At 38.3% G+C, this 61,062-nt stretch overlaps 1 protein-coding gene across 2 annotated transcripts; it reads right to left on the bottom strand.

Moving 5' to 3' along the window:
- Positions 1-570: 570 nt before the first annotated feature.
- Positions 571-29,780, bottom strand: LOC129236161 (mucin-5AC). Of its 2 annotated transcripts, none has more exons than XM_054870391.1 (4): positions 24,793-29,780; positions 16,926-17,022; positions 4,552-5,180; positions 571-3,605 (listed from the first exon to the last, which is right to left on the bottom strand). In XM_054870391.1, exons 1-4 carry the CDS (start codon positions 29,292-29,294, stop codon positions 3,371-3,373), a joined length of 5,463 nt encoding a protein of 1,820 aa, XP_054726366.1. In that variant the 5' UTR covers positions 29,295-29,780; the 3' UTR covers positions 571-3,370. The 2 variants fall into 2 exon arrangements, with proteins under 2 accessions (XP_054726366.1, XP_054726367.1); XM_054870392.1 differs by having other exon boundaries at positions 3,423-3,579.
- Between the last annotated feature and the right edge of the window lie 31,282 nt (positions 29,781-61,062).

Below are 61,062 nucleotides of genomic sequence, written 5' to 3'. Positions count from 1 at the left end.
TTTTTATTTTTTAGGTATTATCTTGTAAACTATTGTATACTACAAATTTATATTCCATATTCATATGAATTACACACATTTTTTACATCTTATTCTGCAGTTATCAATTTGCAGTTTACACATAATCGCACTTATTATTTATTTACAACTTAATTCAGGAAAACATAACTTAAAGTAATTAAAAAAGTATGTATGTATGTTTATATCACAATAATAGAGGAATACATTTCAAAAGTATTATTATTAGTTAAAGCGCCGCACGCGTTTATAGTTACAAATAAAATTGGCTTATTCAAGTACATACATATATATTTTTCTAAAAAAATATGTATGCATATGTTACACATACATACACAAGTAATACAAAAAATTAGTAGGGGAAAAAGCGGAGAAAGAGAGAGATGTGCGGGAAAGTACCATAAATTCGCTAAGTGGCGAGAGAATACATACTTATTTACGATACATACATATAATCGCAGTAAATTTGTTTATTATATTATAATTGGTATACTTGCACTCGTACATGATATGCGACCAATATATTATAACTATGCTGTACTCGTCCATACATGCGCATATACGAATTTACACGAAGAGTACACAGTACAGTCGGACACATGTGTTATCTCTTAAGATTTCTTTGACTATTGGGAGTTCTCACGCGAACTCACAGTACACAGACACATATACACACATATATGCACTTACTTTTTACACTGATTTGCGCACATATCTATGTACATACCTATGTGTCTATTTATGTACGCCTGTATTACAATATTTTACAAGTATTCGTATACAAATGTAGGTAAATACTATAAACCAACTACGAGAATATAGAATAGATCGGACATTCCTCATTGCGTTGGAGCAAAAAGTATGGTGACGTCAGATTTGTAACTACAGGGTGGGCTAAATAAGACCAACTAATGTTAAGCACAAATAACTTTTTTATTTTTTGAAATATTTATTTTTCTCTTTTTGTAGGTTATAATTGAATTGTTGGAAATTTATTATGGAACCACCAACAACGACTACAATATGCTTTCGTTTTACACAATTAGCTACACAAATTGATTTTTTAAATAATGTTTTGATGTCGGATGAAGCGCATTTCCATTTAAATGGTTATGTCAACAAACAAAACTGTAGATTGTGGGGCTCTGAAAATCCAAGGGCAACACACCAACATCAGTTGCACCCATCTAAATGTACTGTTTGGTGCGGTGTTATGGTCACTAGAGTTATCGGTCCATATCCTTCGAAAATGAGGATGAAACGCCGGAATTGATTTCAGGAGCTTCTTACAGAACATTGATTGGAAGCTTTTTGCGGCCAATGGCTGAGCAGTATCCTAATTTGTGGTTTCAACAAGATGGAGTAACTGCGCATACTGCTAGGTCTTATTTGGCATACATTAGTAGGTCTTATTTGGCCCACCCTGTACATTTGTTTACATATTTGATGGTGATTTTCTTGCGCTTTGATGGTGATTTGTTTGGAAATTTAACAATTAAAATAAACTGAAATGTAAATAACTACACAAATTATCAAAAACAAATCTCTGACTTCTATGTATCTCATTATGTTCTCTGATTTAGATTATTTATTTACTTTTTGCTGCGAAAAACTGACGTCACAAATCGAAAACTACTTTTTTTGCTCGTCATGTCGGGTGATCTACTTGCTATGTAAGTATATCATAATGTAATAATATAAAGTGCGCCAGCCAATTTGATTTTAAATTTTGTTTTTAATCCATTTCAGCACTAAATGCAGAATTGTACAGTTTTTCAATATATGTGTGTACATATGTATGTTCAAAAAATATATACATACAGTTTTGGGCGTTTATTTATTTTATATTATTTTTTTGCCCAGCCGTGAAATTTCGCTAGCAACATGCATTTGACATGCGGTGAAATGTTGCTAGCAACATTGACTCTCATTTGAGAGAACCGACAAATTTATGAGTTTTGACACAGAAGCAATTGGCAAATTTTGTTAAGAAAATTGCTTTTAAACAAATCAATACACATGTACTTATGTATATATGGGTACAAAAAATGTAAAGAAGAAAAAATGCGAAGACACTTCGCTTAAAAATGCCGTATCTTCTCTCGCAAACGAAGTGTCGTTTCCCCTCAAATTTAAATGGCTTGTGTATTTCCCCTTAAGCATGATTGCAGCGGATAGCGGGTAACGGGTTGACATTTAGTATTTAGCATGAAATTGCATAGAATTGAGGCGGGAACGGATTTCTTGCCGTTGGTGGCAAAAGAATTAGATTCATTTCTTTTTTCTCTGACGGCTGGAAACTCAGTGCTGCTCATCTGATTACTTGATGTCTACAAACTGTTTACAAGCAACAGCAGGCAAATAAGAAGTAAATAAAATTCGATTTGCAAAAGAAACCATGCAAATTATCAATATTTTAGAAAAAAGTTGTTGCCATAGGAGCAATTGGCAAATTTTGTTAAGCAAATTGCTTTTAAATTAAATTAATACACGTACATATATCGATGGTTTTCGAGAAAAGTAGCATAATTCAAAAATACAAAATACTGAGGTGGGTCAGTTTTCTAGATAATTGACGCGCCAATTCGATCACTTGACAAATCGACACTAACGCCATCTCTCAGAATTGCTTCCAGATTCGCTTATGACGCTTTTCCAGATAAAAAAATATAAACTCTGTAGTTGATTTTTGCTTTTAACGGCAAAACTCCGAATTAGTTAATTTTGAGTTGTGTCGCTTTTCTCGAAAACCATCGATATGTATTATATATTGATACAAAAAAATCTAAAGAAGATTTACTTAGGCATTTCGCTTAAAAATGCCATATCTACGGAGTATTCGAACTCAATATTCAAACTGCCAGTTTTCGCTCAATTTTAAACTTGAAACGTGCATTTTAAATAGGTGCGAATCAATGTTGCTGGCATCATGTTGCTGGTATGTTGCGCGCGGTTTGCACGGCATGTACTGAGTACTGCTTTGCTGCGATACACATACGAGCTTCACGCATATTTCATGGCAAAGCAATTTGTATGGCTGACGACAGCCATTTCAAGTGAGACGTGAACTTTGTATTATGCTTAACATATTTTGTTAATATGTTTTGCTCAAATGCTTAAATCTTTTTATATATTTTTAATACAATAAATAAAAAATATATTCACAATGTGTGTTAAATACTTTTGTAGAGTGAAGCAGAAAAAAATAAGAATAAAAAAATTATATAACTGCCAAGTTTGCCTACTAAAAAATTAACATTGCTTGCTGGCACACCTTATAGGTATTGTATCATTACACTCTGATCTACTTAGATTAGTTGGCTTAGGAGTAATTATATGCACACACACTGTCTCAGTTATCATTTGATAGGTTTGTGATCTTCGTCGCGTACATATGCGCCACTTTGTAAATAAATTCGTATTGTTCCTTTGTTTGGACGGCGCTCGCCCGACCCCGCCGCACATAGTAAACAGTTTGTGGAATGTCAACGGAACGCTTCGGCGTCTCTAGACTTCGTATGGCCATGTCACATGCAATGATGGTGCCGGTGCGTCCAGTACCTGGGGAGCAGTGAATCGTTAAGGGACTAAAAGTAGAAAAGAGAAGATAGAAAACAAAAAACAAATATTACGAGATGTACCAACACAAGCACAAAACACATACAAATGAGATTTTTCAGAATTAATTTTTCGTCACCTTTAGAATATTCTGATAACATATTTTTCAAAAGCGAGACAACTCTTTAATAATAATAATATTTGCTCTGAGTTCCTAAAAATCGATCCCGAACTAACAGCTGATATTTGGATACCAGTATTGGAAGTAGAATGGAGTGATGAAGCTTTCCTAAGCTCTTGGAATCAGAGTATATTAGTAAAGGTACCCATAAAGGGTGACCTCTCTTACTTGGAAAATTACAGACATAATCTTACAGCCTATACCAAGGCGAATCTATTAAAGGTGGTGTTGGTAAACCAGCTGGGTTGTTTTTTTCTTTCGCCGCGTCCATGTGGCTGTCGGTTCAGAATGAAACAAGGCGAATTCATTATTCGTTTTCTGGTTTCTCAATACTTTGCTTTGACAATCAAACGTACAGAGCACTGTTGTTGGTCTAATGCCACCACCTTTAAGAATGCGTCTTGACCTATACCCAGCAAAATATTGCCAAAAATTGTACTTGACAGACCGCATGTGCGTCGCCGTAGAAAGTGTTCTTCGAGAAAACTAATATAGTTTCGGTTTCTGGCATGCTGAGGAGCGTATGGAAATCGGGCCAGATCTCACGCAAAACAAAGCTGTGTATCTTTGAGTCCAATTAAATCAGTGCTATTTTACGGATGCGAAACATGGAAAGGCTCCTCTCGCAACGAATCGAAAATTCAAACATTTTCGCAAAAAATACTTGAAATAAGTAATTTTGTTTGGTTTATAAAAAATCTCAAAATATGCGAGACAGAAATATTGTTATTCAAACAATTACACAATTACACAAACATTTCTTATTAATCACATTTGCCATGCTTCCAACTTACCCCTGATTCCTTAACGTTGTGGTCCCTTTCATTTTATCCGCCGCTGAAATGTTGCCATTTATTTCCACATTTCCGCCATCATCCTTAGCTGTACCATTTACGCGTCCCATCTCTATCTTCTGTCCGCCATTCTCCATTGATATAACCGTGACGCCATTACCATTTGCGGTCACTTCGCCGTCAGCATCTGATTTTAGTGTAGCATTTGAATTCTTTTCCCGCGCCTCGTTCACGTAACCTTTGAGTGATGAGCGCGCCTCTAACAGCATCGCAATGATGGGTGCCTCTTCGTTGGGCACGCCCGTCTCAGGCCATTTGTACCAGTAGTGCGTGAGTTCACGACTCATATTTTCAGCTGTGTTCTTTAGCATCAGCGTCGAAATGGCATATTTATCTTTAACTTCGCGATGCTTGAGTGTTATTTGGAAGTCACCGAAGGTCGTGTGGTTGTCCAAAGTTACCGATGGTGGCAGATATTCAGCGCACTTTTCAATGCCGTTCTCATAGAGATCGGTTGCTTGTATGATCACGCGTGATTGTTGTTCCCAAATCATGCGCCAGAAGTCGATGACTGTTGTCTCGAGTGGCGCCTGAGTGGCAATGTAGTAATTCGGCGAGTCCTTAGGGCCCTAAAAGTTGAGATAAAGTAATTTTTTTAGAATTGACGATGGAAAATAATTATAAATACGTGTACAGCCTCACTCAGATATTTGATTTGATAAAATATTTGTAAGTTTATTAGGTGAGTTTTCTAGTTATATGCGATATTATTAAAATATCATAAGATAAAATTATTATATTTTGATGATTATTTGCTGAATTTAGTACTTCGAACTATTTCTCTACTTTAGAATCCGTCCTGTTTAAACTTTGCTCGAGCAACATTCTGGTCAGGAGGAAAAACCCTACAAATTACCTTGGTATTTTAATGATTTAAAAAATAATTATTTATATATGTAATTGGCGTACACCCTTTTTTGGGTGTTTGGCCGAGCTCCACCTCCTATTTGTGGTGTGCGTCTTGGTGTATTGCTCCACAAATGGAGAGACCTATAGTTTTATGCCGACTTCGAATGGCGGATGGTTTTTTATGAGCCACTTTTTCATGGCGATCGCTATTAGAAAAACACTTTTTCAATCATTTGGTGTTTCATGTCGGAGTTTTGAGCCCGGGCTCTACGGAATGGTAGTCATGCACAAGGACATTCGGATACGGCGGTTGCCACTTTGCATACTAATTACAATGGTAACTGCGACGTGGAGGATGCCCCGTGCGCTGGTCGACCTGAAGTCTTTAACTCCGACGCCTTGCTCGAACCCGTGGAAGCTGAGCCAAATTTGACAGTCGATATGATAGCTCAGAGGTTAAATTCATCGCATGGAACAGCTCACAGGTACCTGGTTCAGTTGGGAAAGGTTTCAAAGCTGGGAAAATGGGTTCCGCATAGACTTTCCGTCGCCAACCTTCAGCACAGAGTGAATGTGTGTTCTCAGCTGCTGCAACGGCTTGAAAATGGAAGTTTTTTGAATCGTATCGTTACTGGTGATAAAAAATGGGTCCTTCACAATAATCCTGTTCGCAAACGTCAATGGTTAGATAAAGATAAAACACCAGAACCGACCCCTAGAGATGGTCTTCACCCCGAGAAGATTCTCCTGTCTATTTGGTGGGATTTGGCCGGCACTGTTTATTATGAACTTCTGGAACCAAACCCGACGATAACTGCTGATTATTATTCCCATCAGCTATCAAACCTGAATGGGGAACTTAACAAATATCGATCTTCTTTAGTTAATAGACGCAAAGTTTTGTTTCCCCACGACAACGCAAGACCTCATACAGCAAGGCAAACATTAGGCCAGCTGAACGAGCTCGGATGGGAGCTAATGCCGCAACCACCATACGCTCCGGATATTGCACCTTGTGAATATCACCTTTTCAGTCCCATATGAGTAACAAGAACTACTCCTCAAAAGAAGCTATAAGAAGGGATGTCGAAGCGTATTTTGGCTCCAAGGACGAAAAATTTTAAGAGCAGGGAATTAAAAATTTGCCTAAACGTTGGGAAGACGTTGTAAATAATGAAGGAAAATATATTATTGATTAATAAATACTTTAAACATCTTTTTTATTAATTTTAAAACCACCTTTAAAAAACGAACGAACTTATGGACTGACCGATACATCGGTACGAGAAAATGAAATATGTATTTTAATTAAAGCTAAGTTATTTCCAACTCTTACAGCTGGAATGCTTCACTAATATTTATTATTATAAATTTTGCAAACAGATGCACAGTGAATAACATCGAATGAATCGCTCAAAACCAGCAGTACATGCATACATATTTACATCATAATATTGTATAATATGCATAGGCGTATGTGCTCGATTGCTGAGTAATTTGTTCTTAAAAAATAAAACAAAAAATATAAAAAAGTGCTACCATTTTCGGTGACATTTTCAAATTGTCTAGAGCTGTCTATAATCGAAGTAAACACGACTGATGTAAATGAACAGCAATCGATACAGCCAATGCCACCTTGCACTCGAAACCCATTAATCATGCCCTTCAATAACTGCAGAAAAGAATACACAAAGAGATACAGAATAATGCTATGAATAACTACCTATGAAGAAGAACCGCGGATGGGAAGAACAAAAACCAGAATGAAATGTTTAGTTAAAAGCGAAAAAAAGAAATAACTAATTTGAAGCGTCACCAAGCCCGTTGCTTTTTGAAGCTTTTCTACGAACTGCACAAGCTTACACCCACAACTTCCCGCCAATTGACTATACTCGTATATGTGTATGTATGTACCTGTATGTCGCGTATGTTTTTATAATGCCCATCATGCATGCCTACATGTCCACAGCCAGTCATAAAAGTCTGAGTAATAGAAAACTGGTAAATATTTTGCATGCAGCTCTTTTAATTTTTTTTTCCTAAGCTCAAAAACATCAACTCGCCTTACAACTTCATAGAAGAGTCTAATATTAAAAGATCTGCATAAAATTGTCTAAAAATATTTTCAACTCAAACAAAATAATGATTTTTTGGGGAAGATAAGTATAAGGAAATATATATAATCGGCCGTTTTAAACTTCTAAGCTATGATTCTAAAAATTTTCCTATTCACATAGTCCATAGGGGTACTCCATAGGGGGGAGTACTATCTCCACTTCTTTGGTTATGCGTGATTAGCAAAATCTTAATAAAACTTAATGGAGGTGGGCTAAAAGTTGTTGCGTACGCTGATGATGTGGTGTTAATGGCATCAGAACTGTGTCCCAATACGACTAGTGGGATCATTTAAAGGGCGCTGAGCGAGCTTAACTCTGCGGCTATGGGCTGTGGCCTAAGTTTAAACAGAACTCATGCTTTTTACGACCAGATATAAGGTACCAATTTTTGCCCTACCAAAGATTAACGAACAAACCCTCTGACTTTCAACCAGTGCAAAGTACTTAGGGGTAATTTCGGATTCCAAACTAAGCTGTAAATTAAACATTGAAGAACTGGTAAAGGAAGTAGAAATTGCTTTATATGCCTGTAAACGTATGCTAGGAAGAAGATGGGGTCTTCAACCCAAGTATACATTATGGTTGTATAAGACGACCAATTTTAACGTATGACTCGGTGGTTTGGTGGTAAGCTCTAGAGAGAGAATACAACATCAAATTACTTGGCAGAATACAAAGATCAGTCTGTGCAAGAATAGTCGGTGCAATCAGACCATGTCCTAGGGAGGCTCTGAACGCACTGACACACGTTATTCCGGCAGATCTACATATGAAGAAGATGGCAACCATGAGTGTATTTAGGTTAAATGAAGCAGGTCGCTGGAAGGAAAAAACTCATGGCCATTCGAGCCTATTACTGCGACAAACCCAGTATACGTCGAAAAGGACTGACTCCATCGTTCCGACGGTAACATTTAATAGAAATTTTGCCACTCTCTTCCCATCTAGGAAGGAATGGAATAAGAGATTCTCACTAAACAGCTTCGACACTACAGTCTATACCGATGGCTCTAAAATGGATTGTGGTGTTGAAGCTGGCATATATTCTCATAGACTTAAAATTTGAAAATCTGTGCGTCTCCCTAATGCTTGCAGTGTCTTTCAGGCGGAAGTACTGGAAATTGGGGAAGCTTGTAGGTTACTAGTCCCAGATCCCTCTTTTAAGGACAATATCGCTATTCATTCGGATAGCCAAGCTGCAATCCAGGCACTGGATTCGGCGACAATAACCTCTAAAGTGTTCGAACAAAGCAGGAATAGCCTTACCACCTTGAGTGAAAGCCATAAAGTTACCTTAATCTGGGTCCCGGGACATCGAAGCATTGAAAGTAATGAAAAAGCAGATGAACTGGCAAGTAGGGGATCTGTCATGAATAACGTTCTTGCAGTACCGGTATTCACATTATTAGGTGCAGTCAAGAATGCAATTTCCCTAAAATACCTTCGAATCGCAAATTGTAGATGGAGAAACCAGACGAAATGCAAAATTAGCAGGACATTATGGCCCACCTACAACCTCAAGCAATCGTCGACAGTGATAAACATGAAACGACGGGACGCCTGTAGACCGGTCATAACTGGCTTTTGGTTTATCGTAGAACAAGCAGCCAAAATGGGCGCCCCTCACAACATATACTGTCACAGTTGCAAACAACCGGAGAAAAAGGAAACAATCTTCAATTTCCTCTGCGAGTACCCTGCTCTATGATAGGACAGAATATTAACCCTGGGCAAATCGCCAGTTCGAGAGTCTCGGACAACTGTCTGGCTTAGAGGTCGATAACCTGAACCGCACACACTGGATATAGTCATGCTGTAAATAACCGCTAAACAAGTTGGTAGCAAGGATGTGGCAACAAAATGCTGCGGAAGCGCTAGTTGGATTCTGGATAAATCACCACTCTAACCAACCAACTAACCAACCTGAGTAATAGAAAACTGGTAAATATTTTACAATGCAACTCTTTCAAATTTTCATTTTCGTAGCCCAAAAAACCTCAACTCGCCTTACAACTTAATAGAAGAGTTTAATATTAAAAGATCTGTATAAAATTGTGTAAGAATGTTATCAATCCAATTACCCATTCACGTCCCAAATCTTTTTCACAATTATCAACACACCTCACCTCCGTTGTTTTAATAGAAACAACTAAGGGCATTTTTTTGACAATTAATTTTTGGGATAAAAGAAACTCTGAGGAAATGAGAGTAATAGTTAGTAACATCAGAAGTTGAGCCTTAAGATATAATGAGTGGGCGTGGTTTGTATCCCATCTCAATAATATTTACATATATCAAAGCTTCTGCGCCATACGATAGGACGGGCATAGCGAGAGCCCTATAAAGTGTGAGTTTTCTTCGTCAAGAGTGGACTTTACTACTCAATTGCCTGCCTACTTAGTCCAAAGTAGCATTTGTTGGCAAGAGAGATTCTACGTTGGATATCGAGCCTAACATTGTTATCGGTTTTAATGCAGGTTCCTAAATAGACGAAGTCTTTTACAACCTCGAAATTATAACTGTCTACAGTGACGTGGGTGCCGATACGCGAGTGCACCTAATGTTTGCTTGGTGACAGGAGATACTTCGTTTTATCTTCGTTCACCACTAGACCCATTCGCTTTGCTTCTGTATCCCGTTTGGAAAGGGCAGAACTAACAGCGCGATTGTTAAGGCCGATGATGTCAATATCATCGGCATATGCCAGCAAATGTGCACTCTTATAAAAAAATCGTACCTAAGCAATTAAGCTCTGCGTCTCGCACAGTCTTTTCCAGCATCCAAGGAGTTAAAGAAGTCACACGAAAGCGAGTCATATGACAGCGACTCACCCTGTCTGAAGCCTCATCTGGTATCAAACTGCTCGGAGAGGTCCTTCCCAATTCCGACGACACTGGTGCTGGTATTAAGCATCGCCATACGGGCATGCAAAATGGTGTTGCTCAATAGTTTCACAGGGATATCAAATTGAGACACCACGGCATATAGGTAACTCCTGTTCGTACTGTCAAATGCAGCTTTAAGATCAACAAAAATATGGTGTCTGTCGATTCTCGTTTCATGAGTCTTTTCCAAGACTTGGCGTATTCTGAATATCTGGTCTGAATAACTTTTTCACTAAATATTTAAAAAATAAATGATTTTGAGTGATGGAAATCATTATTTTGACCTTCACGCCCATCCATTGCTTATATGTTTGTTACTTAAGAGGATGGATCTATAAGACCTTGAAAAATAGAAGAAAGAAGTCATCCCAAATCCAACATTTTGCATGACCGAACTGTTAAATAATTTTATTATGAAACAGACGTCTACGAGTATTTCCGTAGAAATGGAAGAACTGAATTTCATATTATTATTAAATTAAGTTTTTTGCTTGAAAAAATTATTGCGCACACCAAAAAAAGCTTCGGGACGATAATCGATTGGAATCATCTACCACGGATTTACCCAATTTCGGTGCGGCCATACGAACAGAAATGACACGAAACTTTCTGGTCAAAGAGGTCAACACACCAGAAATGGTCGGTCAAATTCACGATATGCTTTGGGAGGATCGGCGAGTGAAGGTGCGTGGATTTCAAGAGGCTAAGAAAGGCTTATCACGTGGATTCGTTATTTCAGTTTGCACAAATATTAATTTGGGTAAAAAGAAATTCATTTGGTTCTCGGTACATGGCTGTAGTGGTCGATATTTCGTAAATTATCGATCAAACAATCTAAAATTTCTGCTCGTTGTAAAGGTGACATTTCACACTAAAAAATTAGTTTTCTGCTTTCCCTTTGTTCCATTCAGTTGTGAGTTACGGGGTTAACATTGGAAGTCAACAAAGGGAAAATTTGATACAGTTAAAAAGTTGTCCACAAGATCAGTGCGACCTTTGCCTTTCCCAATTGACAGCAAACCCGATAGTCTGGCAATACTCAAAGGGGGATTCGGCGATAGTCAATCACAATCCGAATCGAGGAACATTCGAGATAGTGGACTTATCATAGTAAATCGAAGCTAGCAAAAACCAAGATGAATCCTTCGATCTGCAAGTTTATGCCGACAGTTTTTCGGAAAGTGAGTGCTTGTCAATCTCTTTGATTACCTTAAAAAGTGTAAAAGGATTCACGACGCATTTGTGCAGATTTGCTCGATCGAACCCGATTGGATGTAAAAACGAACGTATTTGGCGAAGAAAAAAGTTCGCTTCCTTTCTATATGACATTTTTTTGTTTCACAGGGTGTTCCTTATTTCAATTTTTAGTGGACTTATTCATCCCCACTCGTATCTGATATGAAAAAGGTAATAGAGCGCAACGGGTGTTATGATTTCAGCTTGAGAATTCGAATGTGTAACTTAATTGCTGAAACGTTGTTAAAACGCTACTGGTGTTTGGACGGATTGTGTATATGTGCATAAGTATGCATAGTGATATGTATGCATGTGTGTATGTATATGTAAAAAAGCGATCTCCTGAGATTCGCGTAACTTATGCGTAATCTGTTTGTACGAAGTGAAAGAAATGAAAAAAATGGAACGTCAAATGATCGTGTAATTTTGCGCTTGCTGCTTTTTATAATTACAAAAGCAACAATATACAAGGTAAAACAAAAACAACAAGTAACTGAAATTCTCGACAAGCTTGTGTACAAAGATAACACGTATGAGTACAAACACACACACACATACACATTGCAATTTACTATGTGAAAATAAAATAAAACCATTGAAACAATGAATCGTTGTCATCCAGCTGCAGATTAGGAGCAGCGATTCGATCTACTTCAGTGAATCAGTGAACAACTTGAGCTCAAAAGTGTATGAGCGCATAGACGCAGTACGGATGTATAATATGTATGTGTGTGTCCATATAGTCACTTATAGGCTTATGTAAGCAAGAGTTGTTCATAAAAGATTAACGGTAAATATTTTTTTAGCACAGGCTTAATTTTGTCACTGAATAAAATGAAAATAAATAAAAAAGGAAAAGGTACAGTTTGGTAGACATCATTCGTTCGCACTTTTTTAAAAATTAGGAATGGAGTACACCGACTATCCTAAAAAAACTGAAACATGCTAGGCAAAAGATGTCATGCTTTTTTAGTTTCGCTCATCAATACTAATCCTCTCAGTACTAAATGGCACAATAAGACGGCGAAGATTGCCTTTTATATTTTGCGCCTTTTCAACACTACCGGAGATGAGCTGTGTGCTTATAGAAAAGTTTGGTATTTTTCAGCATAAACTTACATACAAGGTGAAGTCCAAAATAAACAAGACTCATCTAAAATAGAAACGACAGGAGCTTTGTTGTCATAACTTCGAGCTTATTTATTCAAAATGGTCCCCTCTGGTAACGTTTTTCACTTACGAGCTTTATTTGTTCTTTTCCAGTGAGTTGAAAAATTCATCCCGCCAAACAGATGGAATTAACTCGTGAAAATTTCCATGCGATGATTTATTACGATTTTCGAATTGGGCTATCGAGACAAGAATGCATTGGCTTCGACTTTTGGCTTTAAAGTAAAACATTTAGCCACTGTGAAACTCTGCTGCAACGAGTTCCAACGTGACCGTCGATCCTCGCAGGATGAATTTCGTGGAGGTCGTCCAAAAATGGTTGTTGTGATAGAAAAAATGGAACACGCAAGACCGTTATGTGACATATCGCGAGATAAAAGTATCCTTGGAGATTATTCGGACCAGAAAACATTCAATATAGCATGGGCATTTGGTTTTCAAGAAGATTTATTCTCCTTAATTACTCTAAAAGGAACTCGTGTCGATTGATGTAAAGAAATGTTGAAGAAATTCAGTAGATGATGAATCTTGGATCTACGAATATAGCCAGAAACAAAACAGCAATCGATAGTAGGGGTGTTCCAAGACGATCTTAAGGGGGGCAGCTCCTCCAGCACTTTAAAATTTTCATTTTTTTTGCTTTAAAAATTCATTTACAATCTAAAGATTATTCAATGTTTTAAGCTTAAGGGGTTACATGAGTTTCGTGGCTTCAAAAATCGATTTTTTTGCTAATTAATTTCTACAACATCTCAAGAATATTATCCTAAATTTTCAAGTCGATCCGAATAATAGTTTCGGAGATACAGCCTTTGGAAGGTGTGCGTTCCAAGCCACTTTTATTGTTACCCAAAACTTTAAACGCGTTTTTCTCGGAACCGTGTTTTCAAAGTCGGTTGTCAAATGTTCTCGAAAACTACTCAACCGATCTTGATGAAATTTTACACAGGTATGCGAGGTACAATTTACTCGTGCTTGAACGAAGGATTTTTTTTAATTACAACTATTTACAAAAAAAAAATAAAATGTCAAGCAAATTTGACCGAAATTTTCATTTTTTTGGAAAAATGTCTGCCAAAATTCCAATTTTTACTTTTTTTTCTTTCCTTCGTTCAAGCACGAGTTTATTGTCTTAACTAAAACACTTATTTTTGTTTTTCATGTTTGATGAACCTGTCAGGAGTTATGCTGACAACGCAGATGCACCTTTTTTCGATGGGTCACCAGAAATGACATCACAATGGAGGAGTTTTAATTTTTTTTTTTGAAAATTTCAGAAATTATTCTTTAAATATGTATCTATAAGACAGAAAAAAGTTTGAATTAAATAAATAATTTTTTGCAAAGAAAAAAAAAAAAATTGAAAATAGGCCTTTTTTCACTCAACGAAACCCATTTAACGCCTTAATAGAAAGTTTAAAAAGTCCCTATAAAGTCAGTAAAGTGATGAGCATCGAACAAAAGCTGAGTAAGAACGAAAATTTTAATCGCGTTTTTCTCGAAATACGTTTTTTTCCGCACTGTCGAATATAACTAAAAAAGTAGTCAAGATATCAACATAAAATTTTAAAGTACATTCTTAAGCATATTGGCCTTAGCATGTACCTCAAATTGTATATTAATTATCAATTTTAAATTAAATTTTGTTAAACTAAATATTGTTTTGATCAATTTATTTATAAAAAAATGTAATTTTTTTCTCTTTCACTTCAAATATTATTTTATTTTCGCTCAAAATAGGTACAAGTAGCTGCAGATTCTACGGCGCAGATTAAAGGAGTCACGATTGAGCAGCTGTAGCGCCGCTATTTTATTTTTTCTATATCAAAAAAATGTTTGTATAGTCATTTAAGAATGAATATTAATATGTAATTTATTTTGAGATAATAAATACTCTCAGTTTTTCGCAAAAAATGATTGAAAAACTCGTTGCCTGGAGGAGCTACCCCGCTTAACTCAACAAAAGTTGTTCGCGGAAGAAGCATCTCGAAGCCAATAGTCGACTGTTTCTTTCGAAAAATCTAGTCATGTCGCAACTGTGCCATTAGAGAAACATAAATCAGTCAATTCTGAGTCTTACACAACCATTTGTTTACCAGAAGTTTTTGGCGAATTTGGGGAAACCAACCGCCGATGGCGAACCATCCTTCGTTCCAACGACAGTAGGTTCGATCCAGCTTTATATTCGACCAAGAACTGTCACTCCAGCAGCATTTCCCATACTGGGTAATGTTTATGCTGGTACAATAACAACACCAAGAATCATTCCTCCCCAAGCTCTCATTTATCGACTGGCACAAGAAAGTTTTTGAGCACTCAACGGATCGATTTAATGGGTCATCCACCCTACAGCCCTGATTTGGCAACTAATGATTTCTTTTTGTTTCCGAAAATCAAAAATAAAATGCGAGGTCAACATTTTTCAACACTTGAAGAAGTTTTTGAAGCCTTTAAACAGCTGGTTTTGCCACTCAAAAGAGCTTTGAAAATTGGTTTAAGCGAATGCAGAAGTGTACGAGTATTGACTTCCAAGGGGAATGTTTTGAAAAATAATAAAACCATTTTCATTATTATTTTACTTGGTTTTCATTAGGTAACCCTCGTGAAACCATCACTTTTGGCGTTCGAATAAACTCCAGAAATACGTCTGCCAAGGTCGTGAAATTCGTCTAGATTACTCTACGCTGATAGACTAGCCACGATTGAGGAAAGCAATTGACACGGCATGTGGGGGTTGGACAAGCCAAGCACTTAGCCAGGAGACCATTGTACTACAGGCATTATATACCTACCTACAAAGAACGCGATCGATGGTCGAATGGCAAAAAAGATGGGATGAGTCAACTAAAGGCCGGTGAACTTACAAACTCATACCGAACCTTGAAGGGTGGATGAATAGGAAGCATGGCGATATTGACTACTACCTAACTCAGATACTCACCGGACACGACTGCTTCCTTGAATATCTACACCGTTTCCAGCTGGCCGGCAGCCCTTTTTGCCCGAGTTGCTCGAATACAGACGAGAGCGCAGAACAGACGTTTCAGTGAAGAACGTGGAATGCTGGCGAAGGCATTCGAACACCCGCCATCCCACGCAAGATTTGTACAGGATATGTGGTTCGACCATCACTAAATGGGACACCGAAAAAACGTTCGCGGCTACAGTAGTGACGAGGCTCAACCGCATTGACTGGGAAAGGAAAGCCCAGAAACGACAGCAGCAGTTGCTACTGCAGAAACAACAGCGGCAGCAGCAGTAGAAGCAGAAAGATAGACTAAGTATTCAATACTATTAAGATATTAAATTAATTAGGTAGCAAGACCAGGAAGATTATTTCTTATGCAATGTACGTAATCCAGCTAAGTCATAATTCGACAGTTCTTAGGAGAAAAGGAAGGAAAAAAAAAACGAAACAATCTTATAAATGTAAAGCCTATTCGTTGATTACAAAGTTTTTGGTGCCTTTGCTAGCAGGTGGACAGTGGAGATGAACTGTTTTAGACAAATCGACGACAGACACAGACGCTTGAGCCAAACACTCACAACAGTACCGAACTGAAGACAAGACAATAGTTTGTGAGTATCGGACTATTGCATTTTCTCCGATGTTTCATTCCCCCCACAATGTAGACATAAACGCGGCTCCGTCTTGAAGAAATGCTAACGCGGTTCCAGGGAGGAGGAGGAATGTTATAGTGTTAGTGGGAGCATGCTCCACATACCATTGGTGCAACGGCACCTTTGATAATGTTTCAGACAATTTGATTTACACCTTGTGACTAAAAAAAAAAATACCTACATATGTATGTGTGTATGTAAATAAGGTGCATTGGGCGGGTCAGTACTACACCGACGGCATGCGCTCGCTTAAAAACACAAAAATCCCACAAAATTTCTAAATTAAAAAAATCAAAAATATTTCATGGAATTTTTTGTGCTCTAATGGAAAAATAAGTTATTTATCGCTAAAAAGCACCCGATAAATCTACTTATGCTTGCTTATACTTATGCATATAATTAAAAGCATATCTAATTGTTACAATTTCGTACTTACCCTGACATAATTGGCATTTATGTATTCCGTTTTATCATCATCTCCAAGCTGCTGCAGTACCACACGCGTCTCGGGAAGCGGTATTACATTGGCATATCTAAGCGCGGCAGTTGTTTAATTGAGTGTACAGGCAGACAAGCAGCAAAATCAAGATATGCATAGAAAGTAAAAAATGAGAGAGAGAGAAAAAAAAGAATATCAGACATGAATTAGAATACTTGGCAATGGTATGAAGGAAATTCAATTAATTAATTAACAACTCGAAAATATCACCAAAACAAAGCTACGATGACTCAAGACGGCGATGCAGATATGTGAGTACTGCTTGCATATTAGGGTGAACCTTAAATTTTAACTTGCAATTATCGCGCAGAAGTGGCGCCTTAGAAAAAATTACCAAAAGTGAAAAAAACAAATCGCAATATTTGCAATGGAAATATAGGAACAATAAGGAAACTTAAGTTTTGAATTTAAAATTTTTTCTCTTAAAACAGTTTTAGAGCCGTTTTCTCAACTAACGGCGAGATATCGATGTCGAAGGTTGTTCCGCAACACTCTATGCTACAGCAGCAATGTTTTCAACAAAACGTCCAGTCTTTGGTCTGCCAGACCGTTTTCTAACCGCGACAGAACCAGTTTCGTGAAATTTTTCCACCAACTTTTCATTGTCGACTCATTAGGATGAATATTTCTACAAAAAAAAACAAAAAAAATCAAATATTTCGCGGTATGTTGTTCTTAAGAGTCGATTCTTTCTATAATAAGTTTCAATAATTTTAACGCCTCATTCTTAAAATTGTACATCTGTCTACTTGACAAATGTCAAAAATGACATGGAAATAGGTACCGTCTTTGCTGCTACTCCAAGACCAGCCGTGGAAGTCATTTAAATGAAATAGTATTCCATAATTTACCTTAAGGATTGTATTTTCAAATAAAAGAAAACACATAAAAAATCATCCGTTTTTTATTTAAAACTACTTCAATTCCAAACATTAGATGCGCCAGCCTGTATGTATGTTTATGCGACCATTCTTCTCATCCGATTACCCTAATTTTGGCAAAACAATTATTTGCATCACAAAGAATTGTCCGATTCAAAAAAAAAAAATAATAATCTGGGTAGATGCACCCTAATGTCTATATATATTTTAAGTATACCCGTAATAATATATTGTAATAAAGGGTGATCAGATTGGAGGTACTTTTTCCTATAGGGGTTTCTTGACAGATCACGCGTGACCACTGTGTAGGGCAGACCTCATCCGCGTGGTGCATCCTGGATAGCGCCAAATGAGCTGCGGCTTTAACGGTCTTTTGATAACCTGAACGGTGACGACCTCTGCATCTTTGGACCAATCTTACTTTTTTACGTTTTGGAATTTTTCTAACCCCTGTGCTGGTGAAACTCAAGGGTGAAACTCAACAGAAATGGCTGGTGAGCTAATGCCGTGACCGCCCTTGTCCAGTTAAAAGCCTGGCGGGCCTCGAAGTACGTTTCAAACCCGTCGCCATTGGGTTGGCTGTGTAGGTGCGGTTGAGATGACTACCGTCTTTGCGTACGGTCTGGCTCTGAACGCATGCCTCATGAGGACATGCGTCAACTCTCCCAAAGCTTCCGTGCCGCGGCATAGACAACCACGGGGCTTTTAAGGGACAACTACACTTTACGGGCTTTGAATAGGGGCTTCGAGTGGGGACCCATTTAAAGTAAAACATGAATACAAACACAATAAACACGACTAAACAAACACCAAAACACTTCAGGTGGTAGCGGGAGCTCGGAGCCGAGTCCAAAAAACCATCTCCCGTAAGACAGGAGAGGCGAAATCGCCTCCTCGCGAATTCTCCCTGGGTCCAGCCCCGAAGACTGAAGTTCCTAGTGGCAGCAAAATGTCGGAATCGACTAGAGAAACCGACTTCCAGCAAGAACTTGGGGGTCACAAGTGGGAACCTGCTTATGGTAGGTAAGGGACTGCAGGCGGAACCGTCTGCGCTTCCTAATTTAGCGGTACTGGATGGGGTGGCCGGTACCAGTAAGGGGTCCTACTTTAGTTTTTCCGGGGCTTCGGGGACCCCCTGTTAAGCTTCAACGGCAGGCAGGCAGGACAAAACAAACGATCTTTCTCTGATCTTCGTCTTGCTACCAAAATCCTGGAGCGCTGTGGCGACCAAAATGTCTATCGCTATCTGAGAAAAATTCTCACACGCTTGAGTGGGCCAGGAAGGTTCTATGTGGGGGGGAAGAAGGCAGAGTAATAGGAGTGGATGCGAGTGCGCCACAAGCGGATTCGGGGTAAAGAATCAACGCTCCCAGGAGGAGGCTGTTTCCCTCGAAAAGAGACCCAGGACCGATGGCGGTCTGCCCAAATCGTTTAGCGAAGTCGCTAAACAGGCAGGCTCCATCACTCTTGGAGTCATGGACAGCAGAGGGGAGGAGGGCGCCATTTCCAGGGAGGAATGAAAGAGAGTAGCGTCCGCCATCTCCGCCGTTTTCAAGATTGCCCAATCAATTTGAATTTTCGTTGTTTTAATTCAATTTAAAATCCGAAACCTCTAAATTGACCACCCTCTATATACATGTGTACGTATGCCTGTGCACATGCTATTGGATTGTAGTGGCTTAAATGTCTGGCAAATAAACAAAAGCGACGTGAAAACATTTGTAGAGTGAGCTTCACTTTGTAAATAATTAATCATGTCTACGCCAATTAAAATAATAGAATACCACGGATTAGTTATTGTCGCTTCACACATTTGCTCATATGACTGCATTTCAATACAGATTATTCATTTAGAAATATATTTAATGTAATAATTTGATTTACGCAGTAACCCAAAAACTGATCTCTCTGTAAAGAATCACGGAAAAATCAGCCACACATATAAAACAAAAAGTTTGGCGTAGACGCTCTGAATGTTTTTGCGGTCACTGAGTCAAGTCAAGCTATTTTGGCCCACTCGCGGACAATAGTTTTTTCAGCGCCTCAAGACTGGTGACTCTTTTAGTTTGGACCTTGCTCTCCAAAATGGCTCAAAGTGAATAATCCATCGGATTCGCGTCTGGTGAATTTGAGAGCTATTGTGTGGACGTTATGTAGTTCGGAACGTGGTTTTTTAGCTATTCTTGGTTCAGTCGAGCTTTGTGAGACAGTGCCGAGTCCTGTTGGAACGTACATGGTCTGCTACCGAAATATTTGTCTGCCCACGGCTTCAAAGCAACCTCCATAATACTTTCCCGATAATATTTCGCATTTACCTTGACGACAGGCTCGATGAAAACGTTTAGAGAGCGCCCATCTGCGGTTACAGCTGCCCAAACCATTATCTGTGGCGGGTCCTGACTCCTAGTGGTCAATCAATGACTCAAATTCTCGTAGGTCAAAGAAACCCAATCGTTTTGGGAGTTTACGAATTACTCAATTTCAAAAATTTTCTCGTCAGGAAACACAATGTTCCGAAATTTACCGCTTTCGGCCAAGCGAAGCAATTCCTTCCCTCTCTCAAGTCTGACTTGTTGCTGCTTTGGTGTGAGATCATGCGCCTTTTGGATCTTGTAAGGCTTGACTTTGAGATAATTTTTCAGTATGTGGCGGATGCTAGGGTGAAATATTTTCAGTTCTTTCGCCATTTGATTGGCACTTCACCGGGGATTTAGCTCAAGTCGCTTCTTTTTGAACTTTTTGAACCATTTCACGTGACGTTGTAGCCTTTTGATGACCACCTCTATGATGTTTCGCGATGCTGCCAGTATCATTGTAATGAGTAATGGTGCGATAAAAAAACTTAATTTACTTTAAGGTGCTCGAGCTCACGAAGAATCGCTGGTTGTGATTTTCCAGCCAAATATAATGCAACCACACTATTACGTTTGAATTCCATTACTGATTTTCTTTTTTCGCGTTTACTTTCCGCAAAGTGCTTCCGCGTACTTGTAAACAATACTTGTATGTGAACGAGTGGTTCGTATTCTAAGTACTTTAATAATATATTTTTAATACAGTTTTATGAGATAGGGATTATCAGCAGCTCATTAATATATATGCAAATAAATTTGAATTTCTGTTTAAAGAAATATTATATTTTTTGGACTGCTTTAAATCCACACGAATTTCTGTGCCATGTCCACTTATGAGAACCAAGCTTTATACTTGTGTGTGTTGCTAGGTGTATTTTTTATCAGCGACAAAATATATCAGGGGAAATAAGGTGCTTTTAATTACCTCAGCCCGAATGAAATTATAGTTTTCTTTGATAAATATAATACAGGTTGGTTGAAAAGTAAGGAGCAAAAATTAAAGAATGTAAATTTTGAAATGCATTTTTTTTCCGTATAATCTCTCCCAACTTCAAAACACTTGTTCCAATGATCCTCCAATAATTTTTACATATCTATAAAGATTTTCGGGAAGTTCTGTAAATACTGTTTCACAGTTTTTTGTTAAATGATTAGCGAATAACAAATCATTCAAAATATGGAATATTCGTTCCTCTGACATGCCTAGGGTATCAGCAATTTCATCCTTATTCAAACTTGGCCTTTCATAAATAATATTAACCACTTTATCAATGATTTCTGGTGTTGTTGCACGGTTTGTCGTCAAATTAGTGAACGTGGTTTGTCTCCGGCGCTTTCGCGATAAGATTTAAAATCTGAAACCCATCGATGCATAGTTGGAAATAAAGAAACAGATTTATTTAGCATTTACGATTTTTTTTTATGAATTTCTATTGCTGATAAATTTTTTAAGATAAAGAATTTTATTACTGCGCGATATTCGGTACTTAAAAAAAATTCACCGACACGCAAAATTGAAATGGCTTGTAAACAAAAAAGAATAAACCTTGATTTTGCCACTGGTTAATATTTGTCGTCTTTAATACTTTTCAACCAACCTGTACTTTATCAAACTAAAGTACAGGTTGGTTGCAAAGTATTTCGATGAAAGGACCTAGCATTGATCTAATTCCTTGATAAAGATTTCAAAACTCTCAGTTATAGGCTACATTTTATGGGCATCGCAGGAATATCTTTAAGTTATTTAACCTTCTCATTAAATAACCAATCTCACAATGTAGGTTTCGGGCCGAGCGTTAAGAACTGTTTTCTTATCTTCAATGTTAAAAAGATAAAAGCGAGTGTACGAGTATATAATTATGGGCAGGTAAAGCTCCACAACTCAGTTTGGTTATTTACAAGATAAGTTTATCAGTTGCGCATATGCAGACAAATACATCCATGTAGATAAGATAGTAACAAACCTCTTGCCGGATCCAGGTGTACTCTCTATCAGAAGGGATTTCACTGATAACGAGGACGAAGTGCCCGAAGTGGACGTCGACGAAATAAAACTGGCCTGCAAAAGAATTAAATTGCAAAAAGCACCGGGCATTGATGGAGTCCCTAATGCCGTGCTGAAAAAAGCACTGCAAGTGAGACCTGAAGTTTTTCGAAACATGTACACAACATGCATTAGAAGCGAAGTTTTTCCTGTGAAATGGAAACAACAGCGACTAGTCCTACTGCCAAAGCCTGGAAAACCTCCAGAAGATCCTTCATTATACAGGCCTCTCTGTATGCTGGACACCGCTGGCAAAGAGCTAGAAGCAATAATCTGTAACCGACTAGAGCAGTACTCAGAACGCCATACTGGCTCGCCAATACGGTTTTAGAAAGCATCGCAGTGCAGTGCATGCAATAATAGAAGTATGCGTAATAGCAAAAACTGCTATCTCTGGTAGAATATGACTAGGAGGAACCAAAATATATTGCGCAGTCGTGGATTCTTGACGTTAAAAACGCGTTCAATACGGCCAAATGGGAACAAATACTGATGGCACTTCGGAGTATGAATGTGCCGAATTATCTGATAAAGCTAATTGCTTCACACTTTGATAACAGAACCTTATGGTATAATACAGACGTAGGCCCCAAAAGCTATAAGGTAATTGAAGGAGTTCCTCAAGGCTCTGTACTAGGCTCGGCTCTGTGGAATATCATGTATGATGGAGTGCTACGCGTTGAACAGCACGAACAAGTCAGCATTGTTGGGTACGCAGATGACATAACTGTGTTAGTCGTAGGGAAAACGCTAAAAGAGGTCTCACGAAGAGTAGATGACACCATCAATAAAATTAAGCAATGGTTACAATCGTCTGGGCTAAGACTAGCAGACCATAAGACCGAACTGGTTCTCATAAGTTCTAGACGAAAAGTTGAAAACCTTTAAATAAAGGTTGGTGGTCACAGTATAACATCAACAGATACCATAAAATATTTAGGTGTAATGATCGACAGAAGTCTCAATTTTACAAAGCATCTGGAATACGCAAGCTCCAAAGCTGTAAAATCCTGCGCGGCTTTATCGCGACTGATGCCCAATGTGGGTGGACCAAGACAACAAATGAGAGCATTATTAGCAAGCGTCTGCAACTCGATCCTGTTTTACGCTGTGGAAGTGTGGGGCGACGTAGTGAAATATCCCAGCTACTCGAGACAGGCTAAACGGGTGTACAGATTATGCAATGTCAGAGTCATTAGAGGCTATAGGACCATATCTGACTAAGCAACAGGGGTAATAGCAGGCAGAATCCCCCTCGATACAAAGGTAAAATGCATGAAACAAAAATACCTGCATGCGTGGGTATCTGGTAACAAAGCCTCACTGAGGGACGCCCTACAGAGGATCAATGATACCGCTCTGCAAAAGTGGCAGACCAAATGAAACGATAGTATGAAGGGAAGAACCATTTTCACTATGATGAAACGTTAACTTCATGCTGACACAGTTTTTAACTGTACATGGATGTTTCAAGCAGTATTTGTACAAATACAAGCACACAAACTCCCCATTTTGCGTACACTGCCAAGAAAAATATGAAACTCCTGAGCATGCCTTGTTAGAATGCTCTAGATTTGATGGGGAACGAAGCTTGTGGCGCTCAAATATCGGCGAGAGCATGACAGCTGCTAGCCTAGTACAATATATGCTAGAATCTGAAGAAACGTGGAACTATGGTTCTAACGTAGCCTCAACAAGTATGCGAAGGCTGAGGCATGATGATAATGAACGCAGACAAATGAGTGAATAGACACATCCTGCCCCCTCGAAGGAATATCTTAACTGGTAATACCGAGGGGAAAAAACAGAACAGCGAGGCGATGGGGTGGTTTAGTCCGCAGGCACTACGAAACTCAGTTCAAAAGAGCCGGGGAATATCGCTTGTGAATCGGACATACGTATGAGTCGGCTCATACGTATCTTTAGAAGATTCCACCTCCCAGGACCGCATACCAAAAAACAAAAAAAATATATATATAAATAAATAAATATATATATGTATATTAGGGCGGGTCGATTTAAAAATCGCTCATTGCTCTGTAAAATTCGTATTCTAGGGATCAAAATAAGAAACTTTGCCGAAGGAACCATACCTCTAAAACGAATTCTGATGTCCCCCAATTTGGGTCGAACGAAAAATCCCACTTTGATCCATTTAGAGTGCTCCAATCGAGTCCAAATGTATGACCGACCCCCACTAACTTTGGACGGTCGATCCACCCATGCCAGTGGCACACCCCCTGGAACTCCCCTGGGGGGTTCCCCATACAATCATTTCAAAATATCACCATTTTTGGCCTTTACATGAGAAAAGAAACTAAAAAGTTCGACCCAAATTGGGGGACATCAGAATTCGTTTTAGAGGTATGGTTCCTTCGGCAAAGTTTCTTATTTTGATCCCTAGAATATGATTTTCATAGAGCAATGGGCGATTTTTTTGCCTCCCCACAAATCGACCCGGCCTAATATATATATATATATATATATATGGGCATATATAAAACTTACCGATATATAAAACTTACCGATTCTTGTCTTCACAGCCTGGTGGTACTTCATCAGCGCGGGCAATAATTTGCGGCACATCTCTGAATTCTTCAAAAATACTCGAACGACGCTCCACAAACTTGGCCAACTCACTGGCACTCAGCGTATTATGGCGCAGCGAAGGATCATCGAAAGCAATATTACCGTAAGAGCGTTTGGAGGCGCGTAGAGCACCCTTCCGTCGCACACTACCCAAAACAGAGACATTGTCCAGACTGTAGGCATCCAAACTCACCGGACGACAACGTTGACCGTAGGACATCTGCTTCTGACGTTTACGCATTAAGTAGAGGAAAGCGACGAGCAGTATGAGCGCCACCACACCAATAATGCTCACCGTAATGGCGATGATGACATTCACATCCGTTTCGTTGGAGTCACCGCGGTTTAGGTGAGTGGGCGAGCTGACGCTGCTAGCTCCACCACCAATGCTGGCATGCAGTGTGGGCGGAAGCATTGTTGTCGTCACTGCAATGGTATTAACTACTATGGGAATGTAAGCGGTTGTTGAAGAATCCACAGGCGCGTTAACGGTGCTGGTGGTAGTGTTTAAAATTGGCACAAGGGGAGCTACGACAGCAGTGCTGGTACTTGTGGTGGGTGTGTCTTCGGTGGTAGAGAATACTGTGTAAACTTCCTGTGGCTTTACGCCAATACTAGAGGTAGTTGCTGGCGACTGATTAGGTGTCGAGCTGGGAGTCGTTGTAGCTGGTGTCGTCGAATCATCAAGCAAATTGATGAGCGGTGCTTGAGTGGTTGTCATGCCGCTGCTTGAGTTATTCACTGCAGGCGTCAGCGACACTGAAGTACTGTTCGGGCTCAATAGTAGGGTAGCCATAGGAGTGGTTGTAGCGGTAGTTGTTGATGTTGTCATGTCTGCGTCCTGCACACTCGGCAACGTCGATTCATTACTCACACCGAACACCGGCACATTCTGCGTCGATACCGTTTCACTTTTTCCTCCAGGATTCTGATTTTCAACTCCCAATTCAATTATTGTTGTTGGTGTTATGGCAGTTGTCGTGCTGGTGGTCGGTTTGGTGGCGGTAGATTCGCTTATTTTCATTGTCGTCTTGTCCGGCTGATCGATGACATTCGTTTCGATTGAACTTTCTGTGTCATGTGAACCCTCCGCCGCAGCTGTGTGATTTCGAAAATCGACAGGTGTTTGTGTAGTCGTGGTAGTGCTTTTATCGAGCACTGACCCAGTTGGCTGCACTGTTGTTATTGCCAATGGGATTATTTTGGTTGTCGTTTCTTCGTTTGTGCTTTCGTCGCCTTTAAGGGTTGTTGCCGTGTACAAAACTGGTTCGACTGCTTCTTGCGTTGGTGGCGTCGTAATTGGCACTGCTGTTGTACTTGTGGTTGTTGTTGTTGTTGTTGTTGTTGTTGTGTCATTCACTGGCATTAATAACTCATTTATGGACGACACACTTTTCGCTGTTATGCTTGCCTCATCCCCTTCCGTCACCGCCTCTTCCAGCACTTTATTTGTACTTGAACCTGTATCGCTATTTAACGTCGCAGTCGCTGCGTCAGTCGTTCCCTCAGTTGCGTCAGTATTGTTTACGGTGCGCACTTCTAATTCCACTTCATTACCAATTTGGCCAACTTCCGTTGTTGTTGCTGTCACTCCGGGCACTTCACTTGTTTTCGCACTGATATTTGTTGCCACCAAATCGGTTGACAGTACCGTAGTGTTTGTAAGAATAATAGTGGCGGTCGTTGTTGCAATTTGACTACTTTCAGTGGTAGTTTCCGTGGCAACGTTTGGCGTTTCGTTCTGCGTCGAAATGTCCGCACCCCTTTCCACACTCGTACTCACGTTCGCGTTCACGTTTGATATTCGCTCGCCTGCACTTGTTAGTCTGTGCGCTTCGCTAGTCGGTAGCTCACTAACTGTTAGCAATGTGGTTTGCTGCTCAGTCTCAGTCTCGGTTACAGTTTCGGGTTCTCGTTTCGAGTGCAGCTCAAGTGTAACATCGTGCACGCCGCCAGTGCTGCTGCTGATATCGACTTTCGTGCTGTTGACGGCTGCGTCAACGTTATTCGGAAGTATAGCTTTTGTCGTCTCGGTTTGCGCCTCCCGCGCTGTTATATTATCCCAACGCTGTGTTGCTTCTGTGCCATTGAGGGATGGCAGCGTCGAGGTTGAATGCTCAACTGGGAGCGCCGTTAGCATTGGCGCTGCAGTTGTGGTAGTCGACGTAGCTTCGTTAGTTATTGGCATTGCTGTTGTTGCGCTAGCCACCTCGAACGCAGCCAGTGGCGTCGTTGACGTAACAATGAAATTGAAATCATCGCTTGGCTGGCGTTGCGTGTTGCTGCTCTCAGCAGAGCTGAAATTTTCTACACCTGTTTTCTCAGCGCTTTGTTGTAGATTTGATGATTCAGTGGTGGTCGCAAACGACGACTTATTCAGCGACTCTCCAATGCCAGCTGTCGAACCGGTGCTTATAGAATCTGCGTGTTTATCGCTCTTATCAACTGATAAGGCAGAGTCACCTGTTAATGGTGCTTGTGTGGTGGTCGGCGCAGTAGTTGGCGTTGTGATTAGCCCGGTGGTTACAAATGTGGGCATTTCGGTTGGCGTTCCGATTTGAATTTTATCGAACTCATTCATCACTTGGGACTTTTCGGTAACATTGAGCATTTTAGTGCCTTCAGTAGTGAGATGAGTCAACTGTTCATTGTTTTCGACGTCAGTGACCTTAGAAGGTTCTTCATTTTCCAACTTATCAACCATCTGCAAGGGTAATTCTGTCTTAGTTTCTTTAACGTCATCAATTCCTTCGTGCTCCACTGCTCCCTCCGTTATTTGATTTTTTTCAATAGTTCCTTCAGGTTCCAGCTCACCGTGCATCCCCACTACCTTCGTCCAATCTAACAAATTTTTCTCGCTGTAGCTGCTCACATTCGGCGTACGTTCGGTGGTTAGAATTTCATTTGTCTGCCAGCGTAAATTTGCGTCGCTGCTGTCATTGGCAACCAACGTAGACGCACGATTGTTATGCAGCACTTTCGGCACCGTTCGCATGCCTGCCAGGGACCAAACCTCCGGTCCGTCAGGTAAATGCATATTCTGTGAATTGGTTGAATTATCGAGAATGAATTTGGCACGTTTCTCGACGGACGAGGTGCTGCTTATGGAGGGAATCTGCTGAGCTTTCGTTGTTTCTGCGTCAATAACGGCAGTTGTTTTTGACTGTGATTTTTGTGGTAATTCAGTTGCTTCTATTTGTTCGTTTTCCCGCTGCTGCTCAAAGACATCTGTTTTGTTTTGGTTAAGCTGATGCTCATCTGCTATTGCTTTTGTAGCGTCAGTTGTTGGCAGCTGCATCTTCGTTGTTCCTTCAGTATCTTTATGTGCCTCCTCTCGCTCTTTAGACTCGCTCGCAACTGCTTCTGTATTAGTTCTTGTCACTAATATTGTTTTTGGCATTGTTGTTGTGACTGTGTCTTTGAGTAGAACTTCCTCTGCGTTCGGCTTCTCCCCAAACGTCGCTTCTAACTTATTTTCGCTGCTCTGCACAGCGTCCATTGAGCGGCCCATCGATTGGTTAGCTTCATCTAAGCTCTCTGTGCTGTGCATGATCTCCGATTTACGTTCTTCCAAGTCGCTTTTAGCATCCTCAGCATGACCAGCTTTTACCAGCGTTGGAGGCGTTGTTGGCAACAACACTTTTAGTGCTACATTTTCAACATCTTTCAAGATGACTTCGGTTGTTGTTGGCTGGTCATCTTTTACATGCGCAGATTTGGACTTTCCGTCAAGTTGTCCAAGCGCAGTTTCGTCCAACCCATTGTTGATATGCTTGTTTAAGGTCTCTGGGGTTAGCGACTTTTCCAGCGCTTTAACTTCTTTGCTAAAGACGCCATCCAAACCCAAACGTGTGGTGTTCGCTTCATCTTGTTCTTCACTATACTTTCTCAATTGCTTATCCGTAAACTCACTCGAATCGTGGTGTGCTGTAGAGATGTCATCCTTCTTTTCCACCTCCTCATTTTCCTCAGTTTCTTCCATTACTTTTTTAGTATCGTTACCATCTTCGCCCTCTGCTTCATGACTTTCCACGCGATTCAGCATCAACTTTTCGCTTGACTTGTGTTCACCTGGGCTGGTGAGATTATTACCTAACGCAGGCAGCAACTTGGTGCTTTTCACCGCATGTGTGATTTCACTTTCACTATCCGCGTCGGTTGTGCTGGCATTGGCGCTGATGTCTTCTATTGACTTGAGTTTCGAACTGATTTGATCGTCGCTAAGGCCAGAGCTCTGATCGCTTGTTGTCGCTGCTATCATTGCCGCAGTGTCACCGTCATTGGCAGCAGCGGCCTTCAAATTCTCCGTGGGGCCACCAATTTCCCGGCGACTCAGACGCCGCCATACTGCTGCGGGTGGCAGAACGCCGCTCAAAGTTTGTGCAATCAATGCAAAAATGAGCAGGTGAAATAGTGCGATTATCGAGATTTTTGGCATTTTTGTTGTTGTTCGATTTTGCAAATAATGATTGGGCTGGCGTGCTAATAGCGGAAATTCGTATAATTTCTTTACGCCTCTTTTCGGTTTGTATAGAAGTTGAAGTGAATTAATTAAAATCCACTCTTAGTTAATGCTTCCAAAATTATGTTTTCCTTTTCTGTCTCTTCCAACCGTACTTCATATTATACTTTGGCGTATGCCTCGAAAAGTTGCCTTGTGATTGTTGTTGTTGATCACCCTTTATGCTGATTTGGTTTTTACCGCTGTTATTGTAATTTATTTTAGGTTTTTCGTAATTGCGCGCTGACATTCCATGTTCCCATTTTGGGTGCTCATAAGTATTTATGGATGTGTGTGTGTATGTATGTGGTGCGGCGTTAGCTTCTGTTTGCGCATGCGCAACTGAGGTTTGGTATTGTCGTTGTTTTCCCAATTAGTTTATAATTTGTTTCTTTAAATACTTGAAATCGTTTTGGCCTTTACGGTTGCTGCAAATAAAGAAAACAGTTATGTTAATGTACGCAATTGGCGGAAAAGTTGATTTTGCAAGAAATTAGAAAAAAAGTATATTTATTTACTTCAGAAGCAAAGTGCAAGTATATCAGTCAACGATGGGTCCTACACATTGAGTTTTGTGAATGTTATAAGGAGTCTATCAAAAGACGCGCCTGGATGTTGTTTTGGAAAATTTAGATTCCTTCAGGTTTCATAATTTTTACTCAAACTAGAGCTCTTTATAACTATTCTTGAAAAATGGCTTCCGTTAAACGCCCACCATGTGCACGTCTACAGTTAAAATCCGCCGTCAAACAGTCGATTCATGAATGCCTAATTGTTGAGGGCGTCGAGATATCGATTTTGAAGGTTGTGCAGCAACACTTTGCGCTACAGCAGCAAAACTCTGAACAGAACGTCCCGTTTTTGGTCTGCCAGTCCTTTTTCTATGCTCGGCCGAACCAGTTTCTTGCAATTTTTTCACCAACCTTCGAATTGCCAATTCATTCGAACAATTATTTGTACCAAAAAATTTACGAATTTCACGATTTGTTGTTCTTAAAGATCGACGATTTTCATAATAAGTTTGAATAAGTTTAACGCCTCATTCTATAGTGTAAAATTGTACACCTGTCTACTTGACAAATGTCAAAGATGACATATAAAAGGTACCGTCTAGGAATTTTTCACCAATGACAACTGAGCATCACTTGTGAAAGACCCTTTAGTTTTTTCTGGCAAGACTTGATAGAATACCAGAACTTCTTAATATATCATTGTTATTGTTATTGAGGCACAAAGGAAACGAGAAGGCAGACCATTATGCCAAAAAAGTGGCAGAAGGACTATTTATTGGACCAACCCTATTTTTCGGCTTTAACAAAAATAATATAAAACAGGAAACCAAAAAATGGATCCAAAAAGTTTTTGAACTTCAGTGCCAACAGAGCAAAATTTGCTCTAACCCTCGATAAAAAGGACCTCAGACTACTCTGTGGAGCACCTACAGGTCACTTTGCTTGTAATAAACACTTTAACACAATAGGATTATCTAGCACAAGATTATGCAGGTTCTGCTGTGATAAAGAGGAGTCTATGGAACACTTAATTGCTAACTGTGAGGCATTAGACCACAGGAGACACAGAATCCTGGACTCGTACCTACTAGAGGAGGAAGACCTACAATTGCTCACTCCTAAGGAGCTGGTTTGATTCCTCGGTACACTAAATAGTTCTAATTAAGTAATTAGGGGCGCACAATCAATAAATCTGGTCGCAGTGCATAAAGGCCTTAGCCTAACCCGTACAACCATTACCATTACCATTATTGTTATTGAAGTTGCGAGGAAGGGATATCTGCTAAGAGAAATTGCGCTGACAATAACTCATTGTGGAGGTAATATTCGAGGGGACATGTTTCTGGGCGGGCATATCAAAGCAGTGATTGCTATAGAGATCATTTCGCTGCGACTATCTGCACTTGAAATTGAATATTTAGAGAAGGTCTTTCAAAGTGTCTAAAGTAATTTGATCCAACTTATTTTGAGTTTGTGCTTGCATGCGTCCTGCATACAGAAAATTTCCTTGAGAGCCTTCAAAGCTGCGGATAATTGTTTTAACTGTCAAGTAAGACGTTGTTAACACAACGGGAGTAACTTTGTCTGGCCTGTTGTTTCCAAGTGTTGGAAATTTCTCTACGAAAACAAAGACGAAGAAAAAAAGATTCAAAAAGAATTTAAGTGCTTTAAGACGACGTTGCTTCGAAGTGAATGCATACAACTCGGGTGTTGAGTTTGTTGCGAGTGGTACAAAACACTTTCTCTGCCGCTGTTCAGCTTTCGCCAGACTTTTTGTTGTTGAAGTGGTTAAGTATTTCCACTGAAATAATTCTAATTAGTGACCAGCACCGTTTTGCTACCACTGTCCTCGTGTGATAATGTCTTTTTTTATTTTTTCTTTTTGTTCTAAGTCAAATCCATTTAGTGAGGCCAAGTATAGCTCGATATCTGAGATCCCATTAATTTGCTGTAAAAAAGGCTTAGCGAAGGAGCGAAGTCATGTCCTAGCCCTGGACATTCATATAGGTAGTGGAAAAGAATTTCCTTCACCCCTTCCGCTTGACAGCTTCTGCAGATGGGATTGAAAGGGAGGTTGAGTCTGGCTGCATGATCCCCTACTTTCCAATGTCCTGTAAGGATTGCAGTGATGCGTGAAATGTTTGGTCGACAACATCCTAACAGGTGATTCGTCCTTTGGATTTTGTACGACGGCCATGTGTTTTTTGTTGTAATACATGTAGTTAATTGCTTCCATCTTCTTTCGGCTAAAGCATGATAGTGTGAGGCAATGGATGCTTTTATTGTGTTGAGTGGGGTGGAGACTGCCACCGGCTCTGCTATGTCTAGTGTCGAACCTTTACTTGCTAGCTCACCCGCTATCTCATTACCCCGTATGTTCCTATGAGCGGGTACACATATCAGAGTAATTTCAAGCCAATGACTAAGCAATTCTAGTTCCTCTCTACACTGTAAGACTAGTTTGGATGAAATGGAGTTGGAGTCTAAGGCCTGGATAGCTGCTTGACTGTCTGAGAAGGTAGCTACTCTTGCACCAACTTCCTTGTAGAGTTTTACTGATTTGCATGCTTCTCTGATCGCTAAAAGTTCTGCCTGGAACACGTTGGCATAGTCAGGAAGTCTAATTGACTGAGATAGGTTGAGTAACTCCGAATGCAAGCCAGCTCCCACACCACAGTTCATCTTAGAACCGTCAGTGTATATTTCAATATCGTATCTCCCAAGGAAAAACATTTTTCTAATAGCGGTCGCCCCTCGGCCGGCAATGGCAAACCTCCGAGTGTATTTCTGCCATGAAAAAACTCCTCATAAAAATATCTGCCGTTCGGAGTCGGCTTGAAACTGTAGGTCCCTCCATTTGTGGAACCCCATCAAGACGCACACCACAAATACGAGGAGGAGCTCGGCCAAACACCCAAAAAGGGGTATACGCGCCAATTATATATATATATATATATATATTATATATCTCCCAATCACCTTTCCTTTGTTCCATTCGGCTCTCGATGGAAAACGTACCGTAAAGTCAGACTTAGATGGAGCATTTTGTGATTGGAAGTACTATATTAGACATTATGGATGTACTTCGACAAACTGCCAAGATTTATGAAAAAATCAGGGAAGTTTGCAGAGGAGCAATAAATTCCAACACCACCTGTCTTTCCCTATCCTTTATAATCTCTATCTAGGTTTTCGGGATAAATGGCAATATTGCCTGTGTGTTTAGAAAATTTTAGATATCCATTATTCCATTTCAAGGTCAGAACAAAGCCATGCCAATTTTAACTTAGATATTTTAATGGCATATTAGAACCGTCCAAAAGGGTCTCAAAATTGGAAAATCGTTTTATTTCAATCATATATGAAGTGGTGAAAATTTTTCCCCCCTTGTTCACTCCTTTCGGGAGCATAGGGCCTCGATAAGACTTGTCTCGCGTTGGTTTCGTTAATCTGTTTTTGATTTCTGACAGGGTAGGTGATTAGCTTGCCGCTACCAGTTCTAAGTGGTGGGAATGCCCACCTGTCGTTGCTTAGGAACAACGCCTTCATAGTGCTTGGAGCGCCATCTGTGTGCCACATTTATTCTTGCAGAAGGATCGAACAGCTGGTTGAGGACTTCGCTAAAGTGGTGTGTCTGCGCTATTACCGCGGCTGCCCGCTCCCTATAGCTGGTGCTTTTTTTTCGTTTTTGCTTGTTTTTAGTAGCCACAATGCAAAAAATGCGCTGACTATCGTGCGGGAGTAACGATGGAAAGGATAAGTTTTTGGGTTTGAGGAATGAGTATTTTTTATTTTTTTAGAAACAGTGAAAGGAGGTAAATTTAGAAAAGTGCGAGGACTGTGCTTTACGTGGAATTCGCACCCACAACCTCTGGGGATGGCAGACTAGTGTACTTGCGCTAGACTACCGAGGCCGAGGCCGATGTACTAGAATAAAAATCCCCATCATAAATACGATTTTAAAGTAGTATAAAAAAAGCTCTGCGCTCGCTGTACCCGGATGGATTTGTGCGTGACTACCATGACTACTAAATGATAGAAAACAGTTTTTCTAATAGCTGTCGCTCTTCAAATGGCAATGGTAAACCTCCGAATGTACATATTTCTTTCAAAAAAAAAGTCTCATAAAAAACCATCTACCGCTTGCAGGCTGCATACAACTGCAGGCCCCTCGATTTGTAGAAAAAAGGCGCACTAAACAAATTGGAGAAGGAGCCCGGCGTAACGGCCAACAAGAGATGGAAATTGAATATAAAGTGTTTTTCAGTAAGAGCGCTTCAACTTTTTTTTTGAATAAAACACAAACGGTTTGACTTTTTTAACTATAATAATTTTTTTTTGATAATCGAGTTTGAACATATACATTTAAGTATGAAATACGATTTCTTTTGCATGACTACCGCGTGCACGTTTTACGAAGTCCAATCGTTGAACCCAATTTTCGACCACTCTTTTGCATAAATCGGCCGAAATTCCAGCAATTTCGCGTTCAATATTGGCTCTGAGCTCACAAATCGTCGCCAACTTGTTACTGTAGACCAATGACTTCACATAACCCCAAAGAAAATAGTCTAGAGGCGTCAAATCACACGAGCGCGGCGGCCATTCGACCGGTCCATTTCTGGAAATAATGCGCTCATCGAACTTACTCTTCAACAAATCAATTGTAGCGTGTGCTGTGTGGCTTGTGGCCCCGTCCTGTTGAAACCACATGTCGTCTAAGTCCATACCATTCAATTGCGGCCAAAAATAATCGTTTATCATGTCGCGGTATCGATTTCCATTCACAGTAACGTGGCGATCATTCTCGTCAACCAAAAAATATGGGCCAATTACGCCGCCGGCATGTAAACCGCACCAAACAGTGATTTTTTCGGGATGCAACGGTGCCTCATGAATCACGTGTGGATTGCTTTCTGCCCAGTAACGCGTATTTTGCTTGTTGACAAAGCCATTGAGCCAAAAGTGAGCTTCATCACTGAAGATGATTTTTTGGAAAATTTATAAATTTTCATAAAAAATTTGCACGATTATTTTCATAAAAAATTTGCACGATTTGCAATCGTTGCTCAAGTGTGTAGCGTTTCATGATGAAATGTATACTAATGAAGTTTACAAATGACAAGCGAAAAATAAAAAATATTGCGTCGTTCGCCCTCCTTATCGGAAAAAAGTTGAAGCGCACCTATTGAAAAACGCTTTATATACCTACATATACACAGTCTGTGTCAGAAAAAAGGAACCGCGATTATTCTTGAAGCATAAAAGATATATATTTAAAAATTTTTTTACATGAAAGTATGTACAAAACGACGAGTCTCAATTACTCAATAAGCCGTGTAGTCTTCATCGTTGTCGGGTATAGCCTGGTATCTTCATCATGCTTTGAACCAGCTTTTCTGCGTAGCTCGTCGACAAACAGGGCTAGATTTTGCGATCTTGACGCACGAGTTTGTTTAAATCATGGACTGACCTTCCGGCAAGATGCGTTTTCATAGTTCTCCACACATTTTCAATGGGATTGGCGTCTGGGGACTGGGAAGGCCAGTCCATTACTGTGACGCCATTTCTTGTTTTGTTGTTTCTCAATGTGTTTTTCTAAGAGTTTCTTCAGTCGATGTTCGATGGTGTCCACACTCACATCTATTCCCTTTTTAGCAAGAACTAATCGTGCTTGGCGTAGTCACAAAGAAGAGTCATGCTTAAAAAGTTGGACGATCACTTTATCCTGCTTTTTTGTAGTCAATCGTTCGGAAAAGTCATCAACATTTTTGTACTCCTTATACCACTGATTCCACATCACAACAAACCTTTTTGATTTTTATTTACTTTTGTAGCAAAAACGTCTTGGCTTATAAAATTAATTGCTGCATTAAGGCTGCATGTAAAACTAGGGACCTTCGCTTAAAGTTTCATGCTAACTTTAATACAATAAGGATAACGAGAAGACACGCAAACAAGTGTTTATAAATTTACGAAAACTTGAATGTAGTTGGGCGTTCATATATATTTATGTATGTATGTATATTTAGAGCCAATCGCGTGAGTTCATTAGCCTAATTGTTGTGATATCTGCATACTTTCATCAAACACATTCACTGCTGCAAGCACCCAGGAGCAATATTCGTGGTCGTAAATACATTTTTATGTTATGTTTAAATACATTTTTATGGTGTTTTTCTAGATGCACCCAAAGTATTTCTTCAAACAAAATAAACAAAAGTAAATAAAACTGTCAATATTTTGGCTCTATTAGCCACAGATATTTTTGGGATTTCAAATTAAGAAGAAAAAAAAATTAGTTAATAGCAAAAAAAGTAAAAAATTAATCTTCCAAACAGATGCTACTTGAAAGTGGAATTTTGAAGATTTAAATAATTTTGAAAATTTAAATAATTTTGAAGATTTAAATATAAAAATTTTGAAACTTTAAATAATTTTGAAGATTTAAATAATTTTGAAAATTTAAATAATTTTGAAAATTTAAATAATTTTTGAGAATTTGAATAATTTTTAAAATTTAAATCATTTTGAAATTTTAAATAATTTTGAAAATTTGAATAATTTTGAAAATTTAAGTAATTTTGAAAATTTAAATGATTTTGAAGATTTAAATAATTTTGAAGATTTACAAAATTTAATTAATGTTGAAGATTGAAATAATTTTGAAAATTTAAATAATTTTGAAAATTTAAATAATTTTGAAAATTTAAATAATTTTGAAAATTTAAATAATTTTGAAAAAAACCAAAATATATTTCCTTCAAGAAAACGTTCTTCTTAATAGCGGCTGTGACAAACCTCCGCCTAATAAAAACCCATTTGAGGTTCGGAAACCTCATAAAACTGTAGGTTCCCTCCATTTTAGGGAAAAACATAAAGATGCACACACGTAAAGAACCACAAATAAGAGGAGCTCGGGCAAGCACTCAACAAAGGAGCGCCAGCGCCAATTATATTAGCTTGGGGGAAGATAAATCCATTATATTTTTTTGGGTAACATTTTTGCGAAATGGCTTAAAACTGTTTCATGGTTGATCTTTAGCTGCTGGGCGATGCTATGACTACTAACATGGCGGTCAACTTCGATTTTTTCTGTAATTTCATCGATATTTTCGACGAGGGGGCTGCCTGTGCGAGATGGATCTTTAACATTAAAAATGCCTGAAGAGAATCGACGAAACCAAAATTGCCCGTAATTTGCTATTACAGTATCGGCACCATAAGCAACATTCACAATTTCCGCGGCCTGGCTTGCATTTTCGCCTTTATCAAAGAGAAGCTGTAAAATGTATCGAATTTTCTCTATGTTGGTCTCCATCGATAACACCCAGTAACTCACAACTAAATGGAGAAAAACAAAACGCAAAAAAACGACAAAAGATTTTATTTTTAGTGTGAAATGTTCCCTTGACAAGGAGCTTTTCTCAACAAATCGACGTTGGTAGTTGTTCGTGGCCAGAAGATTCGTAAAATGCACCGGAAACAGCTTGTAGTTGTTTCGTGATCGTCGCAGTTACTTTCCAGATGGTACAGCCATACAGAAGCACTGACTTAAAACTGGATTTGAAAATGCTAAGTTTTATGCGATCTGCGTTATTATTGTTTTGCCACAGTGGAGTGAGGATGCCGAAAGCTGACTTTGCTTTGCTTCTTCTTTCTTCTCATATTGATTATAAAACCGGTTGTTTTCATCTTCTCTGTCGATTTTCGTTGCTGAAAGCCGCACTCAGGACGTCTTCGTCACAACAAAACACTTCAAAAGGATCCGACAGCTTGCCTTTTTGAAGGACATATCAACTAGCTTCATTGTAGCTTTCCTAAAGAAGATCACTGGGATACCTTTTTCAAGGATATCTCTTCCACGCAGTGCAGACCAGACGCTTTACGCTGTCAAAGGCTTTTTCAAAGTCGTACTCAAGTAAAGTACGGCCGCCGTAGCCGAATGGGTTGGTGCGTGACTACCATTCGGAATTCACAGAGAGAACGTTGGTTCGAATCTCGATGAAAACACCAAAATTAAGAAAAACTTTTTTTCTAAAAGCGGTCGCCCCTCGGCAGGCAATGGCAAACCTCCGAGTGTATTTTTGCCATGAAAAAGCTCCTCATAAAAATATCTGCCGTTCGGAGTCGGCTTGAAACTGTAGGTCCCTCCATTTGTGGAACAACATCAAGACGCACACCACAAATACGAGGAGGAGCTCGGCCAAACACCCAAAAAGGGGTATACGCGCCAATTATATATATACTAAAGTATTAGGTGAGATAAAAAAACTGCATCACTATGTGCCCTGTTATCCAATCTACCATTAGGAGTGCAGTGATAAGACCAACGACCTTGAGTTGTACTGCCGCATTCGTGCTCCTAATCAGACTCGCTGCTTTCTCTGATTCACATACGATGTGTTCACCTTAATAAATGAGGGGTTGTCGCTAATATATTTATTTATGGCGTGCTTATAAAGAAATCCATATCGAAAATTCTATGCGCCTAAATAAACAACCGTTACAACCGCACTTATAAACAGGTGAGTAGGCAATAGTGCAGGCGGCAAAGCTTCAGGAAGTGTCTGTTCATTTGGAGGGCTGGTTGGGTCTCTTTAGGAAATTATCTACGTCAAATGCAGCTGACGCCAGCTAGTCTGTCTATCTACTGCCAATAACTTGCGCTGAACTACTTATGGTATGCAGGTATGTAACTAACTTCATTTACAAGCATTGAAATGACTATCGCGTGGCAGCCAAGCCATTGTTCGTATTGATGATGACGAGTGGCGCTAGCTACAGTGGCATAAATGTTGATTGGCGTATTACAATTGTTTGCTCAAGGGTTAAAAAAATAAAAACAAAATCAGTAAATATTGACTTTCCCTAAAGGTGTTGGAGAATGAAAAGGTAGGTAGAACATAATTATACTAACAACGCGTACGTATGTGTGTACATACATACATATGTATTTGTGTGTATGAGCACGAAGCGAGCATTGATATGAAGTTAGAAAACAAATTTCGTTTTTTGTTGCATTTTTAGCTACTCGTGTTTTGGATAGAGATACTGACCAACGATAAGCATGAAGGCGGAAATATTCGTATGTGACTGCAGTAGTTCAAATATGAGAGCGACACATCACAAATTACAAATCAAATGAGCGTGCACTAACATATGCTGTAGGTGCGTACGCATGTATGCATCTATTAATGCATACCCCTATAACTGTCCAGAATTTAACATTACTAAATTACTTTGGCCATTGCATAGAGGAGTAAAACATTATTGAACATACACATGTACGTATATGCATACTTTTTATGTACCTGTAAATAGATATGCACTTAAGTTCAAAGTTGAATGAACTGCGAGTCAATAAACTAAATTGTTGGTGAAAAATTATTTTGATGATATGCCACGGCTCTGGCAGTTATTTCATATAAAAAATTGGCTTTGATGTCTTACAAACGCACTAGCGCATTTTCTCCTACAGAAAATTTATTTTTGTAGGGAGTAAAGTGTAAACAGACGTCAATAAAAAAAAAAAATTATTACTAGTATGTTCAATAAGTTTTGTGGTTCGATAAGAGAGGACGTTGCTATAAGCCTAATTTTTTTTTTTTGTTTTGCAGTGGAAGCGTTTTTTTGCATCCGAATTCCAGATTCTCACTTCAGGGATGTAATCTCATTGGTGTTCATGGAGGCTATACTGATTAAAAAGTTTATTTCAAACCATAAAATTCCGTTTTTCTTATCGAACCGCATAACTCATTGCACAACCTGGTATATTATATTATATTATTATAATTATTATTAAAAATTAGTTCGATCATTTAGCTGCTGAAAACCTGCACTTATTTTACTAAAATTCCCTGAGTCATGGTGCTGCGTATCCAAAATTTTTCTCAGAATTCAGATTAAAAAATTTAATATTTGAAAGTTTAATAGATAAAAATTTTTTGAATTTTCAAAATTTTGTGTAAAGTTAGAAAATTAAATTTATATATATTAATTTGGGTTAAAGTATAAACAATATAAAAACCATAAAAAAAGTTAACTCGAAAAACAAGAGTAAATATTAAAAAAAAATTTCTAACAAATTTTGACTCCAAAAACGAGCATAAATATTAAAAAACAAAACAGCAACAAAAATTTAACTCGAAAAAAAGGTAAATATTAAAAAAAAATAACAAAAAAATTTTAAGTAAAAAAAATAAATTAAAAAAACAATAACAAAAATTCAACTCGAAAAACAAGAGTAAATATTTAAAAAAATAACAAAAATATTTTAACTTGAAAAAAAGGAACAAATATTAAAAAAAAAATAAAACTCTATAAAAATTTGTTGAATTTTCAAAATTGTGTGTAAAGTTAGAAAATTAAATTTATAATATGGTTTGGGTCAAAGCATAAATAATATTAAAACAATAAAAAACAATTCATTCGAAAATCAAGAGTAAATATTAAAAAAACAAAATATCAAACAAATTTTGACTCGAAAAACGAAGATAAATATTGAAAAAAATAAACAACAACAAATATTTAACTCGAAAATCAAGAGTAAATATTAGACTCGAAAAAAAGGAACAAGTATTAAAAAAACAACAACAAAAATTTAACTCGAAATAAGGGTAAATATTAAAAAAAATATATTTTAAGTCGAAAAAAATGAACAAATATTAAAAAGGAAAAATATAACTCGAAGAATAAATATTAAAAAATAGCTAAAAAATATTAAGGGGGAACGCCACTGTGGAGGGTCAAAAAATTGTCGATTTTTGGGAATATTTTTGTAAGTAGGAATGATTATTCGAGGATCGGACAAAAGGCAATTTCTTATATATGTATTAAACTATGTTGATGTAAATTTTTATTAAAAAATATTAAAAATTGAGAAACTTATATAAATAAACGTAACGAGTTAAAAAAATGACGTCATCTGGTGGCAGCGATACAGCAATGAATAATCAACTGAAATCAAAAAACCAAACATTTTATTAATCACACACAAGTGTTTTTTTTTTTTTGAGAAAATGGTGGTGATTTGAATTTCGATGCGTGTTTTTCACCATTTTTTTGATTTTCAACAGGCCCAAAAAAATAGTTATTTTCAAAATTTTGAAAATCGGCTAAGTACACCGATAGCCAATGCGATAACAAAAATTTTGCAAAAAAGAAAATTAAATGCAGTTCATTAGTCTTCGAGAAATCGTTGCCACCGTATCGAAAAAAGTCGTTTTGAGGAAAACGCGTTTGAAATAAAGCATCGTATCGTAAGCGCTACGAGGCCGAACCGACGGGCGCTCACTTAAGTGCACATAGAATCGGGAATAAAGCGAATTTCGCTTTTAAAATTTTACCACATTTTCTTGAATAGTTATACTAACAATTTATGCAAAAAAAAAATCGATTTTTTTTTAATGTTCCCCCTCAACTCGAGAAACATTGTTAATATTAAAAAAATAACCAATCACTTAGTTATGATCGCCACTGTATGTGTATGCACTAGGGCGGGTCGATTTAAAAATCGCTCATTGCTCTGTGAAAATCGTATTCTAGGGATCAGAATAAGAAACTTTGCCGAAGGAACCATACCTCTAAAACGAATTCTGATGTCCCCCAATTTGGGTCGAACGAAAAATCCCACTTTGACCCATTTAGAGTGCTCCAATCGAGTCCAAATGTATGACCGACCCCCACTAACTTTGGACGGCCGATCCACCCATGCCAGTGGTACACCCCCTGGAACTCTCCTGGGGGGTTCCCCATACAATCATTTCAAAATATCACCATTTTTGGCCTTTACATGAGAAAAGAAACTAAAAAGTTCGACCCAAATTGGGGGACATCAGAATTCGTTTTAGAGGTATGGTTCCTTCGGCAAAGTTTCTTATTTCGATCCCTAGAATATGATTTTCACAGAGCAATGGGCGATTTTTTTGCCTCCCCACAAATCGACCCGGCCTAGTATGCACATTCATACATACGTACATACATACATATGTTTGAACAATTTAAAAAACATCATAAAATTGTACTCATCAAAAGTGAGCCGAAACTTTTATTGAGAATTGACTACCTCATGTTGACGTTATAAATATATTTACATTAAAAAATATTTACAATTGTGAGATCGGAAATCTTCTTGAACAGAAACAAAAAAAACCAAGAAAATCATGCTAGAGGCCCGAGCAACAAAAATAAAAAATAATTCCAAAAATAGTCAAAATATTTTAAACCAATTTATTTTGCATTACCTTTTTGAAAAAAAACTCCGAAATATCTATTAAATATTTGAATCATTTATTTTACATAACCTCTTTTAAGTTATAAAACAGAAGCAAAAAAAAAAAAACATAAAATATGCATTTGATATTTGCAACATTATAGGCATAGACATAAATTTCAGCTGATAACAAACACTTTCAACTATTTGCCAGTTACTTTTCATTTGCACTCGCATAAACTTACTTTCATTGTGTAATTTTTTTTGCTACTCTTAATGAAGCCGCGTTGATTAAGGCAAGGTGACCAGGCATTGAGTCAATGAAAGTGAACGTTAATGATAAATGAACGTGATTTGAGTGAGAATTTGAATTGCAAAAAAGTTTTGCATATTTTTAGGCACAAATAGAAACTGATCATAAGCGATCGCGCGCAAGTATGCATGTATGCGCATACGTGAAAATCCCTGTAGGAAATAGACGAGTTAGTGAAGTAAACAATTGAATTGGCTTGGCGCTTAATGCATTTAAATGTGCGAAAATCGAAACTGACAAATCAGTTTTGGGAATAGAATTTTAAAACTATTAGAAAAATGTTTTGCTATCATTTTAATAAACGCAAGGTGAATCAATAACCCACCGGTACGTGATACACTTGATTACGATAATCAACGAGTTATGCAGTTATCCCTGCTTGTTTACTTGCTTTTGCTTCTTTAGTTCAAAATCTTGCTGGTCTATTTAAATGCAGAAATCAAACCAGTAGCAGGGTCTTGTATTTCGTTAAAAAGTCATCAATAATTTTTTACGTAAGGAATTGCAATTTTATTTTACAAGAAAATTTATTTTTTTCAATGCAAGAAATATGTATTTTCCTGCAATTTTTTTCATTAGCTTACACTAATTATTATATAATTGTTATATTGTAATTAATTATTTTTTTGTTATTTCGTATCACTGCCGTAAACGCCAACCAACCCAAATAGTCACAGCTCCTCCACTAGGTGGTTATGTAGATACGAAAATAAACTCGAACTATTATTATGATACTTGTGAATTTTTTCATATCGTCTATTGTGACACTTGATAAGTCTGCTAGACGTTGTTGTTGTTGTTGTTGTAGCAGCATAAACATTCCCCATACATGTACGGATGATGCTGCTGGAGTGGTAGTCTTTCGCCGGATATAAATCCGGGTCGTTCCGGTAACGTTCCGAACTGACTGTCGTGGGAGCGTTAACTGCCGCATTATCTGCTTGTCAAAAGTTTTAAGCCTCACGCATACCGCTCCCATATTTGAATGGATCTGTCCGAAAAGGCTGTCGATTCCTTGGCAAAGACCTTTTCGGAAACTATAGCCAATTCGGCACCCAGGTAGAAGAGATTACCACTGGCTGAGACTTTGAGTTTAATATCATGGCCCGCTTGGATTTTATATTGTGTAATGCTATCGAATAGCTATTAACGCCGCCTGGCTGTCAGCCTGTACTGGTACTGTCTTAATTTTGTTGTTAGTAGTTTTACTTTTCAACTCTTCCGACTCTTCAGACCTCGTATGTAAATATCAAAGATGCTGCCGTGGTTTTCCAGCCATAGTGCTGAGCGATATCAAGTTCTTTGGAATAAGCACCACAATTCCTGTTCAACGCATCAATGTAGAGATCAATTCTTCATCGATAACTTGACTACCCCTCCACTCACTTCTAGATGGTAAACATAGTCGAAAGATTTTGTTGAAGGGTAGGCTAAGACTGATACAGTCAGACATCGCATTTGTGAGCTGTAGGATACTAAAGATCGGCCCATGCTCGAAGCGGCTCGTTTGACACAGCCCTGCAAGTAACTGGGTTTCCGATTTAAGATAGCGTTTAGTGCTTCAAATGAACAAGATTTTATTGCATCTGTCAATCCCATCCGTGTGTAAGGGCAGTTCTCCCCTGCTGCTCATTGCATACTTCTTACTTTGTTGTAAATACCTCGATTCTTTAAAGCAGAAGGGTGTCCTGCTATAGGGAACTATAGCTTCAGATTGATCTTATAATGGATGTGAATAATTTCGTCAGCTTGAGTTTGAATATTGAAGATTTTCTTACACGCATAACTATGTAGAAAAGCAGGCCTTCTACCTACCAAGAATAACAGATTTACCAACACAATTTCAGTTTTATCGTAAACAAACCGTTGTTACATCAGCAAATCAGCCGTCTAGAGGTCTGACGCTGGCCACACTATCATAATCCCGAAACCTTCAAAATGCATTACTTTCACGTATGCCATAATCCGAAATATGCATTTCACGGATGTGATGATTCGAGCTCTGCATTTGGCCAGCAGTTGTGGTGGTGTACTTTGTGCTCTGCTGTGGATACTGGCAATGAATCGATTGTTAAAGAATCTAGAGGAGAGGAGGATACACATTAGGGCGGGTCGATTTAAAAATCGCTCATTGCTCTGTGAAAATCGTATTCTAGGGATCAAAATAAGAAACTTTGCCGAAGGAACCATACTTCTAAAACGAATTCTGATCTCCCCCAATTTCAAAATATCACCATTTTTGGCCTTTACATGAAAAAATCAGCTAAATGGCTATGTTTTTTCTTTATTTTTAATTATTTATAATAATATTTATTATTTACTTATAATAATATCTATTTTTTCTCTTAAGAAATTTATTTAGTCAGAACATATGTATATGAAAAAATTAATTTAAGTGAGTTATAGAAAAGAAACTAAAAAGTTCGACCCAAATTGGGGGACATCAGAATTCGTTTTAGAGGTATGGTTGCTTCGGCAAAGTTTCTTACTTTGATCCCTAGAATATGATTTTCACAGAGCAATGGGCCATTTTTTTGCCTCCCCACCAATCGACCCGGCCTAATACACATAGTGACCTACGCAGATGCAATACTAATAAGAGGAAAATTTCCAGATACCCTCTGCAATACGAGTATAATGCAAAATGCTTTGAACGATGTAAGCCGGTGGGCAGTATCAAGTGGTCTTGGGGTAAATCCCAACAGAACAGAACCAATCATGTTTACCAGAAAACACAGGACACCTGTTCTAAACCCTCCACTCTTGAGGGAATCACACTGTCAATTGGGGAAGAGGCAAGCTACCTAGGCCTAGTATTAGATAGGAAGCTTTCTTGGAAACAAACGATTGATAATAGAGTAAAATGGGAGCAAAATGGGGCTTAACCCCAAAAATAGTACACTGGCTATATACAGCAGTGGTAAGGCCTATCACGACATATGGTGTCTTAGTTTGAGGGCCAACACTTGAGAAAAGAACAACAGTAAAACGCTTAGAAAGTATTCAAAGGGGTGCTAGTCTCAGCAGAAGCGGGGCACTAAAGTCTGCGCCCACGGCAGCGATGAATGTCATGCTGCACTTATTACCGATTGAGGCCTACAGCAAACAGCTGGCGGCGAAATCGGCACTTAAGTTAAGAGAATCTTCTAACCTAGCCACTAACAGAAGGGGTCACGCAAGAATACTAGATGAATATCCCTTCTTATATCAAGCGACAGACTTTTCAAACTCAATAGAGCTGCATGTAAATACATCCTTTAGCGCAACTTTCCCAACTACAGAAGTTTGGGACAATGGGGTAATGGACCATAGAAGTGGAATCAGTATCTCTACTGATGGTTCCAAGCTAAATCAGCAAGTAGGCGGAGGTCTTCACTCGAAGGAAATGAGTGCCAACATTTCATTCCGGCTATAGGATCACTGTAGTATATTTCAAGCCGTGAAAGCATTACAATCACCTAATAAAGGGCGTTTTTTTAGAGGTTAGGTTTTCAAGTTGGCACTACTTTTTTCGTAGATGGTCTTTTTGACAGCTGTCACTTGATTTATGCTCAGTTTGGTTTGCCATTTCATAATGAATAGACTTACACCTGAACAACGTTTGCAAATCGTGCAAATTTATTACGAAAATAATGGTTCGGTTCGCGCGACGCATCGAAGAAAATTTTGTTCAGCGATGAAGCTCACTTTTGGTTGAATGGGTATGTCAATAAGCAAAATTGTCGCATTTGGAGTGAACATAACCCACAAGCCATTGCTGAGACGACGTTACATCCTCAAAAAGTCACTGTTTGGTGTGCTCTATGGGCAGAGGGAATCATTGGTCCATATTTCTTTAAAAATGAAGCCGGCCATAATGTTACAGTCAATGGAGAGCGCTATAGAGCCATGTTTAATGACTTTTTCGTGCCTGAATTGGACGATGTTGATGTGGACGACCTTTGGTTCCAACAAGACGGCGCTACATGCCATACAGCCAACGCAACAATCGATTAATTGAAGGAAACTTTTGGTGAGCGCATTATCTCGCGCCGTGGACGTGTGGCGTGGCCTCCAAGATCGTGCGATATAACACCGCTGGGCTATTTCTTGTGGGGCTATGTGAAGTCGCTTGTCTACGCAGATAAGCCCGAGACGATTGACGTCTTGGAAGAGAATATTCGGCGCGTTATTGCTGACATACGGCCCCAATTGCTGCAAAAAGTGGTCGAAAATTGGGCCTCTCGGCTGGAATTTATTTGAGCCAGCCTCGGCGGCCACTTGCCCGAAATCATTTTTAAAACATAATGGCAAACCCTTATCTTTATAATAAAGCTAAATTCTTGGCCATAACATTAAATTATATACGTTTTATTTCATCTTGAAAACCAACCTCAGAAGTATCACAGTACTTTACAATAAACCTGGTCTAGGTGCGGGGTCACAGCGACATGGCAAGCAACTGTAAAGCAGATGAATTAGCGAGATTGGGTATCACATTACCGATCCAACCAGACCTTTAGCACCCTGTAAGATGCTTATAGGCTCAGTCCCTGACCTGTGCAACACCTGTGCAACAAGTAGAATGGAACATGGGCCGCACAAACCGACTGTTGAAACTGAACAGGAAAAACATGAGAAATCTTTTGGCGTTCTAATAAGGCACTGTCTGATTGGCAGGCATGCCAGTTGATTGGGAGCACCCTATAACGACTATTGCAGAAGCCGTTACGACATTGAAGAAGAAGATCCTATAGAACACTTTCTATGCGGGTGCATGGCTCTGGATCGAAGAAGGTTCAATATTTTAGGAAAAGGTTCCTTGAATAACTTGGCATTGGATGATTAATTTCCTTCGGGCCACCCTGTGCATGAGTGAATGTTTTGAACCGTTTTGTACCAGTTTGAAAGTAGTTCCGCAGCAGCTCAGGTAATTATATGATACTAATAATGTTTACTATGGGGCATAACGGCAAAGAAAACACCCACAAACACACTACTGCATTTCCATTTTTCCCCATATGCATATGTGTTTGTATGTATGTATGTTCGTGTGTGTGTGTGTGGTACCGACGGTTCGTGTGATGCGGTTTGGCGGTTTGGTTTAGTTCAACAACCGCAAGAAATTCTGAAAGTCAGTCTCCATGTGTGTCTAATAAATTGCCTACCGCAACGGCATAAGTCACAACAACAACAACAATAACAGCAACTTATCATTTAATGACAAACGTAAGATTTTGTACGCATTTTTAACGCTCCAGTTTGCAATCGAGTTGCTGCTGTATCACCGTAGATACGTAAATGTTTGGATATGGATATGTTTTGTTTTTATATTTTATAATTAAATAGAAATTTAAGAAAATTATTTGCCATGCCTAATGAAATATTTATTCCAAAAAAATTTTAAATTAATAGTTTTCTAAATTACACTGGTAATTTGGAAACTGGTCCAGAGGATGGGCGTGCAACGCATAACTGCTGCAGAAGCTGTCTTGATGAGGAAGAGGAAGAGACAATTTCACACCCGCTGTGCCATTGCCCTACTCTATACAGACGTAGATTTACCACTTTGGGTAAACAATTTTTTTTTTATGAATTGGAAGATCTCAGTACTGTGGAAGTCAGGAATCTTCTAAAATTGTTTACACTGGTTTTATGAGAGTAAAGGACGAGTTCCCCACACGGCATCACAAAGGGCTATGAGCCTGATAACCGTGACAGTGGACAATCGCTTCAACCTAACCTAACCTCCACTGGTCACTGGTAAATTCTTACACAAATAAATATAGCAAATGAAAGCAGCGGCTTGATTTAAAGTTGTAGAAGAATTCCCTTTTTAACACACTTTTATTAGCTCGGGTTGTACCTATGTATGTATGTATGTAACGGAATCTTTGAGCTTAATTTTCGCTGGCTTCTAAAAATCTGATCGACTTGGAATTTTGCACACCTATCAAGGACCGATGACAATGCAATAATTTGATAAAAGTTTTCCATTATCCTTATTAGGATTGCCAGGATTAATATTTTCTTTTTTTAGATCTTCTGTAGAAGAGTAAGAAAGACAGAGCTAACGCGCGGTCTGCGTATGTCTGCACTCTCCGAGTTACTCTTACTGATGTCGGGAGTCTACGACTTACTCTTTCGAATTCGAACTTGCTTGGGCACGCGGCACTGCAGTTCGAATAGAAGGCTAAAACGTTTTCAGGGTAGTTGCATTCTCACTTTGTATAGTCTTTACACATGCGTAGATACTACAAGTCTCATACACACAAAATTTACTCTATTCAATGTTCATATAAGATGTAATTTTGTTAATTACAATAAAATAATCAAAACATAAATTTTGAAATTATTTTACGGAACAAAATTTTGGCAAATAAAGGAGGAATTTATCATTACCATAATTTAATTTATAAAATTTTATCGATTAAAGTACAACTCACAACAAAAATGAACTAAAAAAACCAAACTGGAACTTTACATCTCGTTTTGATTGTGTCAATATAATCCACGGTCCCCTTTTTCTGTGCTGAGAGTGTCTATTCTGTGTCAAGGCCAATGCTGGCCTTTCTTTGGACATATAGTTGGTAAAGAAAAAATTAAATATAACACAATTACATCGGACTATAAATCACTGACTAAATGAAAACAATAATTTTCATTCAGAAAAACAAGGCTCGACCTTCAATCAATGATCTATATGGGAAAAAGTATGTAACATATTGATTATGTCAGTATATTTTGTTGTTACCTCTCCGTTTCAGGAGTGGGGTAGCCGTTTCTCAGGCTCCCTCCACGAAATAAGTTCTTCATCCCGATTACTTCTTTATCACGGCCGATAACTGCATAGCTTTAGACTCACAGTCGATAAGAAAGGAATTAAATATAACACGAATATGTCGAATCATTAATTCACTGACTGTAATGATAACAATAATTTTCATTCATAATAAAAAATAGTTTAAAAAAAAAAACTAAAAAACACGCTTTTTTGCTAATCGAACTAAAAAGTAGAAAATAAATTTTAATGACAAAGAGACCTATAATGAAGTAATGGCAAATCGAACGATCAGTCATAGTCAACTACCTCAGAACAGAATTATAACAAAAGTTAAGATACAAATAGAATAATTCAAATTAGAGTTAAAAGCGTGGGATGCTTGATATTGAAATATTTCGAGCGCTGGAATAAATTTGTTTCGCATTATTTCCAATCCAATTGATGCATTTAAGGAGTTACTTTGATAGGGTGTTGAGTTAAGCTTACATCGGGAGTTTTTTTATCGATATCGAAAAATATGGCATGACGGCTGAGAATGGCAAATTGTGTTAGAATTTGTTCAGTAAGTTTTGGCAAGTTATCATGAATTGTTTAACGCCAGATTTCCAAACTGTGTAAATTTACTTAAAAAAAATGTGTTTGCGAAGTTCATAGGACGAAGTGTTGAACAAGACGCCGAAATATCGATTCGTCATTCGTTCTCAACTTGTTGGTCTTTGTCTTTCGACTATGTGGAAAATTTTACTTGACCTACTCACCCATTCACCAAAAACACAGTACGAATCTGCAAGTGAAGCGCATTTTAGAGTCACAATATTTACTGCTTGTAAAGAATTTAACAGAATAATTTCTTGAAAATGAAACAGTGCTAAGAGCTTTCAATTGCTTCTTTTAGGATTTGCTGCAGTAAAAAAGCGGACGAAATGGATATGGATGCTACGATGTCATCCTCAGAGCGTTGAATGCACATTTTGGGGTGTACGAAAGGATTGTTGCTTAGCGCTTCAACTGAGCTTTATGACTATTGGAGTTTATGATGGAACGTATCCACGCGCTATGCAACTAAATTAGTTTTCAATCGGCACGTTCGAGCTTCGACAGTGTATATATGTATGTATATCGGCCGGCCATTTTGGCAAAGCAACAGCTATCAAATTTGTCACTTATGGGGTTAAGGGTAGTCAGAGGCTTGAAAAAATGATGATTTTCAATCATCTTTTTTTGTTAGTCAGTTGCTTTATTTTACAAAAATAAAAACATAGCTTTAATATATCATGTTTCGACTTGACTTTAGCAAAATTTTAACAAAAAAAAAAATTAATAATTGTACAAGTTATCGCTGTTTGTGTGGAGCCCGTTTCCCCAGAAGTCCCTTGCGGTGATCATAACAAGTCCTTGGATATTCATCTAAAATCAATCGGACAAGAGAAATTAGTTTTATTTTAATAGATAATCTTGTGCCTGGTCGAAGTTTTTTTTCCAAACTAACAAAATGGAGACCTCAAGAAATATTTTTCAGATTTTCGAGAAAAACACCGACAATTAATTGTTAAAAAAAATCAGAAATTTTGAAAAAAAGAAAAAATCTTCGATCAGGGTTTTTTATGTTTTTCAAAAGTAGTATACATTTTATTGAAATCCACCAAGCGGTTTTTAAGTTAGAGTTCAAAAAACATGGTTTTGATAAAAAGGCATTTAAAGTTTTGCTATGGCCTGAGGAGCGCACTTTGTTAATTGTTGCATAACTCGGATTCACTTCAAATTTTCACACAATGTTTTTAAGCTATTATACTTTAAGAAAATGCGAAAAAATCAAATTTTTTGAAAATTCTGACTACCCCTAACTCCTTATGTTAAAAAAATCTACGCTATCAAGGCTAAAAACTTCCTATTAAAATTTCGTGCATTAAATAATTTAATTAAAATAACTTTGGCAGCAAAATAATACGTGCGCTGCGCTCAAATTATGGCCTTTGTTGCTGTTCGAAGCTCATTTCTTTTTAATTGGCTTCGTAAAGGAACAAAATTACCAGAGTTGCACTGACAAAAATCAACGGAAGATTCATTAAGTGTCTCTGAAAAATCCACAGTTTGCAATGGATTTGGATGCACCGGCATTTATAGTACTTAGTCGCTCTCTGCTACCTGCAATTGGTGCACTAGGATGTACCACCACTCACAGCAGCAGTCATTTGCAGGGATTTATTTCATAATTATTAAGTGCGTAAAATTAATGCCATCGAACGCATATGAAAAAAGAAAAAAAAAAAAACAATTGCGGTAATATTGCGGTATTATCACTTAAACGTTTTGTTTTATTTAATTTCCAAGTTAGAGTGCATTGAGTGAAAATCCCACACATCTCACCATTGTAGCTACGCTTCTCGTAACCACCTGGTTAGATAGCTTGCGTAGAGGTATCGTTTTTTGCTGTGAAGAGAATAAGTAGAAACTTTACCTCGAAGTGTATTGGGCCATGACAGATAAAGCTGCTTGTACGAACGCAGTCATAGACATCACAAAAATCGCAATGCTTCAGTGCAACAATTATGCTTTATTAACTTTTCTCTTGTACGAGTATCGTATCAATGTACAGGTAATACTTATCTAGAAATTTATGTAATTTTGGAACTCAATCTACTGAATTACACGAAGCATTTTATTTTCTAAAAATAAAACTTGCTAATGCCTTTGAATCTATATGCAAAATATTTAGAACTTGAGTTTGTTTGCTTGAGAAATGTCTATCGTGAGTGAGAAAAGGCGTGAAAGCTCTTCATTCTATGCGATATTACCCAGAACAAAATCTGTACAGAATACTATACATATATGACGGACACGTACAGACATTAGGAGAAATTACAAAATATAAATTTTTTGTTTTTGTTTCTAGTATAATGTGCTTATGGGTAAATTACAACAACATTATGCTAAATTCTTGCAAATAAATAGTACTTCAATCCATTTTAGAGTATTGATTTTAAATCCGATAAGTCTAGCTTTAAAAAATTCGAGAAAGAATTAAATAAGATTTGAATTGTCAAAGCTCTACTAATTAGAGTATTAGCATTTTAAAGCGTTTTATATGAGCCTATGCGAAAAGTATCGAAACTGGGAACGTTTCTTTACATGGCACATTAAAATCAATTAAGCCAAGAAGGACCAAGCGGTCATTTTCACCCGAGAGGACTTCGAGAAGAATTAAAAAAGACAAGAGAGTTGGTAGCGAGAGCTATAATGTGGAATCGGTTCAGAAAAATTTAAGGAGTGCAAAGCAAAACGTAGGAATATTTTATGCGCTATCTCCAATCGATTTACGAGATGTGTTCAAAAAGCATCGCGAATATTGAATTTTCGCAGGTTACGTATATTCGAATTTCGATTTTTTTGTGGCGAGAAGTTGGTACTCATGTCTCTCTGAATGTTCAGTTAATTGTTGACAGCTGCTTTGCTTGAACGTGTCTCTGCTCGTCTTCGATTTTTACCTATTCAAAAAGATGGATCAAAGAACCTGTATCAAATTTTGTGTGAAAAACGAAATTAAGTGCGCGAATGCATTCCGAATGTTGACTGTGTCATACGGAGAAGCTACTTTGGACCAAAGCAACGTTTATCGGTGGTACCTACAAAATGTTCTCAGAAGGCCGAGAAGATGTGAACGACGAAAAGCGTGCCGGACGCCCGAGCACTTCAACAACAGACGAAAAAATTATTGATGAAGTGAAGAAAATGATATTGACCAATCGTCAAATCACCCTTAGAGAAGTTGCTGAGGGTCTAGACATATCGATTGGCTCGTGCCATTCGGTTTTTTTCAATGATTTGGGCATGAGACGGGTCGTTGCAATATTCGTAACAAAACTGCACAATTTTGACCTAAAGCAGCATCGCACGAACATTAACATTGCTAATAAGATGTAGGACTCTGTCCGCGACGACCCAAATTTGCTCCAGAGGGTCATAACTGGTGACGAATCGTGGGTTTATGGTTATGACGTGGAAACCAAAGCTCAATCATCTCAATAGAAGTTGCCGCACGAACCAAGACCCAAAAAAGCGCGCCAAATTCGGTCAAATGTAAAAGTTTTGCTTACCGTTTTCTTCGATTGCAGGGGCGTTGTGCATCATGAGTTCGTGCCACAGGGTAAAACGGTCAATAAGGAATATTACCTGCAATTTATGCGCAATTTACGTGAAGCAATACGCCAGAAATGCTCGGATTTGTGGAAGAACAAAAATTGGCTCTTGCAACACTATAACGCCCCTGCTCACACAATATTCCCCATATCTGGCCTCCTGTATTCCCAAGATCTGGCCCCCCGTATTCCCCAGATCTGGCCCCTTGTGACTTTTTCTTGTTCCCGAAACTGAAGAGGCCCGTGAAAGGACGACGCTACGCTAAGATTGACACGATAAAAACGGCATCGAAGGAGGAGCTGAACAAGATAAAAAAAATATTTTTTTAAGTGCTTCGAAGGTTGGAAAAAACGTTGGCACAAGTGCAAAACATCTCATGGGGATTACTTCGAAGGATATCAAACGAGAAATTAGTTTAATTACATCCATTTGGGCGCCACGTCGAAAGGGTGAAAAGCAGTCTGACGTAAAAATTGAAAGATTAGTTAATGCAGCTCGCGCCACCACAAACACGTGCTGATTAGGACTAATCAAGAGTTTTACAATGAAAATTCAGTTCAACTTTCGAGCTATAGGGATGAACGGTAACTGTACAAGAAAATAGGACGGGAAAACCGGAATGCGGTGTAACAATTAAGAAAGGGGAATAGCTCTGGAAAATGGCACCATTTTGTTGCTAAAGGTTACAATTTTTTTATTGTCAAGCTAAATATTTTTCAGATTAAAAAAAAATGTGGGTCAAAATGACACATATGCGGGTAAGAAATATCGACTTAAAATATTCCACAAAAATAGCAACCACTAAATTTTGTTATGGTTCTGTTAAAGACAAAACACACAAAAGACAAAGAAATACACATTCAGAAAATATTTCCCAATATAACCAAAAAAGTCCGCCTCTGCCAATAAAGAACAAATAAAAAATGCGCATGAGATTTATGGTATGCTAAAATCATTACGATGCTGCGGTGTTGCTGTTGGTGACGCATCTAGTGAAATCGCGAATTAGCTTTTGCCAACACTGTCAACGCACCCATACGCAGCCAACATCGATGATCAACGGCATTCACAGCTTAATGATCGAAGCTGATCTTGATCTCGATCTCGGTCAGTTGCAAGCTGCGTAAAAGTTGGCTGCACACTGATGATCTGGAACAGATTGGTGCGGTGCTCAAACTATTTGTACGCTGGTGCTCTGTCCAACGTCTGATCTGTCCAACAATGCTGCGATCGTTCGTCAATCAATACTCATTGAATTTCTGATTAGTGCAGAGTATAATTTTGTTTTCAACCAGCCGTGCAGCTACCAAAATGTTATTATTATCTTCTTTAGCTACTATTTTTGTGTCTGTTGTTATTATTTTCATTATTCTACGTTCTACTACCACTACATATGCGTACATATGCATGTGCATAAGAGATTTACACTTTTTTCTTTGCTTTGCGAGTTTTAATCTAAATGAAATCATCATAATTGGAACGCGAAAAGTAGAGTAGTGGAATGGAGTGGAGTGGAATGGATTCGATTAGAGCGCCAACTGTCTTCGTAGGCGCCATTGCAACAAACTTGGCCGTAAACTGTAATCAACAAACCGATCTTGCACTACATACATATGTTTGTATGCATGCAGGTATGTATTGTATGCATGTATATATAATATGTATGTATTTGGTATGCACAAATGTGTGTGCTTATGTAGCCGTATACCAATTTTATAGCTAAACGGTGTAGGTAATCAGTAGTACAAACCCCGTAGGATATTTTAAAAATTCTAAATTAAACTCTGAACCATTAAAACTTATTTTTAGTGAAAAAAGCGTTTCAAGTTCTTACACTTGTGCGTTTTTACTCATGATGTGCAAAACTTTAAGTGAATAGTGAATCTTTTCTTTGAAGAAGATTTGGCCAAAAAGTAATTTTGGCTGCCATGACATAGGTGACTTGATAGCACAGTTGTGACCGCTAATTTCACATTCTTTCGCTCTTATGTGCCAACGTTTAACCCAGTCCTCCATGCACCCCTGGTAGGCCGACGAAGGGATGGCCTTCTGCTCCTTCGTCGCATTCTCTTTGATCTCCTCTATCGAATGAAATCTCCTCCCACGAAGTGGTAACTTCAACTTGGAAAACAAAAAGAAGTCGCACTGGGTCATATCAGGTGAATACGGTGCTTGCACGGTGGTATTTACTTCGTGTTTGGTCAAACAATCTAGCCCAATTTGGGCTCGGTGCGATGACGCTTTATCATCATGCAAAATACAAGAATTCTTTGCCCGAATTTCCGGCCTTTTGCGACGTACAGCATCTCTTAAACGCTTCAAAATGGAAAAATAATATTCTGTATTGACTGTCTGGCCCGATGGAAGGTACTCATGGTGCACTACGCCTTTGCAATCGAAGAAAACAGTCAACACCACCTTCACGGTACTTTTTGATCATAGAGTATGTATGTATAATATGACTATTGACAATTTTTATAAAATAAAAAAAAATATAATAAATGAATAAAATTTTCGAGTCAGAAAACAGCTCAATTGATTACACAATCAAATTTTCCCAATCAAAGGTAAAAACTGGAAAACCATACTTTCTTCTTTCTGATTGGAGCGAAAACCGCTTACGATTTTGGCCGAGTCTTACAAAGCGCGACAGTCGTTTCTGCCGCTGGATCTTTAATCGCTGCGCTATATCTATGTCATCGTAAAGCTCATACAGCTCTTCGTTCCATTGCCTGCGATAATTGCCGTCGTTAATATGCAAAGGTCTTAAAATTTTTCGTAGAATCTTTTTTGTCAAACGCTCCAAGGGACGCCTCATCTGATGTTGCCATCGTCCAAGCTTCTGCGCTATACGATAAGTTAGTTTTGTTCGTCGACCATATTTTGCATCCAAATAACCAGTATTTTTCCCTCACGTAACCGAATGGGTTGGTGCGTGACTACCATTCGGAATTCACAAAGAGAACGTCGGTTCGAATCTTGGTGAAACACCAAAATTAAGAAAAAGATTTTTCTAATAGCGGTCGCCCCTCGGCAGGCAATGGCAAACCTCCGAGTGTATTTCTGCCATGAAAAAGCTCCTCATAAAAATATCTGCCGTTCGGAGTCGGCTTGAAACTGTAGGTTCCTCCATTTGTCGAACAACATCAAGACGCACACCACAAATAGGAGGAGGAGCTCGGCCAAACACCCAAAAAAACGGGTGTACGCGCCAATTATATACTCGTATATATACATATATGCACTTATGAAGCAAAGCAACGGCAGATATTTTTTATGAGAAGGGAAGAAGAAATACACTCGGAGGTTTGCCATTGCCTGCCCATGAGCAGCCGTTATTAGAAAAAAAACTGTTTCTATCATTTGGTGTTTCATGCACGAAGATTCGAAACTACGCACTTCCGAATGGTAGTCACGCACCAACCCATTCGGCTTCGGCGGCCGGCGGTTATGTACCTAATATAAGACCCAATATTTTAACAAAAGAAACAAGAAACAAGTTTTCTAGCCAATGTTTAGTTTTCCTTGCAGGGTTTGAATAAATCTTCAGGCAAGCGAGTTTATTTCTACATACTTATACTCGTGCACGTAGTACATTCAAACGAATGCGAATATTCTTTCTTCAAGTACATCCATATACGCGGCCTGTCTGCATTATTTCCTCAAATCGAATTTCCTTTTCCCCCATAGGCCGCATTTACTTAGTTTTGCCTATTTTTATGCTCGATAATTTCACGTATTTGTTTCTGTTACACCTTTGTCTTGCCATTCTCTATGCCTTAGGCTTGATGAGTTATGCGGCTCTTGGGCATGCGTGCAGTGAATTCTATGACTCTTGATTTCAGTTGCGCGCCAAATGCAAGACGATGGATTAAAGGAAATGCGCACGCTTATTAGTCATACCATTTTACGATGGATTCGTGTATTTAAGCTTTTTAATGAGGCTTAGAGAACCAGAGTTACTCGACTGCTACGCGAGATCACGAAAAGTTAAAATGGTTAAAGAATCGACTCCATATCGTGAAATCAGTAGAAAGAATAGAGATAGAAAAGATAAAAAGTGGGTGGTAAAATGGATAAATTAGTTTGAGGTCACTCTTCCTCAAATCTCTTGGATTCATTGATGAATTTTAAGAGATCCGAAAGAGGAAGAGAATGAACTTTGTCCATACTCAGTGTATCGCAACCCAATATCCTAAGTCTGATTCTGGAAAATGCAGGACAGCTACAGAGAAAATGATCTGCAGTCTCGTCATCCTCAAGACAGGATAGTTATATTGGTCTGTCGATGCAGCCATATGCTGACCACCGGCGTTGTGCCCTGTAATTACACCCACCAGTTCTCTCAGGTCCTTTCTGCTGAGTTTTAGGATGAAGGTCGCAGTTTTCCTGTTTGGTTCTTTCACAAAGCACCTGGCTACTCTGCCCGAGTTAAACTCAGGCCAACGATCTCTCTGGGTAGACCTCATGAAGTCGTCAATCCATAGTTGAATCGATGCGGAATTGACACCTAGAAAGGGTTCAGGGCCTAGTGGCATGCTTGGAGTGTCTTCATTAGCCAATTTATCAGCTAACTCGTTCCCTGTAATACCATACCAGGCACCCAAATAAGACTAACTTTGTTGTGTTTTGCAACACTGTTCAGTTTTGTCTTACATTCACCGACTAACTTCGAAGAGCAGTGTGGGTTAGCAAGGGCTTTCAGTGCAGCTTGACTGTCACTACAAATTCCAATACTTTTGCCCCGCTATTTTTTCAATTAGCCAGTACGCCACGTTCAAGATGGCATAGACTTCCGTAAGGAATACCGTGGCCATTTGTCCTGTGGCATAGGAGTACTTAGTGTCTTCATCTAATTCCATCCAGATCCACTACCATCACTGGGTTTGGATCCGACGGTGTAGAAAGTGTGCTGATATCTCGTTAATAGGTTCTCTGGACTTAACCACTGATCCACTTATAGCATAGAGTGGATTTATCTAACAGTGATTTCTTTCACTCCATGACTTTTGTTAGAAGAGCACATAGAGTCAAAGGTAGCATTGTCGAAGGCTCCCTCAATGTCCACAAACACACCAAGAGTGTACTCTCTTGCTTCCAGTCCTTTTTCGATTATGCTAACGCACTCGTGCAGAGCCGATTCGCAAGATTTTCCACTTTGATAAGCATGTTGTCTGACGTTGGGAGGGTTTCGACTTAGAACCCTCGCCCTAATGTTCTTCTCCACCATACATTCCAGACCCTTAAGCATAAACGATGTCAGGCTTATAGGTCTGAAACTTTTTGGCAAAGCGTAGTCGTCCTTGCTTGGCTTTGGGACAAATACAACTTTCACCAAACGCCACAATTGTGGAGCATACTATAAGCGTGCACAAGACATGCCGTAAAGATTCTTTTCAAACCTTTATTAGTTGTTTTCCGCCTCGCTTGAGCATGATTGGGTAAATGGCATCGAGTTCTGGGGACTTAAAGTTTTCGAATGACGAGAAGGCGAACCTTATCGTTTCCTCGTTAACTATCCTGGATGCAATAAACCAATCACGTCTGCTGGTAATTATATTATATTATATTTATACGTTGACATACTTTCGCGCATGCATGTATTTATTGGTTATATGTATGTACTTATATGCATACACAAGTAGCTGAGAGAATCCTTGCTGCATGTTTAGAGCTTTCATTTATAAATTTTATCTATTGTATTTAGATAAACTATAACTGACAGCTGGCCCAATTTCGGTAAATTAGCCTAGTTATTTATTACGGAAAACCCTATTCATTTAAAAACACACCTTAACAATTTTTCAACTAATAGTTTCTCACTAATAAATTAGCTTCAGATGTCGTGAAAACAGTCCATTAATATCAATCCTTTCCCAATTGAAATGTCTCAATAAAACAACATTAAGGCAGTTAAGTATTGGAAACGACGTAGGAGTGTTGGTAGATATTAATATTCGAATTGGGTAAAATTTCACATATCTACGCAAAAGTGGTTAATTGACACTTTCTGGGGCATCGCTGCGCAATATTCACCATAGGCATTGGGGAAATGCATTGGATATGAGCGCGAAATAGTTTCGGCTTAGAATTCACTAGGCGGGTGCCAGTTGGAAATCAGTGAATTATTTTGTAAGTGCATACAAATGCATACAAATGTTAGTCTGGGAGAAAAAGAAATTCATTTTGTTCTCCGTAAATGGCTGTAGTGTAAAGGTAACATTTTACACTAAAAAAAATCGTTTGCTGTTTTTTGATTGGTCCATTCAGTTGAGAGTTACAGAGTGTTAACAATGGAAGTCGACAAAGAGAAATTGGGTATATTTTACAGTTTTTCTTTAAAAAAAAAGCGAAAATGTAAGCCAGGCCGCTGAAATGGTGAGTGGTGTTTATGGTAAAGATAACTCATTTAAAATTATAGGTTAGGTTGAACTGGTTGACTTGCAGTCACGCATAGACCGGTTCGGTTCATAGCAATACCAGATGTAGTTCATTAGTTAGGTTTATTATAATTTTTAAATTTAAATACAATAAAATTATAAAATTTAAATAAAATGATAAAATGTAAGCCAGGCCGCTGAAATGGTGAGTGGTGTTTATGGTAACGATAACTCATTTAAAATTATAGGTTAGGTTGAACTGGTTGACTTGCAGTCACGCATAGACCGGTTCGGTTCATAGCAATACCAGATGTAGTTCATTAGTTAGGTTTATTATAATTTTTAAATTTAAATACAATAAAATTATAAAATTTAAATAAAATGATAAAATTTAAATAAGAAAGTTGTGTGTACAATTTATTGTTGAGGAATATTTTTTACCTTGCCTGTTAACTGTTATGCGGAAGAAATTTTTTCCACGTAAAAAATATATTTCATCCAACAAATGTTTCGCGAACGGTGGCGTAAAATTAATAATCCAATTTTGTTTTTGAATAAATTTTTTAACTAAATAAAAAAAGTGTTTTTGACTGATGGAGATTTTTATTTTGACCTTTACGCGCCATTCCTTGTCTGTTTGTATGTTAAAGCTGTCTAGTTCACAAGTGTTGGGCGTGATAGGCGCCCTTGCCATTTGCAAAAATTATAAATCTTCTGATTAGGTGATTAATTTTACGCCACCATGTAAATACGAGTATAACTCAGAAATAATTTTTGAGAATTTATTACAAATTGCTGCCAATAGAACAAGACTTTTATGCGGAGTGGTTCTGAAAAAGGGAATTTAATGTAATTATTGCTAATTTACAATATGTTTCGCAAAAAAATTCGCAAAAATTTAACAAATTTAAAAAAAATTAAAAAAATGGTAACTTTTTTATCAGAATCATAAGTAAATACAGTTAATTATGCAAGCAACATCTTAAAAATCAGAATCATAGGAATTACAGTTAATTGTATAACAAAATCCGTATAGATGAAATTTCCACATTTTGTACAAAACTTTGACAAATTTAAAAAAATGTTCATAAAAATTATTTTCACCTCTTTTATCAGAACCTTAGAAAAATACAGTTAACTGTGTACGAAAAATTTTACAAATTTTGTACAAAAATTTAACAAATTAAAAAAAAAAATTCATAAAAATTTTCAACTTTTTTTATATGAATCTTAGGAAAATACAGTTAATTTCGGAAGAAAAATCTCATAAATCAAAGTTCCAAACTTTGAACAAATTTCAAAAATTTAATAAATTCCAAAAAAGTTTCCAACAAATTCCGACTTTTTTTTGTAAGAGTTTTAGGAAAATACAGTTAATTGTGTAAG

The sequence above is a fragment of the Anastrepha obliqua genome, chromosome 1 (genome assembly GCF_027943255.1).
Source record: "Anastrepha obliqua isolate idAnaObli1 chromosome 1, idAnaObli1_1.0, whole genome shotgun sequence".
Lineage (NCBI taxonomy): Eukaryota > Metazoa > Arthropoda > Insecta > Diptera > Tephritidae > Anastrepha > Anastrepha obliqua.
Note: the sequence above shows the minus strand (reverse complement) of the source record. Positions and strands in the feature narration are given on the sequence as shown.

Coding starts and splice junctions, on each gene's coding strand:
- LOC129236161 (XM_054870391.1), bottom strand. CDS start 29,294: ATGCCAAAAATCTCGATAATCGCACTATTTCACCTGCTCATTTTTGCA. Junction 17,023..24,792: donor GGCTGTGAAGACAAGAATCG/GTAAGTTTTATA, acceptor TGCCGCGCTTAG/ATATGCCAATGTAATACCGC. Junction 5,181..16,925: donor TAAATGCCAATTATGTCAGG/GTAAGTACGAAA, acceptor CTCAACTTTTAG/GGCCCTAAGGACTCGCCGAA.